The sequence below is a fragment of the Danio aesculapii genome, chromosome 10, assembly GCF_903798145.1.
Source record: "Danio aesculapii chromosome 10, fDanAes4.1, whole genome shotgun sequence".
Taxonomy (NCBI): domain Eukaryota; kingdom Metazoa; phylum Chordata; class Actinopteri; order Cypriniformes; family Danionidae; genus Danio; species Danio aesculapii.
The window spans coordinates 31,893,143-31,965,231 of NC_079444.1; the positions used below are offsets into that span (position 1 = coordinate 31,893,143).

Genomic DNA, 72,089 nt, shown 5'->3' on the forward strand with positions numbered 1-72,089 from the left:
TTGTTTGCTTGTTCAATTTCCTGGTGTAATTTGATATTAAATTTGGTTTTGTTTTAAAATGTCAAGTAAATGATAACACTTTTGCGCCATGTGTCATTGCATTCATCATTTATACATTTCTATAAAGCCTGTATAAATATGCTTTAGAAATGTACAAGTTGTAACGCATTGGCGTTTTAAAATTATGGCACAGTCACATATGTCACAAAATTTAGCTATTTTATTTATAGATTATTAACTAATTCTGGGACTTTAGTTGTTGAGCCAAAACACTTTATAGTGACTTACTTATTTGTTCCTTCATTTACCACAGGTAAGTCAGCACATATATTTTCAAAAAGCAATATGAATTGTAACCCTAAACAATTGCATGCTTTAAATCATTTAGTATTTTATTGCCTAATACTACAGTAGGTAGCTAAGGGTAATATAATCCTTTCAAAATGTTAACATCACTTATAAAATACACACACATACATATGTGCATACATACAGTGACCTGCATAAATAAATACTGCCTCTGTGAAATTTTGGATTGTATAATATCTTGAACTGAATATATCTATAAGTCCAGCTGTAGTTTATTAAGTCTTTATATTTGTAATACATCTACATTGCTTAGCATATATAAGTACACCCCTCACAAATCTTTTAAATTCATATTTTTAATAGGAAGCTATACAATATTATATTTGTGCATATACATTAGATTAGTCAGTACTGAAGCCAAATCTGGAGCTTATCTAACAAATAATTTATGCTAAGGCTCCAAATACTAGTGCACCCAAATTTATTTTGTAAAAAAAAAAAAAAAAAATTAAATAAAATTTTTAAAAAATAGGAAAAACCAAGAGAAGCAAATAAATAAATAAATTGAAAGATTTAATTGTATTATCTTTAGTTGTATATTTTTGGTGACTAAAATAGTATTTTAATAAATATGTCTTTTTAATAAACCTGTTTTGTTTAAATGCACCAAAATACTTTGCCTATATTCACTGAGAAATGGATACAAATATTCATTTTCAAAATGGGTTGTACTCAATTATACTGAGCACTATACATAAACCATATTCAGAATAGTCATAACGAAGGATGAGAAAATAAACTGGAAATCGTCGTCAACATCTTATTGAGTATGATCTTAAAGTAAGTATTGATGTCAAAGTGAGATGGGGAAATGTTAGGATGTAATCTATGCTGGGCACTATATACACAGTGTGACCTGTAAAACACATTTTTGCCAATATCACTTAAATAACACATAATTCAGTCAAACGTTAATATGGGATTTAATAGGTTAAACTAATTGATGCATGCATACACCTATAAAATAATTACGACTTAAAATTATTAACAGCGTTGTTAAATGGGTGTGACCTAGGACGAATGTTGTTCACGTGGGTTACAAAAAAAACCTTTGGCGCCTCGTGGAGAAAAGAAAGAAATGTGTCTTTGAGTTATCTCTTGTGATTTCTCTTTATAAAAATATATCAGTTGTGCAGCATTTATGACTTATTTTGTAACAGCACGCTAGAAGGGGAACGAATGACGGTGATAGCGTTATTTTGGGGGGATCCGTCCTCGGTTTAGTCCATTTCCGCTCTACATAGGTGTTCTTCCTGGTTGTTGATTCTGTGTGAAAGTAGCAACATTTCGGCCATGAGCAAGTTACAGCAGAAAGCACGCGACGTTTGGAAATAACGCTCGGTTGTCTGAAATCTACAAAGACGCGCACGCGCGCTTTTTACTGTCAAAGCCTCTCCTTTTGCGCCGGAGGATTCATGCAATGCAATATTCATTTTGATTAAGTCCAAAATGCCCGACTGCTGTGCCGCAGCAAACTGCAAGCAGAGCACGGATCAGTCCAGTGTTTTCTTCTTCGAGTTCCCGCTGGATCCAGATCGGTAAGTGCAGACTTTTGGGACATAAAAACAATTACAATTCAATACATGTTATTTTTTCCTGTGTAGATTTTCGTTTGTGCGCAGACTGAGCAAATTAGCATTATTTGTTAGCTGGTTAGCTTCTGCCCCCCTTTTACAATGATTCATTGAATGCATGGCACCCTTTTTTGTCAACCAATTCTCTCCTTGTTACTTTGGTTAATCTAGTTATGCAATGATTTTTTGCAAAGATTTATTTAATGTCGACGGTTGTGAAATAGCCTTTTGTTTCTTCTAAGGGATTGTTGCAACTTTTATGGGGTTACTGTAAGCAAATGACTCCTGTACACGTTCGCCATCATCAGGCCTTTCCCAAAATGGCAGGAATTGAATTCCCTCAGAATACGTTTTCTCTCTCTCTCTCTCTCTCTCTCTCTCTCTCTCTCTCTCTCTCTCTCTCTCTCTCTCTCTCTCTCTCTCTCTCTGTCTCTGTCTCTGTCTCTGTCTCTCTCTCTCTCTCTCTCTCTCTCTCTCTCTCTCTCTCTCTATATATATATGGTTTTCTCTTTTTAGGATTTTTGTGTCAGAGCTGCAGTTGTGATGCTTATAACACGCTTATGCTTTGTTTTAATCTCGTTGTTAGTATTATTATTATTTTTGGCTGCTGTTTGGTTTATTGGTGAAGCATCATATTTGCACTGCAGTAACTTTACTTCATATCTTTAGATGCAGACAATGGGTGGGTAACTGCAACAGGCCTGATCTGCAGACCAAAACACCTGAGGATTTACACAAAAACTACAAAGTGTGCTCTAGGCATTTTGAGACGTCAATGATATGTCAACAGGTAAGTTTGCATTAAGACCGTTTATTTATATTTATTAAAATAATTTATTCATATATATATATATATATATATATATATATATATATATATATATATATATATATATATATATATATATATATATATATATATATTTCCCTGGTATTGATTAGGGATGCTCTGATCAGGATCTTAGCATCTGATACGGAATACTGATTAGGCATGGGCCGATATAAGTTTCTGATAACTTTGGATAAAAATATCAGGGTTTCACAGTATCACGGTATTGTGTTTACTGCTGTAAAATAATTTATTTTTAAATGTCTTCGTAAAAAACAATACTTTTTCCCCCATTTAACACAATATATTACATTTTAGGGAAAATATTATAATATTTTGGAACAATAAACATGTCTGGCTACAAAGCTAAAATAAACCATTGACATCTACTATCTTCATTAGCTTCCCACTTAAAGAAACGTCTCTACATATACCTTTGAAACGGTATCACAAAACATTTTTTGCGGTTTTAATACCTTGACTTTTCTAATCCGCGGTAACCCTTGAAACTGGTTATCGTCCCATGCCTAGTACTGATACCTTGTCATGGTACCGATTCAGATGCTTCAAGCTTTGTAATGCATAAAGCACATTTCCCTCCAAGTATGATTCTTATAGAAAATTTACTAACAGTGCAATTTGGAAATGATGAAAGAAGAATTCAACGTCTCAATCATAAACAAGTTTGGAGTGCATATTTGATGCATAAGAAGTTAAAAAGCACACATTAATCCATTACTGACTAAAAGGAAATAGGCTTATAAACTACTGTTTATTGCAAGAAGTAAATTACAAGAAGTTATGTTATTAAATATTCATGTTAAAAAAAAAACTAATTTTAAAGTTTTATTTTTAAATTAATCAAATTTTTCCAGCCAGGTTTTAATGAACTTGGAATATTGTGAGAAACACAGAACCCTCAGCTCTTTTATGTAAAATGACTTAATAGCATGCAGTAGCTGCTGTATGTATAACCCAGGTGCGCACATGCATCTTCCTCTGCTTGTAAATGCATAAACAAACATTTGCGATCGGTTCATGAGATTGGCCAGATCAGCGAGTACCAATTGAGTCATTAAATGTGATTATCGGCCAATACCAATCTCAGGCCGGTCGATTGGAGCATCCCTAGTATTGATATGTTCACCAAGCGTGCTGACATGGCAATGTGTAAGAACATGTTGCGCTTTCTCTAGAAAACTGTACAATATTTAAAGGGATAGTTCACACAAAACTGCAAATTGATTTACTCGCCCTTGAGCACAAAAGATATTTTGAATAAGGCTGGAAACTGGTAACCATTGACGTCCATAGTGTTTTTTTTCCTCCTATGGAAGTAAAAAGTTACCGGATTTTAGCTTTCTTCAGAATCTCGTCTTTTGTGTTCAAAGGAATAATGAAATACTAAAAGGATTGGAATCAATTAAATGTTGGTATATAATGAGTAAATTTTTAATTTGTATTGAAATATCTCTTCAACATATTAAAACAAGTTTCTTACAAAAACTAAAGTTTTTTTAGTTTAGTTTTTTTTAAATTATTATTATTAGTAACATATTATTAAATTAAGCATGTTTCCTAAAATGGTAACGCTGGATAAAGTGTGCCACATTCTAAGTAAATGCAGTTTCAGTGGCTCAGCTTAGATATACTTTTTATACTAAGTTTTGCATCCAAATGAAATTCTATTTGATTTTAAATTTGGACCTTTTTATATATGATCTTGCCTCTTTTAAAAATGGCAAAAAAAATCACAATAAGATATGTTAAGTAATAGGATGTCATTATTTTTCAATTAAAAATAAGTGATATACTGTTGAGCTTTGTGCAGTGAAATTTGTACTTTTGTTTTTCAGAGCGCTCTTAAGTGTATTTTGAAGGATGATGCCGTTCCTACTTTATTCAATTTTGCAACCAACCAGGACAATGCACAAACAAGCAACAGAAAAAGGACAAGGGAGAAGGTCAGTGTCTGATTTAAAAATAATGTATATAAATGTATGAATTATAAAAGTTTATGTGATGTTTTCATTTGCCTTCGCATGACATTTCTAGTATTGTGAACAGACTAAAGTGTTAAATATAAACTCTAATATACACTTTTTCCATTGTCTGTGTTTCCCCAAAGTATAGATATGTGCTTCCATTATGTAAAGTCATAGTTAAAAGCTTTTTCAAACAAAATCTTTTTTTTCTTCCTTTCTGCTTGGCTTAAAATGATATCAAATAGAAGGCATAAAAAAATTAAAATTCATGCTCTCACATCTGGTAACACACATAGTAACACCTCCACTAATGTGGTAAATAGCGTAATAAAGATGTGAGTTGTTTTGAATTCAACGTGCTTTAAAATTTTGGCACATTAATTCCAGTAAGTTTTAATGCTCTTGTTTTCTGTGATCTGCATAATGTTACGTCAAATGCGTTGTGGACAGTTAAGACCTTCAATTCATGTTTAATTATATAGCGCTTTTACAATGTAGATTGTGTCAAAGCAGCTTAACATGGATGTTCTAGTAAATTGAAACTGTCAGTCCAGTTTTCATAGTTGAAGTTTAGGTTAGTTTAGTTCAGTGTGGTTTAAATTTCACTGCTGAAAGTCCAAACACTGAAGAGCAAATCCATAGACTTTAGTGAAACACTATAAAATAAAGGTATGAACTGCATTTATTATGCAGTAATAAGGTACACAACTTTGGAGATTGCGTTCTATATAGATTAATTACCATTTGAATATATACGTGATTCCGCTCTTTCACAATTGGCCCATTCCCTCATCAAGCATTTTAGAGTTTATAGCCATGACTAAAGTAATGCATTGGGTTTTTATTAGTGCTGCATAATATTTGAAAAAAAAATTATATTGCAGTATGCGAATCATTTTACCAGATGAGTTGAATGTATCTGTTTGGAAAAAATTATTTATGATTCATGGTTTTCTGGGGAATCTAAAGAGGTTTGCACACTGGGCACATAATGTAGCGTCTCGTCCTTACATGGGTGATTCTCATGAATCTTTTTTTTTAATTTTCATTATTTGTTCAGACTGGAGAGGAGCCAGTTGTCCCAAAGAAAACTAAAGGTAAATTATAAATGATTTGTATTTTCTTTTGTCAACGGGAGAATCTGTTTTTTGTATTTAGGTGTACTTATGCTTCCTCTTTTTAAGGTACCACCGATGACCCAAACCTCTCTGCTACAGAGATGGAAGTTAAGGTTGAGGGTGACTTGGCTGAGATTAGCGAAATACAGAATCCTCCTGCACATGATGAATCAGAGAAGGAGGATCCTGCTATTTCCAAAGCAAAGGAAATTTTAAAAGAGTATTTCAAGGAGACGTTAGCCTTCACTGGTTTCAGCATCAATAACAAGGCATCCCTTAACCCAGGTGGGGCGCTGTCTGTTAATACCATGTGCTCTGAGAAAATTGACCAAAAAGAAGTGCTAACCTTAGGTGAGGAAGTGATGCGTGAAGAGATCCGCAATAGCCTGCGCCTTGCACGCTTTTTTTCTATACTTTTGGAAGACAAAACAAACATTGACGGTGTGGACCAGATTCCAGTGTTATCCGTTCCGTCACAAGTGGAGGCTATCCACAGAAGCACCTCCTGGCATTCCTCCCCTGTGATGTTGACTCTGAAAGTCTGTTTCACATGCTTATATCTGAGATTCGTAACAAGTGGGGTCTGCGGCTGGAGCACTGCCGTGGCTTCACCTACCTATCATCAGGTGTCATGTGTCAGAAACTGAAGGATTTCACCTGTAGGATGCTGCGGGATTTTCCACAGGTAGTTCTATCCCCCAGCGAGCCTTATGCCTTTAATGTGTGGTTGATTCGCTCCATGCCTATCCTTCCCATTCAAGAGGTTGTTGATACCGTAGAGCAAGTTGCTAATGTTATTAGGCAGTCAGAAACTCTGGCGAAAAAACTTGATGCCAAGATTACCACCTTATACGGTCACATCAAAGGTGAAGTGGACAGAGTCAAAGATTCTTACCAGAACCGTTGGGAATATGCCACAGATGCTTTCCAGACAATGCTTGACATCTTGGAGCCGCTTTTGAGCAGTATTGGAGAGATGTGCACCAGTGCTCTTTCAGATGTGGATGCAGAAACTGTTGAAGCGCTTCTAAAGCTGAAAGAGAAGCTGAAGAATTTTAATTTCATCATTACTCTTGTGGTCTTGAAGAACACTCTGTGTTGCGTAAGCATTCTGAACCCCAGCCTCAGGGGAATAATCAGCATAAGCAGCACTTTACAGTACACCATCTCCAATGCCTTAAAGCTTCTCACCAAACATATGCAGGAGATTCCCATTTTTCACAGAAAGTGGTTCTCTGATGCATTGGGCAGAGCCAAGAAGTTGGGGGTGCCAGTCAATTTACCAGCAGACATGGTGACAAATGGTGAAAGCACAGAAAATCCTCAAGCCGCATTGGAGGATTACTACAGGGAGGCATTAAGCAAGAAAGTTTTGCAGTACCTTATTGATGAAGTCAAAAGAGTCCTAGGCACTGAAATGGCAAGAATTCTCAGATGGTTGTCATTGGTGCCCTCATACATGGCTGACCACAATTTCAGCATCCGGAAAGACAAAGTTGCTGATGCTAACCTGAATAACTTGGCTCGTCCAGATTCATTTTACGATGAACTGGGTTGTTGGGAAGTCAAATGGAGGCATGCTAGCAAGCGGAGAATTCTTCCCACCAGTGTGTTTGCTACCCTTAAGATTCCTGATATAGGATTTTACCCAAATGTACAGAGCCTTTTGAGAGTGCTAGGCACCATCCCTTGCGTCCACGCAGAAGCAGATGTGTATGGGCAGTATGACATGGTGCTGAACCGGTATCACTCCTACATGAAAGAAGTAACAGCGGAAAAAAGACTGAGCAATATGGCCTTTGTTTATGTCAATCAAGATGTCAACTTCAGCATTGAGGAAATGGTGGAAGCATATGTAAAGAAAAATCCAGAAATCCTTCAGCTGATACATGAGGTAAATACATTTTTTAATAACTAATAAAAATGTTTTTATCTGTATAGTATCCCATATGATTTCTGAAAAATATTTCATAACCATTTTATCTGCTTGCTTTTTTTTAGGATGATGCAATGGAAGTGCAACCATCAGGTCAAACCTTTCACCTGTGACTTGTCAAAAATAAACATCTTCATGTTTTTGAAGAAAATGAATTATTACATGTTGTTGTTGTTGTTGTTGTTGATATATTTTTTTGATTCCAATCCCTATACAGATCCAGCAACCAGTGCAAATGATGCCTCTAAAGAAGATGCAGAAGAACCAAGAGAGATGACTTTAAATATGGACGTTGAGAGACAGAAACCACCAGAATGTGCAGAAACTAATAAAGAGGCATTGAAATCTGCATTACAGTCTGCTGTCACTGCTGCATATAGCAGGCAAAGCAGAGTCCCTGATCAAGACCAAGAAGTAGAATATGTGACCAGATCTGAGATGAATGAAGTCCTTAAAGTGTGTGAGGATGTTGTTAGGGACAGGATTCTTTCAGAGGTTGGAACTGCATTTTTCTCCTTGTTTATCGACCGAGTTATCCTATTTGGAGAGATGGAATACCTACCTGTGTTCATCAGATTTGTTGACAGTTTCGATGTCATGCGACTTGAGCTTTTGGGATTTGTTGAGGTTACTAATGACACTGAGGCTATGTGCGAACATATTTATGATGTGCTTACCACTGAGTGGCATTTGGATTTGAGCTACTGCAGAGGTCAAGCTTACCTTGGTTCTGGTGAGCTGTCCTATAAGCTCAGGGCCTTTGCATGTAAAATACAGGAGAAGAATCCTCTTGCTCTGTGCACACACTGCTCTTGTTACTCTTTCAATACATGGTGGTCAAGGTCAGTTCCAGTTGCTGCAGTCATGAGAGCCATAGACACATTAGAGGAGATTGTGTCATTTTTCCAAAGCATGCCTGCCCTTGAGAAACAATTAGATCAGATCTTAGCCATAGGCCTAAGAGAGAGCTATGAGAAAATTCATGAGCTTCAAGGACAGTTCTGCTCCTCTTGGCTTGAGAAGCATGACTCTTACGAAGTCTTTGCTCAGATTCTGGAGCCTCTAACTGATTGGCTGGAAAATATTGAAAACGGCCAGCCCCAAAAATGGAGTTTGGCAGTAATAAATCGAGCCAAAAGACTAATTCAGTTAATAGGGGACTTTGACTTCATTGTGGCTATTGTTGCACTAAAGAATGCTTCATCCTTCACCAGAGAACTGAGTGCAGCACTACAGAAAGATCATTTTAGCGCTGCCTCCCAGCTCAGCCAAATCAGTGGTATTGTGGCAACGCTTAACCGGGTTAAGACCAACATCAAAGTTTTCCACCAGAACTGGTTTGATGAGGCATGTGGTTTTGCTCAGAGTCTTGGTGTGCAGGTTAAAGTGCCTGAAAGTATAGTTGTTCCAAGAGACAGCCTCTTAAAGCCCGGCTCTTACTACAAAGATGCAATGAGTGTCCCTTTAGTTGACCACCTCATCAATATGGTCAAAGACTATTTCTCTGATGACCACAAAGAAGCTCTCAACTTAATGTCCTTGGTCCCATCATCTGTAACAATGAGTTGCGTTTTTGAAACGCTCAAGGCAAAACCACCTCTGTACATTGGTGACCTTCCAGATCCTGACAACTTCTTCACGGAGCTGAGCTGCTGGAAAGTAAAGTGGAAAACAAAAGTGGTTAGTGTAACCATACCAGAGACCATTTTTCAGACTCTGCGTTTACCCCTCATGCAGTACTTTGTAAACATCAATACGTTGCTAAAGATTATGTGTGTGTTGCCAAGCACATCTTTGGAATATTGTGGAGAGGTGATTCGGCACAAAATGTATCAAGACTACCTGAGAAACTCCTCATTCATGGACAGATCACCTTGTTTAGCCATGCTTCAGGTGAGCACTGACTTCAACAGAGACCTGGAGAGAATGGTTGCACAGTGCTTAAAGTTTACACCCAAGACGCTGGAAGGCATTTGCCTGGTAAGGAGCAGTTTTTTTTAGTTGTTGTTATTTAGGCATTTTAAATGATCACTTTTTTAATATATCTCTTTTGTTCTTTGTTCCCTACAGGACAAAGAATCCAAAACCTTAGGAAAGGTTGTTGAAATAAAAACAGAGGGTATGTAACTTTAATGAGCATTGTAATTGCATTCAATCATAAATATTTGCTCAAATATTAGAGCATGGTGCTAGCAATGCCAGTGTGTGGGGTTTGATTTCCAGGGAAAGTAAGAACTGATCAAATGTGTACCTTTAATGCTATGCTAGTCACTTTTGTGTAAAAGTGTCATTAGAGATGTCTTGCATATGTAAGTCTGTTGTTTCACTAATAGAGCAAGTTATATTTTCACAATATTGAGTTTTGAAAAATTAAATTAATTGTTTACAATATGATTATTAAATTGCATTGTTTTTATTTCATGCCCGCTTTAATGCCTCCTTTGCCAACATTGCAGATGACAACCACATGGATGAAATTGAGGGGAGGGAATCTCAGCAGGTTTGCAAAGTCTTCATAATGATTATTATAGCATTCATTAATAAGGAGTATGGTATTTCATTATGTTAATCTTTCATCTTAAATTTAGAGAAGAGCAGGCATTTTTTATCTAATCAAACAACCGTTTTAACCATTTTGGGTAAAACTGGGCTATGTCATTTGTTACTGGTTGATTGGTTTTTCAGTTTTATTCATAAGTAGTAATACTTTTATAGGACAAAGACTCCAGAACACTAGTGATAAACGCTGAGACGCAAGGCCAAGGTATGTAATTTTTTTGGAATGCACTAATATTTGGGTATTTAATATCTTGAGTCTGTAATGTAATATTTATCTAAGATAATGTTTAACCTGCCTTCTAGAAGCAGATGTCCAGCAAGAGAGACCTGAGGTCATGGAGACTGAGCAGCAGCAGTCTGAAAACATAGTGGAAGTTGTTGCAGAGGAGCCTCACATAAAGATTGAAGAAGTAGACAAGGTTGTGGATGAGAATGGCCATCCTGGTGAACCAGCAGACAATATAAAGAACTGTGGAGAGGTCTTCAAACAGGCAGCAATGCTTGCAAGGAGAAACTGCTCATTGACTGACCTAAACGAACCCGAGCAAGATGCTGTTGCTCAGATACTTGCCTCATGTCACTGGGTACAGGAGGAAATGACACAAATTTCAGAGGGGGAAATGCTACAAAGTATTGTGAAGGCCATACGAGAAGCAGTCCTTTGTGAAGTTCAGGACTCTCCTTTCTTTTCCATCATCACGGATAGAGTTATTTCTGTTGATGAGGCAAAGTTCCTACCAGTCTTTATTCGATATGTGAATGACTGCATTCCTAAAGTGGAACTCATTGGATTTTTGCCCTTTGATGAAAGTTTTGATGTGGATTTGCAAGCAAAGGCACTTTCAGCCACACTTGAGGATAAATGGGGACTTCAGATGGGCTGCTGTCGTGGCCAGTCCATCATGTGCATTGGTACAGGAGGTCAAAGTCTCAGAAAGGTGGCTCTGGCCATCTTGGAAAACTATCCACTAGCTGTGCACACTCCCAGTGAGTCTTGTGGGCTTGCCTACTGGCTGGCTTTAAGCCTACAGAATGGTTACATTACAAAGGTTCTTGAAACAACTGAAGATCTGCTGCAGTTCTTTGATCAGTCACCTAAATTAGGGAGTGAGCTTGCCAAGACCATGGATGGGCTTTTGAATACCCCACGGGAAGCACTTGGAGAGGTTCCAGAGACCTGCTTGTCTAGATGGAAGAAGAGAGAAGATTTTTTTGATATTCTGGTGGATATGCTAGAGGGAGTCCTAAACTGCTTAGATTCTGTTAGCAACAACTCTAATGGGTCATGGAGCAGTAGTATGTCACTGCAATCTCAGACGCTGTCTACAGCTATTAGACAGGTTGATTTTGTTGTCCCACTTGTGATTCTGAAAAATGTCTGTGCTCCCTTGAGGAATTGCAGCACTGTGTTCCGCTGTGGAAACCCTGCTGACATTATTTTTGAGCTTGAGAAGATTATTCCTATAATAGATTCTCTTAGCAAGATGTTGGACAATATAAGTGGAGTGCATTGTGTCTGGTTTGAGGAGGCAGTGGGACTTGCAACTAAGGTCACTGGATTGTTGTCATATGCAGAATCTGTCAGTAGCTATGATTCACCAGAAACATTCTACATGGAAGCAGTTAGCTTACCAGTTCTCAGCGGTTTGATTGAGGAAATGAAATTTAACTTTTCAGAGAATCATCTGAAAGCCCTGAAAGTGTTATCCCTCCTCCCTACCTGCAACCCTCTGCCCATTCTCCCAGAATCCACAGATAAACTGCACACTATATACCTGAGCGATCTCCCTGAGCCGGACACGGCTGAAGAAGACATTAACACGTGGGCCACGGTTTGGAGGGAGAAGTATCAAGATGTTTGTCCTCCCACATCCATCTCTGAGACATTGCTCCATAATGAAGCCAAAAACCTTCCAAATGTTGCAACTCTTCTCAAGCTAGCAGCTGTGCTGCCTAGCATTAGCATGGAGTGTGATCTAATGAAGACAACATTAAACTCCTTGAGGATCTTACTAAGAGATGGTATCTTTAGCAGGGGTAGTAAAACTGATTCAGTCCTGCTTCTCATGCACCGCCAGACACTGCAGAGCCTGGAGGAGGTAATTGAGAAATGTATGGAGGTCGATCCAGAAAGTCAGCCATTTCTTGCTCAGGTATGGTAAATTTCTGTTTTGGTAAAAAAAAAAAAAAATCTCTAATATTTTAGATGCATTGTAGTCTCCTTAAAAGTTATGTAGCTATGTTTTTATGAGTATTCACAAATGCAAGTGTGTGATTATAAAAATCTTTTTTTTTTTGTTGTTGTTTACACATGCAGGTAAAAGCAAGAGTTAATCATCTGAGAATGGAAGGTGGTAAGTTAACTAATTATTCCAAGCAATATTTTCAAGAGAGATTATTTTTTAATTAATAATTATTGTGTAATCATTTGGTTTTTGGTTATTAATTATATGAGCTAATCAGAATTTGAAATGGTCCATCAACTGTTGTTATTATTTTGACACTTTTTTTTTTTTTTTTGGTTCTCTCTCAGAAGTTATTGCCATGGCACCACAGGAGATTACCGTGGATACAAATGGTTCTGGTAATACTCAAGAAGCAACGGATGCTGTAATTGGTCAGTAATGTTAAAAAGTATGAGTATTAAATAAAGTAGATGATTATGAATCCTTTTTTGTCTTTACACAATCATGTCTTATCTTTTTAGATGTTAAAACGGCTGCTCCAGAGGAAGCTCCAGTTGAAACCAATGGCTCTAGTGAAATAGAAGGGGCTGAAGAAGCATCTGTCATGAGTACACCTGACGAGCCAGTATCTTTAATAATCCAAAGCTCTGACAAAAACACAGCTACAGCTCAAGCGATCCCTGTTTGCAGCTCTCTGCCAACCAGCAAACTTGACCAACCAACAGAATCTCTTCAGGATGCCACTATGCAGACCGCAGAAGCAGAACATGACAATAGTGATCAGCTGATTCCAGTTGTTCACAATGTACCAGTAGATGGAGGTCCTATTATAACAAGTCAAGGTGTAACTGAGCCATTTAATGAAGAACAGCCAGTTAGCAGTGTTCAGTTGGCATCAGCTGATCAAAGAGAATGTAGTCCACTCATGGAGGTAGATCAGTTTGCTGCAGCAGAACCAGATGAAAATGACAGGCCAACAGCAGAGGAACAAGTTGTACCTGAGCAGGCAGCTGCTCCCAATTCTGAAGTTCTTGAAAATGATTCTTCTATAGTTGCTCAAGACAGAAGTTATCACACAGTTACAGGGTTAGCAGATGGTCAGTTTATTTCAGAGCATCAGAGTGAATCTGTTCAGCTAATGGCAGTTGATCTGAGTGTAGATGATCAGTTGGTGTCGGTGGATCATAGTGAAGCTGATCAAGTCATGGAATTTGAAGAAAGTGGAAATGCTCCATGTGTAGTTGATCACAAGGGTGATGATAGCCAGCCAGCAACAGGGGAACTACTGGAGCATCAGCAATTTGCAGTTGAAATCAACCAATCTGTGGAAAAAGTTCAAGATGAAGCTTGTCTGATAGAAACAGGAATGGCAGGTGAAACTGATCAATGTGTATCAGTGGATAAATCCGGATCTGATCAACATGAAGCTGAGGATAACTCTGAAAATCAGTCTGTAGCAGCAGGTCAGGGTAAAACTGGTCAGTCAGTTACCGACCAGTCAGTTACTGAAGATGAGACTGTGAAGGATGAGGTCATGACAGATGTTCATTTGAAAACAAATAATTCAATCGTAGAGAGTCAAGAAAATACTGGAATATTAAGAGAAAGTGAATCTGATCAGCTCAAGGTGTCTGATGTTGAAAGTGAGCAATCTGTAGCGGGAGGTCAGTGTGACATTGGTCAGTCAGTAACTAAAGATCAAACTGTAAAGGATCAGGTCATGATAGATGTTAATTTGGAAACTGATCATTTAGTAGCAGAGGGTCAAAATGAGGCCAGACAAATAGAAAACGAGTTAACATATGAAATTAATTTAAAATCAGAGGAACAAAGTGAATCTGATCAGGTTATTGTATTTGACTCTGGAAATGATCATTCTGTAGCAGCAGATCAGGGTGAAACTGGTCAGCCAGTAACTGATGAGAATGTAAAGAATCAGGACATGACAAATGATCGTTTGGAAACTAATCTTTCAGTAGTGCAAAATCAAGAAGAGTCTAATCAGACAGAAACTAGGTTATCTGACTCTGGAAATTATCATTCTGTTGCAGCAGGTCAGGGAGAAACTGGTCAATTAGTAGCCGAAGATCTGACTGTAAAGAAAAAGGACGTGGCAGGTCATCATTTGGAATCGAATCATTCAGTAGTGGAGAGTTTAGATGAAACTGCATTCATGAATAAAGGGGAGGTAATATTAGATGATCAAAAGGAATATGATCAGCTTATGGTATGCGACTCTGCAAATGATCAGTCTGTAGCGGAATATCCAGGTGAAATTGGTCAGTCAGTAACTGAAGTTGAAACTGTAAAGGATCAATTCTTGACGGATGATCATTTACAGACTCCTCAATCAGTAGTAGAGAGTCAAGATGAAACTGATCAGACAGAAACTGGACTAGCGAATGAAGGCGAGTTCATGTCAGGCAATCAGAGTAAATCTACTTCACTTGTGTGTGACTCTGGAAATGATCATTTTGTAGCAGCTTGTGTGGGTGAAGCAGGTCAGTCAGTAGCCGAAGATCATATTTTAAAGGATCAGGTCAGGACTGATGATGATTTGGAAACAGATCATTCAGTAGTTATTAGTCCTGATGAGGCTGGTCAGGCAGAAACAGGGTTAGTGAATACAGATGGATTTATGTCAGTAGCTCAATGTGAATCAACTCAGCTTACGGTATTTAACTCTGAAAATGACCAGTCTGGAACAGAAGATCACAGTGTAACTGAGCAGTCAGAAACCGTAGATGCAAATGTAACTGAACGGTTCTCTGGAGTTGGTCAAGATGAAAATAATCATTCTGCAGAAGATGGTGAAGAACAGTCGGGTCAGATAGGAACTGGGTTTTCAACTGAAGGTGAAACCTTTCAGGTAGTACAAGAAGATCAAAGCGGATCTGATCAGCTGATGCTGGATGATGTGTCTGAAAGTTATCAATCTGGATCAGCAGATCAAGTTGTTACCTGTCATTCAGTAACAGGAGATCAAAGTGTTCCTGATCAGTTCATAGCAGTCGGTCATGTTGAGTCAGATCAGTCCATAGTTGAAGGTAAAAATGAAGCTGGTATGGCAGAAAGTGTATTTCCAAACGAAGCAGGACCAAGTCAGTTAATATTGGGGGATCAATGTGAATCAGATCAGTTAATGGTTGTTGACTCTGAAAATGACCAGGCTGTATCATCAGTTCAGAGTGGCTTTGTTCAGTCTGTATTACCAAAAACAGCAGAAACAAGTCATTCAGTATTGGGTGATCAATGTGGATCTGATCAGCTCATGGTAGTTCAGTCTGGAAATGATCAGCTTGAAACAGGAAATCTAACCAATCAGTCATCATTAGATCAAAATTTAACTGATGCATTTGTTGAAGTTGCAACTCCTCAGCTTATAGTAGAATGTCAAAGTGGATCTGGGTTAGCAGATGAAGGTGGAATTAGTCAGGTAGCATCAGGTAATCACGATACAGATCAGCTTGTGGCTGATGAACCCTGTGCAAATGGTCAGTCTGTTGTAGAAAGTCAAGGTGGAACTATTATTGCAATTAATCAAAGTGTACCTGATGAGCCTATGGAAGTTAGTCAAGGGGGATCTGACCAGATAGTACCAGGGAATCAAAGTGAAATGGATCAGTCTATCACAGTAGATCAGGATGGCCCCAATCAACCTAAAATAGCTGCAGACTGTGGCACAAATCAGTTTAATTCAGTGGCTCCACATGGCTCTGCCCAAGAAACTGCGGCAGTGAACGTTTGCCTCAATCACCCATTTGAAACTCCAAGTGTTACTGATTATTGCTCACCTGCTTCACCCGAGGATATTACTGATCATCTCATAGCAGCAGAATCAGTCACGGACCATTCTGAAGAAAAAGTCGTGGATGGTACAGAACAAGTAGTTACCCTGGTTGACTCTGCGCATAAGCAAAATATGTTTACCCCCTATGATGCTGTTGCTCGAGAAGATTTGCTCAAAGAACTGTGCAGGATAAAGTTCTTTTCTATAGTCACAGAGGATGAGTTGATAATTGATGGCCAACAATTTATTCCTGTAGCAATACACTACCTGGACAAACAAGACATTCAGTGTGAAAAAATATTAGCATTTCTCCCATTTTCCACAAACATTGCTTCATTTGTGGATACTCTCATCATCGCCCTCTCTGAGAAGTGGGGGCTAAATTTGGCACTTTGTAGAAGTCAAACATTGGCTAGATCTGATACCCATGCCTCTCAGATGACTTCTGTGTCAGCTTTGCTTTCCCAGAGACTCCCTCATGCTTTCAGTTTCCCGAAACCTATATCTCTGAAGTCTTTGCTAGCCAGTTTATCCTCCCTGAGAGAGGTAACTCAAAGTTTTGAGTACTTGGAGCAGCTGTTTTTGTGGTTCTCTGAGGATGATCAGCGTCGGGTAAGACTAGAGGACGCTGTTGTACATTTGTTCCAGAAGGACGAAAGGAAGGCCAGAGAGCTGAAAACAATGATAAGCAGCAATCAACTGGCAATGAGCCATGAGGTTCTGGAACTTACTACAGACATTCTAGAGGCCATCGTCCTTTGCTTGAATGAGATGAAAGGAAACCAAGATAATGAGGCAAACACAGCACAGGCCCAGAGCTTCCTTTCTGGAATCCAAAACTTTGACTTCATATTGACAGTTTTGATTATGAAAAACATCTTGAGCCTCACCAAAAACCTAAGCCTGAGTCTTCAGGGAAATTCTCATGATGTATATCAAGCTGCAAACCGCCTGTCTGATGTCCTACCCTCTCTCAGTGAAATGAAGAACCGTCTTGAGTCACACCATAAAACCTGGTTTCAAGAGGCAGTTTCTTTAGCTTCTAAGCTGCAGGTACCATCACTACAAACACCAATAAATGTGCACTACAAAGAGGACATCAGTAAAGGGGCCATTGAGCATTGTATTTCCGAGGTGAAAGGAGTCTCCCTGGATGTTCTGTCTGCTCTTCGCTGCTTGCAGGTTGTGCCTTATGTCATGTCCAAAGTGGAAGGATGCTGCAAGGACACTGAGTTTGTCAAAGTGTTTAAGGATGACTTGCCTGACCCAAGCTCCATACAGGCTGAGCTGCAAAGGTGGAGGGACAGGTGGCAAGACTCTATTGCTACTCATCAACACCTACCCGACACTGTCCTTGGCACACTGAAAGTTTCTGACATCCAGACTTTTCCCAACGTTTCAACCATCCTTCGGCTCCTTGCAGTCCTGCCCTTTTCCAGCATGCAGAGTAGACAAGGAAAGGTGAATTCTGAGCTGTACCCTCTGTAGTAGGCTTGGCTTAGTTGACCCCAAACAAGCTGTCCTTTAGGATGTCATACACTGCTGAAACTTCAGAATGTCCCACTGTATTCGCTAAACTGTAGATCACATCTGACTGTAGGTTTCAGTATGTTTGTTTTATTAGTTAATGATTACAAATTAGACCTGTACACTTTAAGTATAATCACATGATTGTTTTATTGGCGTTTTGTCTTTTTTTATTATTATTATTATTATTATCTGTTTTTCCTTTTACATAAGTGGCATGAAAAAAAAGAGGACTGCCAATTGGGACCAATGTCTTGCCAAAAAAAAAAGAAAAAAAGATAGAAAGAGAGAGAATAGGATGCCCTTGTGGGCTCTTACTGCTTTGTGCCTTTATGCAAAAACCCTACGTAAGTCTTTAAATCGAGAGACACAAAAAGTCTGGATGGACATTTTCACCCCAGACTTTTTGGACATTTCCGAATATCTTCAGGAACTTTTAAAGACTTCAAATCACGTAAATCCTCTGAGATGCATTGGGGGGAAATTCATCACAATGAATTATGATGGTTGTGTTCTGTTGTCACAATGTCATCCCACGGCACAAACAAAAATGAGTCTGTCTCTGTATCATTATGTGTTACAATGGTTGATTTGTTTGCAGTTTTATTTTGATCAATGGATTTTTCTGTAAACATTTCTCCCATAATTCCTCCTCATGAAGGAAGCGTTCATATATATTTGACTAAAATAAACAAAATCATTGAAAATAAGCTGTGCCTTTATTAAAAATTGTTTGCTTTAAGCTGAAATGTTTAAGAGTGTCCACAAGATGGCAGTGTATACCTTTTCCAGTTTTGGGAGCACTTGTTGGTAAGTACTGGTTCATCCATTTTTACACTAGGACTTTTTTTTTACCACCACTAATTTAGCAATAACATTCATTTAGTCACTAAATCAAGAAAAGTGTGTTTTGAGATGGATTAATTAGTGATTGATTGATTCGTTTTTGTTTCAGTTACTGCCATTGATGTAATGCTGACGTGTTCATTATTATTGTTTATTTAATATTAGCATCTGAATGACAATTGTTAATGTTTATAATATTTAACAATATTGTGGTTGTCTAACATCTCATGTCATTGTCCTTATTTATTTAGTACCTTAAGTAGATTTTAGTTCTTTAATGCATACTTTAATGCATTATATCCATTGTCTGTTTTGTCTTCTTTAAACTAAAAAAAATCTTGTTTCTGTTCACTACTTCCTGCTGGTTTCCTCTACTCTTCCACTGAGTCAATGTAGTTAATGATTAATGTCTCTACTTTATAATGCTTTTTAAAAAAAAGAGTTTAGGCTTTTCAAAAAGTAGCTTTCGCCCCCTGTAGCCTGTTGATGATTTGCAGCCATTCTTTAACCCCTTGGTTCATAGACTGCAGATCCATCACAGAATAATGTTTTCAGGAGTAGATTTCGAAATGTCATTGAGAAGCAATCAGTCTCTCATTTCCATGTAACCTTGGACCTATGATTCACCCTTGGGGACTAGAGCTTTTGACCTTTTAGGGTCATATCTTGTGAGAGCAGTAGATGTGGTTGAAAAGCCAGGAAAATAAAGCTATTAACAAGACAACGTCACTAATTGCGACTACAAATCAATCATTGCCTTGTTTATTACTTTATTGTAGCAGGATGAATCTATGGCTTGCCATTCAGAGAAAGTAGTAGAGTAGTCTGAAATCAATGGAGACTTTAAGAATGTATGATACATAATTTTTATTTCCTTTCTCTAAAGTAAGGCTTCCAAGTTTCTGCCAAAGACCTAAGTTTGCTCCAAAGCAAATCTGTCATTTTTTTTGAAAGATTCAACTCTTTTATCAAAACATTTTGTTCAAATGTATTCATACTCGTATCCTTTTCTGTTGTTAATTGGAAAAGTGTGGTTAGACAATAGTGCAACACATGTCTATCCCAAAAACAATTGCTTCCCAAAGGATTTTTTGATGCGGCATTGGATAATGCGCTGACAAGCCAAGTCCTTGTCCGTCTTTCATCGACAAATGCATTTTGCATACCATGGTGGTTTTGATTCTCTCCCCATTTTCCACAAGAAATAAATTATTATCTGTGTGATCATCTGGCCAGATTGTTGTGAATGTTATTGCTATAGTCACTGTGCACAATGTTATATACAATATTAAATTTTTTTTTCTCATCTTTAGAAACCCTCGAATTCTCATGAAGAAAAAAGTTGCAACACTCTGTGTCAGGTAAGTTTGTTTTGTTACTTTTAGCAACTTTGCTGTAGATTGGAAGACACCATATCCAACATGAAAAGCAACCCTGCTTTTTATAAATACAGTGCTATTATTGGTAATGTTTTCTTGAACTTAAAAAAGATACACATATAAATATATTTCCAATTTATACAGTTAAAACTGTTTACAATGCACATATTACACAAAAATCACTTGGATATGTGTATATATACATTTTAATGTTCTTTTTCTCACTTGTTTAAATGTTATTTCTTGTGTAAATATGTACCCTGAGCTCATGTAAACCACTAAAAAACCTATTCTGCTGCTTAGGTCAATTTTTTAATATTATTTTACTACTTTTAAACAATGATTGTCTAGTCCATCCTTGAAACTTGATTTCTTGCTGCTTTGTAAGCCATTTCCAGGCTAAAAACATGAGCCCTAATACCCCAGGAGCCATTAACAGCAGCTGAAATCCGCTATCTGGGATTTGTGCCTTTCCTCTCTCTCACATCCAAAAGCACTCAGTCTGAACGTTGTTTCGCTCTGTGTTCATCTGGAGCATCCTCTGCTCTGATCACACTGAAGAGGGCTCATGTATTCTCTGTCTGTAGGCTGAAACAGAGCTGCCCTCTCCCTTCTCTCTAAACAAGGGTCTGATTGTGTCTGCTCAGCTTGGTGTGAAAGAGCTATCTCTTCGTGTTCCCCATGCTCATCCACAGAGCAAACGGATCCGTCTCCACTGTCGGCTGACCAGCGCTGTTTGCAGACAGGATTATGTCTGAGTCCGCCGCTCTTCGAGTTTTCAGAGACTCCCACATCAGTTTTTAATTCAAATCTATTCTCCCCCATATGCCTTAATAACACTGGGGAAAAAGCACTTCTTTTCATGAACAATTGTTTTGATAATTCCAGTTTTTGTTTAATATAGAAAGGATACAGCATATGACTATATATTAAAAAACAACCCCTAACCCCCCACCCCCACCCAGGTAGAGTTATCAGAATTTAAAAGATTGCTGTAAAAAACAAAACAAACAAGAATAATGTAAATCAAATAAAGAGAAGTTTAAAAAAAAAATATTACGTCATGAGATGCATGAAGTACATATAAACAGAAAAGCTGTACATTAGAAGGTAGATACAAAAGATTTGACTATCAAAAGCTATACTTCAGGACTTAACAGTTTTTGTCTGAGCTCCATGTATGCGTGCTGTTGAAAGTTCCATACAAATAATGTCCAGCAAAGATAGGCCCCATTGACGTCTACTCATTATATGAGGAGAGATCCAGCAGCAGACCAAGGAAAAAAAGCACTTCTGAACTGACATTTAATTTCCATAGACCATATTTTGCATATACTCATTAGCAATAACAGTATGGTATGATGCTAATGAGGTTCAGAAAAGGCTATTTTGTAGCATGATGTGTTCTACTGAATTTTTGAATAGACACAGAGTAGCCGTAAAAGGGATAGTTCACGCCAAACATGAAAACTGAATACATTTACATGTTTTTAATTTCTGTTTAACACAAAATAATTTGTTTTAAAGAATGTTGGAAAGCAGCAGCCATTGACTGCTATAGAATTTTTTTGTTCTTATTATGAATGTCAATGGTTTCCAAAATTGTTAAAAATATAGTCCTTTTTTTCAACAGAAACAATAGAAAATTCTAAAAGTATAGAACCACAAACATTTTTGAGTGAACTATGCCTTTTAACTTGGGTGTGCAAAGCCACCTCAAATCTCTTAATTCTATTTTTTTGTTGTTATAAGATTATCTTATAATCTGTTCTAAAATCAGATGACTGATTAAAAACTATGTTATATATTTCCTCACTCACTGTTTCATTGTATTATATCATTTGCTAATCTCCCGGCCAAACCAAGAATTGCCCTAATTGAACTCCCGAGCTTGTTTCCTGCTGGAAGTCAATGCTGGGCCATGCCGTAGGACCTGTGGCGGTGCATAATCATGTCCATGCACAGCATGGTTTTAACTATACTCCTGAGAGGGAGACAGAAGGCTTAACAGGATTTTATTTCAAGGTTTCCGCAGCAGCAATCCCTAGTCAAAATCTCAGAACCACCAACAAATAACGCATTTGGTTTGAGTTATTCCGATGTCAAATATGCCGGTCAGATCCGGAAACACTTGGAATTTTTTTTTCTATTTTTTTCCATGCACTTTGCATGTAAATTGAGACCTTAACATTAGATCTTTCATGTATTTAATACCAAGGATTAACCTGCAAGTTTTTAAGCAGTTTTAGTGTTTCAGCTTTCTCCCCCAGAGTATGTTGGAGGTAAAACGGGCATATCTTTGACAGATTAGTATGCCTATTAGGATTCTTGAAATAACTGTGTGCTTTTTGGCTTTCTAAATCAAGAGTATTAGGAATGTGTGTCACTGATTAATTTGCCTATGAGAGTTTGAGATTGTCTGAGAGTGCCTGTCGATATGAATAATGCCCTGCTGTTAGAGTGGAGGGCAAGTAGGATTACCTCTCTCTTGATTTGGAGTGATTAGGTTACCACTCTGGCTGCCTTTTCTCCCAACTACTTTGCTCTCAGATCAGAGTGGCTATAGTACTTACTACTTATGACCGAGGCTGGTACTCTGGTTTCTTTTTGCTTTAATCCTACTGCAGGCTATTGATCAAAAACAGATGTGTCCGTACAGTTTATCTATTGTTCTACTTGTTACCTCTTTCTGCCCTGTTAATCTCCACCGCCTTAGTAGATCAGTGTTCATCTAGACCCAACGCTTTTGCCAAGTCTGTGCCCTTACCACCCAGACAGCTAACTCCATTCTTTCATTTGACTCAAATTCCCTAAATCTTCAGAAGGAGATATACAAATCTGCAAGTCAGGTGAGAGCCTGTTATAACAGGCCATGTTCACACAGCAGCAGAATGCATTATTCATTTCTGTATTTTAAAGCAATAGTTCACACAAACGTTAAAATGCTGCTATTGTTTACTGCTATTGTTTGTCAACACAAAATGTGTCAATATAGACTCACAGTTTGTCGTGGTTCTACAGATCCTAATCTTTGTTTCCATTTGGCAAATGATTTTTTTTAATGAATCATTGCAATATTTGTTGAGTCATTGTTTTGACTTAGTTGCTGTTATTCAACCATCAAGGTTTTTTTTTTATTTTTTTATTGGAAATGACACAGGCATAATTTGGGGAGGAAAAAAAATTACATTTTGATAAACTTTTAAGTCAGAATTTGACAGGGGTATGAATAATTTCGGGCTTCACTGCATGTGCTGTAAATTAATAGTGCTCTTAAATGGCTGTTGGGTTTTCTCACTTGAAGCAAAAGTTTGTACCCAGAATATGTATTAGATGCGTCACAACACTGTGCATGTGATTTACCCCAAAATGAGTATTTTTCTGTTTTACTCATCTTGGCCACCCAAGACACAAGCTACTATTTTTCTTCAGTTGAAATGAATAAGATTTTTTTTTTTTAGCTAACACTGCTCCTTGGTACATCCACAAAGTACAAATCAATGGCTACTGGCACTTTAAGTAAAAAAAAAACAGGCTAAATTAAATGAATACCTGTGTCTTGTGATGAAAACTTGAGGTCTTATGAAATAAAACAACTGTTCTCTGCAAAACAGCTGACAATTATTTACAAGATTATTTAATTTGGACCTTTAATCAACAGCCAAGCATTTCTAAGCACAATCACGACAGTACAATTGTCCTCCTTGCATAAGAATTCTGTCCTGTTTTAAATTTTTCACTAAGCAAAAAAAGTTAACACTATCATACACCTTACACCTACTAAAATGTTGCTTGGTGTTAAAATGAGGGGTTTTTTTTTTAATACAAAAAAAAAAAAAATCATGATTGAGGATTAGAGTCCAACCCCATATTACTAGTTAACTGTATATTTAAAATCTCTATAGGTTTCAAACCATTAGGACTTATCCATTTATCAGCAAGACACTTTTAATCATATCATTTTAAATGATCACTTATTGTTTTGGATATTTTTGGATATTAAGTACGCTGTAAAAAAATATATGATCAAATAGTCCTGACAGCATATGTTTTTAGGTCATTGTAACTTATTGTAACTTGGTAATGATTCCTTAAGTAAATCATGTTCTAACTTAATTTCTGTTTTAAGTCAGTTTAACATAAGTTCCATGGACTCATAAGGTCAATTTGAACTTAAAAATTTAAGGCAACCAGGATTTTTTACAGTGTACAGGCCAGATTAAGTATGCCATTTTTTATTTAGATAAATATCTCTTGCGCTGAATGATGATGAAACATTAATTTGCATATATTATAACATTTTATTTTCACAAAAATAGTTTGAAACATTAAAGTAGACACTTGCACTTAAAATGCATTCCTAAACAAAATTGCTTTTGTAAGATTTGTTGGATTCAGAAATTAAAAGGGGACACGTGTTTGACTCCTAAACCATTTTATTATTTTAAATGCAACTTTCTTTAGTCTTGTGATGCTCTCACTTGCCATTTAATAGAGCGGTTTCATGTAATATACGGTTTCATTATTAAACGATAAGAGGGAACGACTCCGTTTGAAGGCTTTATTGCATTTTGTGCCGGAGCAGTTGGATCCAATATTTCTGTGCTGGAGATATGATCCAACAAGCATCACACCTGTTGTTAATCCCAAACGCTTGCGAAAAGATACTCTTGAACATATCTGAAATTGAAGAGAGCACTATATTGAGTTGCTATTTTATAGGCATACATGAAATGCAGTTATGATTATGGTGTATTGGTTTAAAGCCAACTATTCATCTAGCTGTAGTGGCTTTTGATCTAACCTTTACTAGGAGTCCTGTAACAGCATGTATTCTGCCTGCCGTCTCATTTCCGATGACAGTGGTTATATCTCATCTGTATAAACCTCCATAGCTCGCTCACTTTGGCTGATGAGCAGCTTCTTTTGATCTTGTTTTGAGCAGAAAATGCTCTTACCGCAAGTGGGTCTCTTCTGAGCGATAAAGTCGCTGTGATACTGATTTTATCTCATCTGTATCGCCTGTCCCAGCATTCTCTTTGGCAGATGAGTAAAGACTTTGATGTTGTGCAGAGCGAAAAACAACGCTTTCTCAAATGCACGCAGGACAACATGGATGCACACAAGGCGACGTCTGTAAGGCCTTTCATGCTCCCGCTGTTTGTAGCCCTAGCTTAATTTTTCTTCCATGTTTCATGCTGGCTTGTGAACAAGCACTCATTGTTCCTCCCCTTCACTTCCCTGTCTTTCCCACCTATTTTATCATTTACAAGTGGAAAGATCAAACCCCACACAGCTACAACACTGCAGTGACCATACATGGAGCATCATATTTCCTGCGTGTTTGTTCATCATTATAGAATTTGCTTGCATGAAATCTCAACCAAGCCTTGTCATTTTCCTAATCACTTTGCATATAACCATATCTGAGAGACTTCTTTGAAGTAGCAAATGTTACCAGACTCAAATAGCGAAAAACAAACGGGTGCATGTTCCCATACAGTGAGACAAGTCACTTGTGTTTTTGAAAGTACCTCCCATCTGGTACATGAAAGGGGCCATCGCCTTCAAAGAGCACAGAGAGGGCCAGTCCTAAACAAATGGTCCCTTTCTGAAGAACAGGTCCAAACTGTCTGAATTGGACGCTGAACGTTTTCTCTCTCTGTTCTCCTGCTGAGTGTGACTGTCCCTGTGTTTTTACAGCAAAAAGCACCTGAGAACACAGACAGACGCAAAATCGTGTTCTGCCCTTTTTTTGTGCACTGAAAATGAGCGTGGATTAAATTCTTAAAATTGTTGAATGTTAAGGAAAAGTGGGATACTGTTTTGATTTCTGTACAAACATGTGAACTTCCTAAAATGCTCTCTTAAACAGTAGTTTTAAAAACTTTGAACTTGAGCACTACCATAGTTGCTATTGCAAGAATTGAATTAAAAATGGACCAAAATGGTATTTAAAATGTAGTCTTTTTCAAACATTTCTGTTTATAAAAGAAATTTATATAAAATTATATAAAAAAGATATAATAATAATAATAATGGGGAAAGTTAGGAGCAGTTTGAGTTCTAATTCTTGATGTTTAGAGTATGTAAACTACCTAAAATGTTCTTCAAAAAAGTTCTTTTTTTTTATTCTTTTTTTTATAACATTTCAAGCATGTTGTTTGCAATGGAAACTGAATGGAAATGAAACCAATTGGAAGTGGAACAGAGTCTTTGACAAATTTCTGCATATAAAGGGATCTTAAAAATGGAAAGGCAGTTTTACTTTTAGTCTGTCAACTTTCTAAATTAAATAAGATTTTGTTACACTAAAACCGTTCAAATAAAATGGGATTGGAAGTGAAATTAGAATGGAATTTCAAGTGTAATTTTATTCACATGCCTTCAGTATAAACTGGAATTTGAAAGGAATTTAAAATGCAGACTTTCATACATGGAAACAAAAACAAAATTGTACATGACATGAAATGTAACAGGAATAGAATTTAAAATGTAGCATTTTTGCTAAAAAAAAAAATAGAGAATCAAGATAGAAATAAAAAGTAATTTAAAATGTAGTCTTTATTACATGCATTAGGAACAAAATAAAAAGGCACTAAGAACTACAGTTCTTGCAATAGCAACTATGGAATTGTAAATGGGGAAAAAAAGGAATTTAAATGTAGTTTTTTAATAAAAGGTTCTGTTTATAATGGGAATTTTAGATGTTATAATAATAATAATAATAATAATGGGGAAAGTGGAGAGTAGTTTGAGTTGTAATTCTTGATTTTTAGAGTACGTAAACTTCTTAAGATGCTCCTCTCAACAGTTTATTATCATAATTTTTTTTTCTACATTCAAGCTCGTTGTTTGCAATGGAAATGGAATTGAAAATGAAACAGTATCTTTGACAAGTTTTTGCATATATAGGGATCTTAAAAATGGAAAGCCAGTTTTACTTTTAGACTGTGAACTTGTTAATTAAAAGAAATTTGATTACACAAAAGCTGTTTGAACTTTGCAATAGAAACTAAATGGGATTGGAAGTGGAATTATAATGGACTTCAAAATGTAGATTTATTCACATGCCAGCAGTACAAACTGGAAGTTGAATAGAATTTAAAATGCAGAGTTTCATACATGGAAACAAACAAAATTGGAAACGACACAAAATGTAACAGGAATGGAAATTTGAAATAAAGCATTTTTGCAAAAAAAAAAAGTGAATCGTAATGGAACACAATGGAAATGAAAAGGTATTTTTAATTCAGTCTTCATTACATGCAATAGGACCAAAATAAAAAGGCACTAACTTGAGCACAGTTCTTGCAATAGCATCTATGGAATAGAAAATGGAACAAAATGGAATTTAAAATGTAGTTTTTCTGAAAAGTTTCCTTTTATAATGGGTATTTTAGATTTTATAATAATGGGGAAAGTGGAGAGCATTTTGAGTTCTATATCTTGATGTTTAAAGTATGTTCCTCGAAATAGTTTATTATCTTTTTTTTTCTTTTTACATTCAAGCTCATTGTTTGCAATGGAAACTATATGGAATTGGAAACAGAACAGAACTTTGATAAACTTCTACAAATATAGGGATCTTGAAACTGCAAAGCCAGTTTTACTTTTAGTCTGTCAACTTTCTAAATGAAATGAAATTTGATTACACTAAAGTCATTTGAACTTTTCGATAGAAAATGGAATTTGGGAATTGGAAATGGAATTAAAATGGAATTCGTACAAACTAAATGGAATTAAAATGCAGATTTTTTTTTTAAATATGGAAAGAAAAAATGAAAATGACACAAAATGAAATGGGAATGGAATTTCTTTTTGATATGCACTAAAAAACTGAATCCATATGGAACAAAATGGAAATAAGGAATTTAAAATGTTGTTTTGTTTACATGCAGTAGGAACAAAATAAAAAGGAATTGGAAAATAATTACGAAAAAAATTTCTCTTTCTATTTTATTTGGTATCGTTGTTGTTGTTTTCCTAAACAGCATGTTATTAAATCCAAGCCATTTGAACTTTAAAATTCTTGCCAAAAGATTCAAAACTTAATTGAAACCGGAACAAAACAAAAGATGTTATGCAACTTAAATTGTAGCTTGTTTTTTTTATGCTTTCAACACAAACAATAGAATTCTTAGGAAACATGGCACAAAATCTATAATAATTACAAATCTAAAATTCAGCCTTTTATGACAAGTGTCTGTTTATAAAAGTAGTCCTAATTACTGGGGAGCAGTTGTTAAGTTCATGATGTTTAGTGGATGTAAACTTCCTAAAATGTTCTCCTAAACAGTAATTTGTTTACATTCAGTATATTTGAACTTTAGCACCACCATGCTTGCAATAGAAACAAAATCTCAGCATACTGGCATGCCGACATAAGCTGTTTGTCAGGTCTCTCTTCGTTCGGCCTATTAAATCATGATTTGTTTTTATGAGATTGCCTAATTAAAACAGGTCTCAAAAGAACAGCCAAAACAAAGCTTCTCCCACCTTAGCTTAAATAAACTGGTTGGATGTGGCGCTTCAGCCAAAGTGATGCATTTCCTCTTAGTTTAAACAGCCAGTCAACGACAGACTCTCCATCACGCAGCACCAAACAGACGCTGCCGCCTTTCTTGTGTCTCAAACAAATGGATTTTGTATTTGTCGGAGACGCAGGGCTGCTGAACAATGTTTCAAATCAACAATGTTGCTGTGCTCTGTTTGTACTGTGTCGATGGTAGGCCTCAGACTGGTAATGATTCCCACCATTTGTTGCTGGCACCGTTCATTTGTGCAGAACGATGTGTCTCCCTTTTTCATGTACAGGTTTTACTTTGTTTAAAAGAGAATAGTAATTTCTATTATTTAAGTGGTTTTAAGTGATCGCTGAGGTGGTGTTCAGGTTCATTAACTGCATTTTAGATGTTTTTCATTACACTGAAAAGAAAAGATTTAAAGATGGTTCCTTGGATTTACTAAATTTTTTATAAGTGGTTGTATTTATTTGGACTGAATTTAAACAAACAAATGAAGTTGAGCATTACTAAATGTAATTATTATTATTTTTTGTTCAACACATAAATTGCTTGCTACAATCTTGCAGACCTCATTTTTAAGTGTGTGTGTGTGTGTGTGCATGTGTTAATTGGTCATTTAAAATATACATGTAGTAAATTTTTATTTTAGTGTTTATTTTAGTTGTAGTTTTTATTTCAAGTTAAACAAAAATATATATATATTTTTTTCTTGGCAACATTTTGAAATTCACTTTGAAACATTTGGTTTTGGAAACATTTGAACATTTTTGGTTTCATGAAACGTAAAGGTTTAAAGATAAAAAATTGTTAGTCAATAACCAAGTAATAACTGTGTATAAAACATATATAATAAAAGGTATAATATAAGTAATTAAAAGGTATAAAAATAATTCATCTAATACACTTCTAAATTTCAATCAAAAATATTGGTTTAGTTTTATTCAACACGACTGGGTATAAAACAGAAATAAAATAAGTATAATATAAAAAGATACGTCTGTAATACAGTATAAAAACATTTAATACACTTTAATATTTTTTCAGGATTTTACTGTATTTACTAGATTTATGAAGTATGTAAATTTGTAATATTTGTTTTTTTTTTTTTTAAGTCTACTTCATCCAATACACTTCTAAATTTCAGTCAAAAATATTGGTTTAGTTTTATTCAACAAAACATTTGGTATAAAACAGTTATGATAAGTATAATATAAAAAGATACATCTGTAATAAAGTTTAAAAACATTTAATACACTTTAATATTATTTCAATATTAGTTTGACTGCATTTACTATGTTTGTGAAGTACATATTTGAGTAAATTTGTAATATTTGTTAAGTCAAATTTCTTCATCTAATACACTTCTAAATTTCAATCAAAAATACTGGTTTAGTTTTATTCAACAATTTGGTATAAACCAGATATAATAGATATAATCTAAACAGATACATCTGTAATAAAGTTTAAAAACATTTAATACACTTTAATATTATTTCAATATTAGTTTTACTGTATTTACTATGTTTGTGAAGTATGTATTTGAGTAAATGTGTAATATTTTTCTTTTATAAGCCTGATTACTTCATCTAATACAATTCCACTAAATTTCAATCAAAAATATTGTCATTTGTAGAATTTTTTTTAAATATACAATAACAAATGCTTTTATTTGCTCTGATTTAAAAATCAAGGTTTTACCAAAACAATACTGACTTCTTAATTCCTCTGATGCTAAAACGTTGGGATTGTGTTGTTTAACAATGCATACACGCATATAAAAACAAAGCACACGTTTTATTTCGTTTAAAAAAAAAGACTCTGACAACAACTGAAATTTGGAAGAAATATCATAAATTTTGCAGCTGTTGAACAGAAATATGTCTTTAACAATGGACACAAGCGTATGAAAACACAGTAGAGTTTTGTTATTTTATGCAACACAAAGCTTTAATTGGCAACTTATGTTTGGAAGAAATCTAAAATGCGCAGCTGTCAAACTATTTTATTTACTATCACAAAAACATATATTAATCAATTATTTATATAGGAATGGAATAATAAACCTGCATGACTGTTCACTGTAAACAAAATTATATGATCAGTTAGTTCTGACAGCATATGTTTTTAGGTCATTGTAACTTATTAATCTAAGTTAATCATGTTCCAGCTTAATTTTACAGGTAACGCAAGCTGTTTTATGTCAGTTTAACATAATAGAAGTTCAATGGATTTATAAAGTTAATTTGATTTAAGCTTAAAAATTTAAGGCAACCAGGATTTATTTTCAATGTAGTTAATATTACAGCTTTCATGAATATTAACCCATTATTTTGTCTTCTAATTAAATTAGTTAATTTACCATTGTGTATTTACTAATAGCTATCATGCCCGAGACGTGCAGCTTCGTTTTCTGACATGAGACAGCTGTGAGCATGCCCGAGACCCCAGACATCATGGAACTGGGGAGGGGGTACTGCGTCTCTGCACTCCTTCAACAAGCTCAGAATGAATGATCTGAATATGTGTCAGGGTAAATGGCGCTACGTGTCTGATGATCCCTCAGAGAAAAGACAAATAGCGTGGAGCAGTTGGCACAGCTGCTGCCAATGATTCATTATGCAAACGTTAAACCATTATCTCAATAGTGGCCTTAAAGTTCACACACACAACAGAACGTCTAAAAAGGCTAAATCGAGTTAACATTTCAAACGAGAGATGTCAGAAAAAGACATTTTCTCATTCAAAGCACATGCGCTTTTTTTTTTTCTGGCCCATGCATAATTTCGGTTATATAAACTGAAGTCGCTCTCTTGCCCTCTCTGAACCAGCCTAAAGCTATGTAAGATCAAAGTGACTGGTGTTGATCCTGGTATGGGCAAGAATTGAGAGTCCCCGTGCTAAAACCTCAAACACAGACACACCAGAGAGGTCGTGGCTCTGTTGGTCAGCTTTCAGGCCAGTGACCTGATATTTAAGAAGTTCATGCCCATTCACATCACACTGCTACTAGATGCCTTCACAGCCTTCGTAAAAGTGACTGTTCTTCCATAAACACACTGTTATTATAGCTCTGCGCTGACTGAAAATGAGCTCTCTGAAAGATATTAATGCAGTCATTTGATTTGCATCATAACCGATTGAAGGTTTGATAATTGTTTACCCCTTACACCAAAATCTCTGATCTAAAGTTCAGATCTAACCAGCCTGATCTATGTTTTGTCAGTTTAGTGGCTAATTCGCATGAGTTCGAACGATTTTTGGCACTAAAACCTACCTTTAAAGCCAATCATCATTGGGAGATGAGCAAATTGTACTAAAAGCTTGACTCTTCCTATACATTGTGCACCTCTGGAACCTGCCTTAATTGTTTTTAGTTTAGTCAAATGAACTTTTTTAGTCAACTTAATATTTTTAGTCAGTTTGATTGATGCAAGTTAAGTTAAAGTTTATAAAATATTTGTTGGCTTGACCGTTTTTAAAAGTGAAGGAAAATAAAGAGTAGGTTTCTTTTTTTAAAGTGATGTGTCTAGGGACTATACTTATGGCGTAATAATTAAGGAACCTTCTGCTGTATTATGACTACAACCAGCCTGGTCTCATGAGGAAACGCAGTTTAGTGGTTAATTCGTACAAATTCATATTCAGTCATACAAAATGTTTACAATTTTTAAAGAGGAGATGTGGCAACCAACCACCCCCTAAAGCCAACCATCATTGGGAGCTAATCAAATCGTACATATTAGCCACTAAATTAAAAAGTCACAAATTGCTGTGATATATCCTTGGATCTAACCATTTCATAGCAGTGTTTTATGCTACAATGGATTGTGACTAGAGTGAATAGCGTCATAGCAGTATATTGTTTATTTTGTGTTGTGTGTTTGCTTTAAAACGGAGTGCAATTAAATACAATCATCCACAATTTTTATTATTATTATTTTTTTTTAGATAACTGGCTTAATTTACAACTCTCTTAAGATCAGTTGAGTTGAGTCTCCTGTCTCCTAAATCAGTTGGGTTTATCCTTTTTTTTTTTTTTTTTTTTAAATCCATTCAGCCAATCTTTGCATCTGGTGGGAGCGTTTTAGCTTAGCATAGTTCATGGAATTCGATTAGACCATTAGCATCTCGCTCAGTCTTTCAATAATTTTCTTAAAGCTGGACTCTTCTATATACATTGTGCACTACTGAACACTAAAAAAATCTTGTTACCTTTTTTTAGAACAATCAAATTAACTTTTCTTGTCATCTCAACTTACATCAATCAAACAGACTAAAAATATTAAGATAAACTTTGTACAACTTAAAAATGAGTTAAAGCTATAAAAAAATATTTGTTGTCTTGACCTTTTTTTTTTAACAGTAGAGGAAAATAAACAGTAGTTTGTTTTTTTTTGTTTGTTTGTTTGTTTTGTCTAGGAACTAAGCTTCTGGGGTAATAATTAAGGAACCTTCTGCTCTATCATGACTACAACCAGCCTGATCTCACAAGGAAGCATAATAGTTTTACGATTTGTCAGGTAAGTGGCTAATTCTTATGAATTCGTATGAGTTCAGTCATACAAAAATGTATGATTTTAAAAAGGAAGCTTGGCACAAAACCCCACCCCTAAACCCAACCATCATTGGTGGATGAGCAAATCATACTAAAAGGTTCGAATGAGATTGTACATGTATAAGTAATAATTAAGGAACTTCCTGCTGTATTATGACTACAAACAGCCTGATCTCACGAGGAGATCAGGAGATCTCACGAATTCAGTCATACAAAAATGTACAATTTTAAAAAGGAGGCGTTTGTAATTGGGGGATTAGCAAATCAAACTAAATTGTGCGAATGAGGTCACGATTATGAATTAGCCACTAAATCAAAAAATATTGGCGTGAGAATGTTACAACAAGCCCAATATTTTACACAGATTCTAACTGGTGATGCATGTTCAGGGCTTGGTTTTGGGGACTATTTTCAGGTGCTGCATAATATTATTGCACCTGCCTTAGCCATGATACACAACCTAGACATATTGACCTACAAAATGGCAACTTTTCACTTTTTCGTTGCTCTGAGTACATGCTGTAACCACAGAAACGTCGAGTTTTAAATGGGAAAATCAACGAAACTCTGGTCATTTTTGAGTGAGATGCTAATGGTCTAATTTTAAAGTGAAGTGAAGTTCCTTTGAAGGGCCTGACACAAATTTCAAGATGGTGTCACTCCAACAACTGATGTTTCACCAGGCGTGTTCCAGATTTCTTGTATTAAGGTGGAAGATCTTAAGAACGCTCCATGCAATTTAGTGGATTTATTTTTTTGATTTCATTGGGAATGCTCAAAAGATGAGTAGATTTCGGTATTTGAAATGGTGTGAGGTTGAGTAAATATTGACAATTTTCAATTTGGGGTGAACTAATGTTCCATTCATTGACGCCACCATCCATCCCCAAAGTTTCCAATGCGTTAGATTTCCAAAACTAAAGCCCTGTGGTTTTTATTCATGTCTAAACTCTATTATCTCCAGCACATCCCCCTCGGCTTGGCTAATTCCCATTCCCGCATATTTAAATAATTTGCTGTGGGCAGATGTATTTAGCGAAACTACGCATGTATTTGCTTTCCCATCGCTTTGGGTCAAGATTAGAGCTCCATGGACATTTCACGTTTTATTGAGCCGAAATGGTGCAGCCTGGCAGCGAATGGAAAAGTCATGCTTCGGCAATTGTCACTGGTACCGCTTCAGAGTATCAGATTAGGTCTAAATATACACGCTGCCCTCTTTTCTGTTCTTCGCTGCTTTGGTTTTTCAGCTGTTGCTTTATTGGATTATTTCTTAAATCAATTAAACTAAAATAGTCGTGCCTACAGTTTCCAGTATCATGCCCTCCTCGCAGGCCTCGCTGTGAGTGAACGATATAAGTCTGTGTGACATTTACTCATCCTGATATCCCTAAATTCATCTTATTATGCAACAGGACAGGCATTTGAAGGGTCAAGCGAGGTTACGGAACATGATTTATTGCACAAAAGTACATACAGTTGAAGATAATGGGCATCGCTTGGCATTTACTCCTGCACGCAAGGCCTTGAACAAATGAATTCTACGCAGTTTTGTTTTGTTTTTCAACTTAAAAGCTGAGATATTTTTCAGAATAACCTTGTTTAAATGTGCTACGGAGTACAAAAAAGTGCAATATTTAACACCAAAGCAGACTTTTATTGCTGGGTTTGTGGAGTATATCTTAGATCTAGCCTTTTAGCTTAATAATACTGTAATTTGTGTAGCACTTTATTTTACGGTCCAGTTCTGCATGTACAGCTGTGGAATAAATGTATTTTCTTTATTCAATAATTCTTTATTTCTTTATCTAAAAGATATATTTTTTTCCTCTGGATTTATTATGGGTTTGAGTAAGAAAGTAATTGGTAACACTTTACAATAAAGTTGCATATGTTAATGTTAGTTAATGAATTTATTAACATGACTAAACAATGTACAGTACATTTGTTAAAGTTTTTGTTCATGTTAGTTGACGTTAATCAATGAAAATACCGATGTTCAAGTCACAGTGCATTAACTAATTTTCACAAGCATGAATTTGGATGCTAATAATTCATTAGTGAAGGTTAAACTATAATTAATAAATGCTGTACAAGTATTGTTCATAATTAGTTCAAGTTAGTAAATACATCAACTAATAATATAACCTTGTAATTTTTGTTTAATTCTATTAATGCTCTTTTAAATTTCAATTAATTGTAATTGAGAGTTTTTATTGTTAAATTTATCCTTTTTGTTTTTCAGAAAATGACAATTTTTTAGAATAGCAAGTGTATTCTTTGCTTGTGCTATTCTATTAAATATTTGTATTTTACTATTCTGATATGGTCTAAAAGTGAATAAAAATGTCTGAACATAACAAAATGACATATATTTATTTGTTAAATTGGGGGAAATGTCACCAATAGTTTACAGAAGAAAAACATCAACTAGTAACATAACCTAGTCATTTTTGTTTACTTCTATAAATGTTTGATAACATTTCTTTTAAATTTCATTTAGAAATTAAATTTAGGGTTTTTTTTTTTGTCGTTTTGTTTTTCAGAAAATTATCATTTTTTAATATGTTTTTTTTTCATTGCTTTTGAGTGATAATCAGGGTTATTTAATCAAATACTTATATTTTACTATTCTGAAATTGTCTAAAAGTGAATGTCTGAAAACATGAAAAAATGTCATCAGTAGTTGAATAAAGCCACAAAGTTTTACACCCAAGACCAGAGGTGGATTTAGTGATTTTGGGGCCCTAAGCAATTCCAGTCTTCCAGGGCTCAAAAGTTCTAAAATGCACCTTTTGTACTTTAATTTTGTATTGTTATTTTGCTGTTTTTTTTTTTTTTTTTGTTCTTATATCATTCAATTTCCTTCTACTTTTTTATTTAAAAAAAATAATAACATGTAAAGCATTTGAAACTATTTGTTTTCTTAAAATGAATTCACAACTAAACATAATGAATGAACTGTTTAGTTTTTAAAACTAAATCTTTACTGATTTGACTGCTGGGCTGGTCCATGATCGAAGTTGGGGGACAAATTTGTGCAGATAATTGCGTTCAAATTAAAATCCTTAGACCCTCACTGTACAAAATATGATAGAAAACAGTGTTGTATATTATAGGTATCATTTAAACAGTTGAAATCAGAATTATTAAACCCCCTTTGAATATTATTTCCTTTTTTAAATATTTCCCAAATTATGTTTAACAGAGTAAGGAAATTTTCACAGTATGTCTGAATAATATTTTTTCTTCTTAATCTTATTTGTTTTATTTCAGCTAGAATAAAAGCAGTTTTTAATTTTTTTTAAAACCATTTTAAGGTCAAATTTATTAGCCTCTTTAAGCTTAATATTTTTTCAATAGTCTACAGAACAAACCATCGTTATACAATAACTTGCCTAATTACCCTAACCTGCCTAGTTAACCTAAATAACCCAGTTGAGTCTTTAAATGTCACTTTAAGCTGTATAGAAGTGTCTTGAAAAATATCTAGTCAAATAATATTCACTGTCATCATGGCAAAGATAAAATAAATCCGCTATTAGAGATGAGTTATTAAAACTATTATGTTTAGAAATGTGTTGAAAAAAATATTTTCTTTGTTAAACAGAAATTGGGGAAAAAAATAAACAGGGGGGCTAATAATTCAGGGGGGTTAATAATTCTGACTTCAACTGCACATCTAGGTATTTATTTGGGGGCCCTCAGATTTCCTAGGGCCCTAAGCGGCCGCTTTCCTTGCTCATTGGTTAAATCCGCCCCTGCCCAAGACATCATAAATTCAAAGAATTTCTCTTGTGGTCTCTTTATTTTTCCCCAGAGCTGCATATTTGTTTACTTCTGATAATTACGATAGGTTATAGCCTTAAAGCTGACCTTAAACCAAGCAAACCCTTATTTATTTAACTGCATGTAGTGTAAAATAAGCGCAACCATCATTTGCCTTAGATTTCATGTTCATTTAAGGTACTTTGTAATGAAGCTTTGATGTTTGTTTTTCTTCATTTCTTTTTTTTCCTCTCCAATTGAAACTCTCACTCCTACTTTTACACACTAAACCACAAAATCAGTGAAATTGCCTGCTTGATGTAAAACAGTAGATACTGTTAACAGTGGAAAAAGTCTTAATGATTGTATTTTAATTGCGTCGTTATTCGAAAATTGGTTTGTGCGGTGTGTTTTACAGGGGGAAACTTGTGAGTCTTACGCATTTCGTGGTAGGAGGCGTTATTTTGGACTGGAGAGCCAGGTTAATAAGAGAAGCATATGGCCGGAGAACATCTTGACTTTTATTACACCGTAGACGCTATTAAAAAGACAGTTACCTTCGATGGTTAAAATATTAACTTGGCCATAGCGCGCGGTGGGATCTGTAATAAATGGACACACGTATTGACCTATTTTTTATTCTGCAAAAATATTTTCTCAACACATTCATATTTATTATTAGCAATCTGTAACAAGAATGAATCCTTTAATGGCCTCTTTTATACTTCTTGATGGACCAAAAATAACAAGAGAATTTAATAGCTCATTATTATGAATTAGGAAATATCTTTGCTCAGATGTGGACTTCAATGGGCTACTGGGAGTATTTCTGGAGGTGAAATCATTTATTGTGTGAAACCTTTGTCATATAGTGGCTAATATGAGGACGTATCCATCACGCTGAAATCATTATTAGCGTGCTTGGAAAACTGCCTTGTTTTTGCAGTGGCCAATATGAGCTGTGTACAGCGCTGTAAATGGCATGAATGTGGAAAATCTGGCTTATGGCCGTGTAACATACTTAATTTTATGGACCATGCAAACATTAGAATTGCAATATTTCTAACTTTGTAGTGAAATCTGTGATTTTTATTTCCTGAAATTGATGCTCCCATGATTTCTCACATGTTTTACCTTTCATTGCATTGCAGAAAATGGCCTTTTGCGTTTTAGGTGATGTTTAAAATAACATTTTCTACACTGTAAAAATATCTTTGATCAATTAGTCCTGACAGCATATGTTTTGGGTCATTGAAACTTACTAAACTAAGTTAATCATGTTCTAACTTAATTTTATAAGTTAAACAAGCTGTTTTAAATCAGTTTAACATAATAGAAGTTCAATGGACTCTAAGGTTAATTTGACTCAGCTTAAGATTTTAAGGTACATTTTTTTTTTTAGTGTAGCTATTGCAATGATATTAAGAATGGTTTATAACATCAAATATGCAGTTTACAATATATATATATATATATATATATATATATATATATATATATATATATATATATATATATATATATATATATATATATATAAAATAACAGTATTTAAAACTAATAAAATATAAGATAAATTGATAAAAAATACTGCAAATGTCCTTGATGTGTTTACATCTTTAATTATGGAATTGTCCATTTACCATATGAGTAGTTTTTAATCTAACCTAATCTCAACTTTTATATATGTTGAGACAATTTTCTTCTTCAAAAGGAAAAATCCTCTATTTTTGCTGGTGTCAGCATCAAATTAAATTTACAAAGGGGATTTTATGTACATTAACAGACATGCATCATTTGAAGGTTTGTCTAATTAATGTTTCAGATAACGTTGTTAAAATCAAAATGTGGAGGAAAAATGTTCCAGCATTACTCCGTGTTAACTATATGAAAGGTTCAGATGTAAAAACCTCTAAATACTATCTGATATATCATTAAAAAGCATTTTTCTCAACCTTTTATGTTTATGTTAAATTATTTTACTTTATAGATGGGGAAAATACCCTATTTATCATCATAAAAGTGAATTTACTGAACTTACCCACAAGAGCCTAAGAAAAATGTTCATTTTTAGAACAAAAGTTTAGATGGCATTTAGAGGTTTTTACATCTGAAATTTTCATATAAGTAGAAATTAAATAACATACTTATTCTAAGCAGTGCCTAATATAAGTAATAATACAAAATTGTATCTTATTTTAAATTATTCAAAAGAAATATTGCTGAAAATATGTAAAACCTAGTGAACTTAAGAATTGTGGCAAAGGATAAATATTTTAAATGACATTTGATTGGTAATTTGAAACAGCTCTGTGATCTTTAAGCACGTTTTATTTAATATCTCATAAAATAATTCTTGTTCTATGCAAGGTTTTTATTATTATATCTTCGCTGGATGACATTTTATTGGGTATCTATTCGTAATGGGTGTAAATCTTTTTAAAAAAATAAATAAACAAACAGTGCCTAAAAAAGCAAGCTGTATTTTATATTTAATTTGATTGTTTTGACGCTTTAAACTCATTTTATCCTTGACCCATAGTCTGTCGGATGATTAAAGAATACGCTAAACTAAAACCACACAATACAATCCCCTCGTTGTTACATGCAATGTTTACACTCATATTCATGAGGGGCTCAAAACACACCTTTTTCCTATCTTCCAAAAAAATGAAATTCCGTGTGGAAAGTAGCGAGAAATGTCTGAGATTCGCAGATCATATTTTCACCTTCGTCTTCTTTGGCTTGGAAACCTTAACCACTTTGTTATGCTAATGGTCCCTGACATCAGCTCGAGATCAAAGCGGCGCGCGGCCTCATATAGACTCGCGCTCGCGCTGCGCCTTCAGTCCTGCAGATTCCGGCGCGCGAGCAGCACCACAAACCCGTCTCTCTTCATTTCTTTATCAGCGCTCCAGCATCATGCTTTCTCACTCGGACTTCACACAAACGGATTAACTCTCCTTTAGAGCTTTGGCTAGAGCATTTTTGGCTGGATTTAAATGAAAATCACCTTTGGATTACTTTGTACAAGCGGATTTTTTTTTTTTGGCGTCAGTCTTTGATAAAGGTGAGGAGTCCTTTTATTGTGCGCAAAGTTGGTGCTTTCTATTTAAACGCAGTTTTATTTATCATTTTGTTTAACATCATCCGGGATGCAATTTAAAGCTACAATAGGCTATTGTAATATGCATTATTATAGACCACCCAGAGGGGTTTTAAATGAACTAATTACATTTTATGTTCACCTCGGATCGCTCCAAGGTGAAAATGCAGCAGATCAATGATAATACTGTAATCTGTACGAAATGCAGTTGTATATGTGCTATATTCAAGCAGTAGTTTCAATTCTCTAATTATGTTTTATCCATGTTTTAGAATTTGTTTTATTATATACTCAAACATATGAGCTTGACAAATATCTGGATTGCGTGTAGCTGGCCATGCGAATGGTATATAGATTATAACATAATGAATATAACAGCTTAACTACTACATTTTGTTCTAATTTCTTTAATTAGTAAATTTAAACTCACAAAAATTATAAATTTGAAGTTTAATTGCTGCCTTAAAGTGGTGTTAAAGTCTGCACTTTACAATTTGTTGTTCTTAAAGACATAATAAAATCTTTAAAACAGTAGAAGTGATTAAACTAGCAATGATAGTGGCAAGTTTAAAAGTGGAAAACTAAATAAATCACTTGGAGAACTATAATTTTTGTTGCAATTACTAGCTATGTAATTGTAATTGCACTTTTAATGTATAGTTTTCTGGGTTTAGGTCAATAGCCAGAAGGAAAAAAATAACTTCTGGAAGAAAAAAAAAAAAAAGCTTGCCCCTGCAATCTGGACAATCACTGTCTGTATGTGAATGCATCATGCCTGAGGCCAGACATCAGGTCCAGTGGGAGGTAGTGTCTGTTTATTGCCCTCCTATTCCAGCAGATGAAATAATCTGAGGACATTTGATAACATTCCAAAAACCACCGCACCTATATTTCTGAAAGTTGCATGCAGGCCTAGAGCGTAAGAAAATTATGCATTGTGATTTCAAAAATACTGAAAGTGCGAAAGTATTGTTAAAAATAAAAAAAATTGTTTGCAATTCGTTTTTTTTTTTAAAGACTTCTCATAAATAAAAATAACTTTATTTAATCAATGGGAGTATTAGAGTAATGCAATAGAAAAATAAAACAACAATATAGCATTTTAATGGAAAATGACTCTAATTACCAATTCCTACTATTAATTAGTGGCTTATTACCTGCTTATTATTATTAAGATATTGGCGGTTTATTCGTAAGTATTAAGTTCATATTCTGCATGATCTTATTCTACATGTTTATTCCTACCTAAAACCCAACTACTACCTTAATAAGCACTAATAAGTTGAAAATGATTAATTTATTAAGTTAAAAGTCATAATAAATAAATTGTTAATAGCGAAAATTGTAACTTAGTGACCAAATGTTTTTCTTATACATATATATTTAATATTCTTCATGTCACGTGCACGCTACATAGCAATCATCAGTATAACATATACCTAGAGTCCACTGCATTTAATCTGAATCAGATTTTTTTTTTCCCCAAGCAGAAGAGAGACGGAAAGAAGGAATAAGTGCCATGGCTTTTGCCTTTTAATTATAACTGTGTCAAGAAGCAGTGGGGTCAGCGAGCACCTGCATCAGTGTCTTCTGGATCTTATTGTACAGCATGAAGCGAACCTTCCCTTCCCTCCCGCTTTGTCTCCTCACATTCCTGCTCCTGTCTCAGCAGTGCGCAGGAATCAGATGGCTGTGAGTTTGTTTGTTTTTACTCTATATATGCTGAAACTGAAATGGGTTATGCGTGATTGATTTGTAAATACAAAAATATGTTTAACGTGCAAACCAATTTTGGAATCATATGAAAGGGAATTTCTTGGCAGCGGCTTTTAATTAAGAAAAGTTTAAGCTTGGTAGAATTTGATCTTAATATTAAATCAAAGGTAAACCCAGTTCAAAGCTAACTTGATTTCTTGAGAATGTATTCATGCAATCTTTTGGTGCGTCGTGATGGAAAATATGAGAATTTGGGACGCGATGGGGCCGTTTTGCATGCACAAGATGCTGGTTGGGGTTTCCACAGTCTTGATATTGCATGGCAAGAAATGCAAAACAGATGCCGCCATAAACACCTGTGTTCCCTGGATAAAAAAGACCGTGTGTATGTGTGTGTGTGTGGAGGTTAAGACAGGGGTCTGTCAGTCACAGCATATCATGGAACATAAAGTCGTGGCCCCTAATCTGAAACAGGCAAAGGTAGAGCGGGCATTAGTTGGTTCTCACGAATAGTGATACACGTGTGTGTATTAGTCAAAGAGAAGGGAAATCAATGCTTGACTTCAGGTTTCACTCTGAAGTCATATTGAATGTTTTGGCTTTTGTTTTAAGGTTACAGAAGTTTCAGTTTAGGTCTATGTGGTTGAAGTCTGAGATAAAAAATAATAATATTAATATCCATGATTTGTGTGACGTCTACCATTGTTTAACTGCAGCTTGACCATGGTAAATTCGCTTAAGTTTTAACAATGACCAAATTATCTTACAGATAAACATTTTTTTTTCCATTGGCGATTGCTGTTTGCTGCCTTTCTTAAATCCAAGCGATGCAGAAATAATCTTCTTCCATTTTGGTCTAATCTTGATTGATTATCTCTGGGAATGGGTTGTTGTTTGCATGCCTTTGTGAGCGAGACACTGAACAATTTTAGCCCGCAGCTTAAATGCTTTCGCAAACTGTTGATCTTACTCTTAATATTTTAGAGCCGGCCACAAACAATGTTATCCACTTTAACTCCATCAAACATTTTAATAACTTTCCAATTGTCCGACTGGCAAAAGTTGAGACATTAAATCAGCGAATGTACATATTAAAACATATGCCTTTCCTCATGCAGGGCGCTATCACAGACCGCACAACACATCAACAAGACCCAGCACTGCAAGACGTTGCCAGGCCTCGTCTCCTCTCAGGCTCAGCTCTGTAGGAGTAACCTGGAACTCATGCAAACCATCATCCAAGCAGCACGGGAGGTTAAAAAGGTCTGCCAAAAGACCTTCACAGACATGCGCTGGAACTGTTCCTCTATTGATGGACCGAAATTCCTCCCAGACCTGGAACGAGGTGAGTTACGGAGAAAAACCGTGTCTAAAGAGCATTTATTTCCAATCGAAGTCTGTTTTCCAATTGAAGTATCTCCACAGATGTTCTGTTTAGAGCCTAAATTGCGAAAGAGCCGGTGTCCGTTCGTTGCCAGCTAGTTTAAGTGACCACACACCTCACTTTATACCCGAGTGTGGTTTCCATTCGAGCCTTAATAGGTCTAAGGATCCCATCTAATTGTTGGAGGAAAACTTTATGAGGGCAAAGCTTTACAGTGATCTCTAAACACTCTCTCGCTCTGGGTAACGCAGACTATGCCAGTTAAAAAGCTGCAATTTGCCCTTGCTGCATGATAAAAGAAAGCCCTGCTAACCCGACCCGCAGTATTCTTGCAGGCCGCTCTTCTGTCTCAGGCTCCGTTTGATGGGATCCTTCACAGAGGAGCTGCGTTTACTGTGAGGACGAACAATAGGATCCATTCTATTCGCTGAGATGCTATTGAGCCAGTTAGTCAGTAATGAACAGAGAATTGACGGCCTTTTAAAGCCTACAGTTTTACCCTGCGTCCGACCTTTGTGGCACAGATGCAATTCTTAGCTTTCAACCAGTTATAGAAATATGAAATCAGTTAAATGCACAATATATAGGCTTTTTAAAAATGTAAATATTGAATAACCACTGGGTTATATACAGTTGAAGTTAGAATTATTAGCCCACCTGAATTGTTAGCCCCATGTTTAATTTTTCACCAATTTGTGTTTAACAGAGATTTTTTTCCAACACATTTCTAAACATGATAGTTTTATTAACTCTTTTCTAATGACTGATTTATTTCATTTTTGCCATGACAATATTTTGCTAGATATTTTTCAAGACACAAGTATTGAGCTTTAAATGCAATTTAAAGGCGTAACTAGGTTAATAAGATTAATTGAGCAAATCAAGGGCGCAGATTTGCTTTTGAAATTGGTGGGGAAAGAATTGTCTGACAAAAAGGTAGTTTAATAAAGACTTCTGTTTACTGAGGGCTTATTTGTGCATAATCACTAACCACTGCATCTGAACACATTTTTGCAAGTATAATATAGCCATTTATGCACTTTAAGCTAAAAGATGACTTTACATGTCCATGTTCTTTTCCTTTTCTGAGCGTGCAAACGGAACAGCACGTTCTATTCCGCACTTAAAAAAAAAAAAACGTAAATATAAAATAATAATAAAATAAATAAATAAAATGCAATCAGTAAATAATAAAAACAACATTAAATCAAGCATGTCTTATGGTGCAAAAATAAATTTACATTATTTTACTTTGACAAGGAATGAATACAGACTTCTGGAAAGGGAGAGACATATGACACAGTGACCGTTTTATTTCAATTGTTGTTTTTTCATAATTGTTGTGGAGGCCAAAATCGAAACCTTTTTTTTATTGCACATCCATGGTAACTATTATGGTGGACTTATAGCGAACTTGAACTCAAGTGACTGACACTTTTCTTTGAAATTCTTTGAAATGAGTCTTGCACAGTAAACCTGACTGGAAAAATTCGACAAAGCATTATTTTATTTTAAAGGTGATTAAATTATTGGTGGGGACATTTTAATAATCTGTGGATATTGGTTGGGACACGTCCCCTCCGTCCATGCTAATTCTACACCCTTAGAGCAAATCATTGCTTAACGATGGTTTGTTCTATAGATATTCAAAAAAGTAAAATAAAGAGGCCTAATAATATTGCCCTTAAATGGTTTTAAAAAATTTTAAAACTGCTCTTATTCCAGCTGAAATAAAACAAATAAGACTTTCTTTAGAAGAAAAAATATTATAGGACATACTGTGAAAATTCCTTGCTCTGTTAAGCATCTTTTAAGAAAAAAATTCCTAGGAGGGCCGATCATTTTGACTTCCAACTGTATATTTCTTTCTTATTTACTTGCATCCCAAATGATTCAGTGTTCAAATCTAGAGAAATAAGCTATTTTAACTTGTCACGAACAGTGTCTTGTGATGCCATGTTAATAACATCATACACCTTCAATTTCTGGTTTGATTTTATAAACAGGGAAACTCCAAAGATGCTTTACAGAGGAGCATTATAACATGTAATTAACCTTTAAAATGTGTACTTGATGCACTCGAAGTTTCCCTTTAATGGCTTTCAGACCTACAATGCTTCATGATACCATGATTATAAGTGTTGAATACTTTAGCTCATCCATGAACATGATTTCTGAGTCCTGTATGGTGTAAAAAGTTCACACTTTATTTTAATGGTTCGTTTGTTGAATTTAAGTTACATTGCATCTGCATGCCCACTAATTCTCAATAGATTATAAGTGGACTGTTAGGTAAGGGTTAGTGTAAGTTGACATGTACTTGCAAAGTTTCTTAAAGTCAGTTAAATGTCTGTTGAAGGAGCAGTATCAACAGATATTAAGCAGACAGTCTACTAATACTCAAATAGATCATCAAAATAAAGTGTTACCTGTAAAAAATGCTTGGTTCTACAGAATTTCTACACATTGTCCCAACACAAATTGATTAGGTTAACTTTGAACATAAAACAATTAAGTTGTCCCAAAGAAAAATTTAAGAGTTGTGTTGTTAAACTCATTTTAAATAAGTAGTTTGAACAAGCAGCAAAGGTAATTTTTTAAATAGAGGATGTAAAGAAGACGATAAATCCCATGATTCCACACTTGGTCTCATCGTCATTAAAATACACCTTTGTTTATTATTATTAATTCAATTCATCTTTATTTCTATAGCGCTTTTACAATGTAGATTGTATCAAAGCAGCTTAACATAGAAGATTATAGTAAATTGAAACTGTCAGTCCAGTTTTCAGCATTGAAGTTTAGTTTAGTTCAGTTCAGTGTGGGTTAGTTTTCACTGCTGAGAGTCCAAACACTGAAGAGCAAATCCATCAATACCTCAAAAATGTTCTGTTTTACTGTTCCTAAGGTATGTATAAGTACTTTTTTTTTTTTAAATGTGGTTTTTATAACTTTTTTGTTTCATTTTTTTTTTTAGAGCAACAGTATTGCCAGCAGAAAAAGACCCTCCACATTATGTACTGGTCAGCCCATTATTCAGGAAACATCTGAAAAACACTGCTTATACACCAACATCCAAGCATACTGTAGGCCTGAACAGTGCAGTGGCTTTCTGTATATGCAAAAAAGAAAGATATTCAAAGATGCCTTTTCAGGTTGTAAAGAAATCTGTGTTGTTTAATTAAGACAGCAGAAGTCAAATAAAATATATTGTGTTCAATGGGGAAAAAAGTTGGTGTTTTTTACCTAAACATTTAAAAAGAACATATTTTAGAGTAGTAATCACAATACTGTGAAACAGTGATATTTTATCCAAGGTTTTAATACCTTCAGAATCTTCTTCCGGCACATGCCCAGTGATACTTTCTGATGGCTGGTTTAATCGTCCCCCTTAATTATTTTTTGAAAGGTATAAGTGTTTCCAAACACAAGAGATGGTCAAACTAAATCTTCTAGAGACGTCCTTCACTGCAGAGCGTCTGCATTTATCAAGAGTTAAAATACTCGTGCGTCTCATAAGTACAGCGCTAAGGAGACGCTCTTTGATGTCGCTCGTACGGGGTCAAGTTGAGCCTCTCCTGTTTCTGCACCTATTATCTTGTCATGACATATGTGCACTGAGAGAACTGTTCAGTAATCTCCGCCATTATCCTTTCGCACTGAATACTGCTTGTTTCTTATTTGCTTTGCATTTCTGATGGGAAAATGTCAGTTTAAGTGTTAAAACATTCTGTCATCATATACTTGCATTCAATTTCTTGCAAACCTATAAAACTTTCATTCATTTTTCAAGCACAATTTAACACCGATTTCTTTTTGCCATTGAAAGTTTATCTACCGCAGGGGTGTCAACCTTTTCTTATGAGGGGCCAAAAATCAAACTTGATTGTGGCTAGTGGGCAGAAGGAAAATATTGTTGCCATGGGTAATTTCCAAATATATTTAATAATGTTTAAAAATGATTAGAACATATTGTTTTATATTTACTAACACTGTTTATATTAACTAATCTCATTTATAACAGGATTACACTAGTTTTTGGCCTTGATTTGCTTGCCGATGTCTTCCGCATAGTCCTCTATCCACCAAGTGTCAGTATTTACATTTTAACAAATCTGATTCTTTTACAACAATTAATTTCAGTTTGCTTTTTTTGTAGCTCAGCACTAAAACAAACAAAAAAGGTTACGTCAAATTAGAAATGACGATCTCTGTGTTAAAGGTGTTTGCCCCAACCCTCCCCATCATTTTTGCTCTCCTATCAGATTGGGTGTTGGGCCAAATCAAAGGTTACAAGGGCCCTACTTTGAGCATCTCTGATCTACCCTAAACTCTGACGCTTCAAAATGTTTATAAAAAGATAAATGTAAATTCATATAAATCATTGTTTTTCTCCGGAACAAAAAAAAGTCTCTTGAATATCTTTTCACCCAAATTGGACTAAAAGTAAATCTATGTGATTTATAAGCAGCTTATTATTATCTAAACCCATAAGACTTTAGTTATCTTCACAACACAAATGAAGATATTTTAATCCAATCTGTGAGATTTCTGTAACTCATTTGAAAACTGTCCCTCCTTCAAAACATTCATGAAAAGGATCAAAAATAAATCCATATGAATCTAATGGATTCGTTCTAAACCCACAAGACTTAAAAAAAAAATCTGTTTACCCAAAACTCTCTTCAAAACTTTCATGAAAAAAATCCATCTTCAGAAACACAATAAAGACAGGGATTTCTGTCCCTCCATTGAAACGTATGCACCCATAACTCTGATGTTTTGAAAAGTTCATGTAAGAACTAATAAATAAATCCATGTGAATCAAGTGATTAGCAAAACTATAATTCATTATTTTTACAGCGCTTTTAATAATGGAGCTTATCAAAGCAGATAACATAGATGAAGAAAAGAGAATGAAAAGCCATGACAGTATTTCAGATTGTAAGGCAGATGAAGATATTTGTTAACCAAATCTGAGGGATTTCCCTTCTTCCGTTGACAGACTGTTCACCCAAATCTTGACATTCATATAGAGATCAAAAATAAATCCACATGAATCAGCGGTTTAATTCAAGTCATCTAAAGAGACGCAATCTCTTGAGATGATTTACATGATGAGTGGATTTAATTTAGGCCTTTATTCACATAAATAATGATGAACTAAATCTTTAAATGGATAGTTCTCCCAACATTTTTTATTTACATGTGCTCTCCCTCATGTTGTTTTAAAGCAGGAGTGCTAAACTCTGTCCTGGAGGGCCGGTGTCCTGCATATATTACTTCCAACCCCAATTAAGCACACCTAAACCAGCTAATCAAGCTCCTTGTAGGTATGCAAAAACTTCTAGGCAAGTGTTGAAGTAAGTTGGAGCTATGCAGGACAGTGGCCCTCCAGGATCGAGTTTGGACACCCCTGTTTTAAAGCTTTGCGTTTCTTTTTTCTCTTGCACACAAAGATAATTTGAAGAAAGCTGGTTGATGATACCCATCGACTTCGATAGTAGGGGGAAAAGACTATTAAAGTCAATGGGTGCCAGCTATCAGCATTCTTCAAAATATCTTCTTTAACGTTCAGCAAAAGAAAGATCTCAGTTTTTGAACAAGTAAATCAATCATAGAGATTTAGTTTTTGGATGAAATATCCATTTTACTCTTTTTATGTGTTCATATAAGCAACTAATCATGATTTCCCCACCGCAATCTCTCAGGAACGAGGGAGTCTGCATTTGTGTATGCGCTCTCTGCAGCTGCTATAAGTCACACTATAGCTCGCGCCTGCACCTCTGGAGACCTGAGGCTGTGCTCGTGTGGGCCGATCCCGGGTGAAATCCCCGAGCCGGGCTACAGGTGGGGCGGCTGTGCTGATAACCTACATTACGGTCTCCTCATGGGCTCCAAGTTTTCTGATGCCCCAATGAAGATGAAGAAGAAGTCTGGCTCTCACGCCAACAAGCTCATGCATCTTCACAACAGCGAAGTGGGCAGACAGGTGAGCAGTACCTCACAGATTCACTTCAAAAAACAGAAGTTAATGATTCAATTTCCTGGTATATTTCAAGTGAAGTGTTAGCCTTTGCAAACTTTTTTTGCCTTCAAAAGTCGGAGTGACTGGACACCATTTTCGAACACTCCAGTGCTCATTTACACAGAATGCATTTTTCCATGCCATTGAAAAACAGTGTGAAAGTAGCACAATGTAAACATGCACTTGATGGACGGCCATGTATGGCAAGCTGTTTTGACATTTAATCTATAACCTGTACTAGTAACTTTTTTCACGTTACCAGTGCTTATTTTTTAGATACTAGTATCTTTTCCATTAAGTAGTTGTACTTCTTCATTAGAGACTAGTGCTTATTAAAAATATGCTAGTGCTTACTCATTAGACACTGGTTCTTTTTATTAGATACTAGAACTCATTCTTTAGATACTAGTACCATTTTAAATAAATACTAGTACTTATATATTAGATATTAATACTTATTCATTATATACTTGTACTTTTTAAATAGATGGTAGTTCTTATTTATTAGATACTAGTACTTTTTTTTTAGTTTTTTTTTTTAGTAGTGACTAGTAACTATTCTAGTAACAAATAAAATTTTTTTCCATTGATTTGTATAGGATCTGTCATTGAGATATCAACTATTCAGTTTTTACTAGTATGTGTTCCAGCTTGGACTAGAACATATCTTTATGTACTAGTAGTTAATCATTAAGTGCTAGTACTAGATAATTAGATACTAGTACTTATTCATTAGGTACTAATACTTGATCATTAGATACTAGAATCTATTTAATAGGTACTAGTGCTTGATCATTGGATAGTAATTTCTATTTAATAAATACTAGAACTTATTAAATAGATAGTGGTACCAATTCATTAGATTTTAATACATCTTAAAATGACATTTAAAGGCTTAACTAGGTCAATTAGGTTAACTAGGCAGGTTAGGGTAATTAGGCAAGTTAGTCTAAAGAACAAACCATTGTTATACAATATCGAAAAAATATATAGCTTAAAGGGGCTATTAATTTTGACCTTAAAATTGTTTTTAAAATATTAAAAACTGCTTTTATTCTAGCTGAAATAAAACAAGTAAGACTTTCTCCAGAAGAAAAAATATTATCAGACATACTGTGAAAATTTCCTTGCTCTGTTAAACATCATTTGGGAAATATAAATAAATAAGAAATGAAAGGAGGCTAATAATTCTGACTTCAAATATATATTCTACTATGGATGTCAATGGTTGCTGACTTCGAGCATTCTTCAAAATATCTTCTTTTGTGTTCAGCAGAAACATAACTCATAAATGTTTGGACTTGAGGGGTGAGTAGTGAGTAAATTTTGATTTTAGGGTGAACTGTGCTTTGAATATGACAGGACAGTCACGAATGAAGTCTGATGTCAATTAAAAACAATCGAAACCACATTTATGATTAAAATGTTTGAATTTCAAAGTCTTTTTTTTATTTGGGACACATGAAGTCATGCAAAAGCCATCCAAATTCACTAATATGTTTCATTCCCTGTGTCATAATGTCATTCTTTATTGGCTTTATCTTAATCGATCTTGCTTTTTTCCATCTCCACAGGCTTTGCGAGATGCTTTGGTCATGAAGTGCAAATGCCACGGTGTTTCTGGTTCCTGCTCCATTCGGACCTGCTGGAGGGGCTTACTGGACCTAAAGGACATCGCCATCGACCTGAAGACCAAATACTTGTCCGCAACTAAAGTGGTCCATCGGCCAATGGGAACACGCAAGCAGCTCGTCCCGAAAGACATCGACATCCGGCCAGTGCGAGAGAATGAGCTGGTGTATCTGCAGAGCTCACCGGATTTCTGCATGAAGAACGACAAGATGGGCTCTTTCGGGACTCAGGACAGGTAAGACTCACAAATGACATACCTCAGTTTTCTACTTTTTCATGTATTTTCATTTTATTTATTAAGCCCAGTGTGGTCACATTTATTTTTTCATTTGCACCATGAGATGTCAAACAATTCTCCATACATTCTTATAGGAAAAAATAAATAAATTTTTATATATATATATATATATATATATATATATATATATATATATATATATATATATATATATATATATATATATATAAAATCTCCCAATTTCCACTCCCAAATTTTTCCAACTATATTTTTTTATTAGTTATTTATAATTTAATATTAGTTTTTGTTAGTTTTATTATTATTATGATGCTTATTAAAAATAATAATTATATTAGCAAAAATCAGCAAAAAAAGTATATATAATTAAATCTAAATAATATAAACATTATACATTGTTGCTATTATGATTATTATTATGACTATTTTAAGAGTATTAATAATATTTATTAAAATAAAATAAATCCATAAATATTATTTGTGTGCTATTATGATTTTTAAATGATTGTTTTTGTAAATATTTAATTTAAGTGCACTCCAGAATCCAGTCATTTGCAGTAAAATGTTTTTCACACTATATGAAGTTCAAAAAAATACTAACAGGGTAGAGATTTATTTTTACATGGACATTAAAAGGACATTATTACACATATTTTCCATATTGAGTTTAAACAAAAGACATTCCTTTTACTTCCTCCTCTGGTGGTACAGTTTTGTTTTGAGAAGCCCTGATAAAGTGTGTGTGTGTGTGTGTGTGTGTGTGTATGTAATGCTGCTATTCTCAGCTGATAGCAGCTCCACACACACACAGATTAACAGCACGGTGGACTCTTCCTGCTCATTTCCTATTGCTTTATCACTGCACACACAGGTGGAGCTTTAGGTAAAACTCAAATAAGCTCAGCTTCCTTGCTTTTGTTAGTTTTGTCCTTTAAATGTGCTGTGTGTCATTGATTTTGGCTCAGACACGTGAAACTTACTTCATGTGACATTAAAAACAACTGCAAATAATGACAGCAACAGCAATAAAAGGCATTAATAAATAGTAGTAGTAGTAATGATAATAAAAACAACATTCACAACTCTTCCATGGAGTAAAACCCTCATTATTCCTAGTAGTAGTGTGTCTGGTTTGAGTTATGAAAATCTTTTGGTGTCACTTTTTTTTGCTGATTTGGAATAATATTCACATTTATTATTAAAATGATCAGTTGCAGGATTGAAAAGGCAGATAATAACGCAACAGTTCAATTTAATTGTGTAAAGACACTGATTTGTGTCATTTCTTTAGCATAGTCCAACATTTTTACATTTGGTGAAATAAATACTTGCCTAAACAAAATCTGCAAAAAGTTTTTTTATTTTTTTTATTTATTTTTTTATTATTTAGTTTTAGGTTTTTATATTTTAGTTTTTTTTTTTATTTAGTTTGTCTTTGATTTTTATTAGTTTATAATTTTGTTTTGATTTATATTATATTTAGTTTTGTTTTATTAGTTTATATTTTTGTTTTGATATTTTTTTATATTTATTTATTTATTTTTGTTTTATATTAATTTATATTATGTTGTTTTTTATTAGTTTATATTATATATTTTTGTTTTGCTTTGTTTTTTTAGCTTTTGTTTTATGTTAATCTATATTATATTTAGTTTTGTGTTGTTTTGTATTATTAGTTTATATTATATTTTTGTTTTATTTTCATGTTGCTTTTAATTAATTGTTTATTTATGTAGTTTTGTTTTATATTCATTTATATTATGTTTTGTTTTTCATTCGTTTGTATTACATATTTTTGTTTTGCTTTATTTCTGTTAGGTTTTTTTATATTGATTTTAAGTTATATTTAGTTTTGCTTTGTTTTTTATTAGTTTATATTTTATTTTTGTTTGTTTCTGTTGTTTTGCTTTTTGTTAGGTTTTGTTTTATATAAATTTGTTATATTTAGTTTTGCTTTTTTTATTAGTTTATATAATTTTTGTTTTGTTTCCATGTTGTTTTGCTTTATTTTTGTTAGGTTTTGTTTTATATTAATTTGTTAGATTTAGTTTTTGCTTTGTTTTTTTTTTTTTTTATTAGTTTATATTATATTTTTGTATTGTTTTCATACTGTTTTGATTTTGTTTAATTTTGTTTTATATTATGTTTTGTTTTTTATTAGTTTATATAATATATTTTTGTTTTGCTTTGTTTTTTTTTTGTCAGGTTTTAATTTATTTTTTTATATTATTTTTGTTTTGTTATTTTTCCTTATACTTTAAAATCATTTTACTACAATTTACGTACAAATATTTTACTTCATGTATTTTTGAACTAACCCAAAACATGATCAAAACAGTGATATAGTTTAATGCCAAACATATAAAAACACGAGCAAATAGGCTGGCTTTAAAGGGACTTCTCTGACACTTATAACAAAACTATATAAGTTATTATAACACTTACAACTTATAAATAAAGTCTTTAAATTAGTTTCAGTTGTCATTCAGTTGTGACTAAGTTATTTGAGCATAATGCATGTTTTGTTTTGTAGGTCAGTCAGTGTGCAGATAACCTGCAGACGTGTGATATAACAAGTGCACTCAACACACAGAAAGCATCTTCAGCATTAGTGCAGATAAGAGCATCACACGTGTTCTGTGTTCATATATTTAGTGTCTTACACTCACACACAAGACAGAGGATGCGTGGGGTCTGTGGAGCTTATATATAATAGAAGTACAATAAGTATAATGCAAATATATGTAATGTAATGTATTGTTTTTGCATATATTTGATATTATTATTATTATATATTAAAGGAGTTTCTGTATTACCACATACTGTATAATAATCCAATGATAAAAGGATTATAAAAATAATGATATAACATTGAAACTATCAGGGGCTGATGCATTTATGAATGAATTGTTGTGGTTAAAGTTTCGATAGTTTACATTTTTATTTGTTTTACACTTGAATTATTTTACTGTGTACTAATTTAATAAATATATTCTTGTCAACCTGCTGAAATATTTATTTAGATTAAATTTGAGGTTTTATTATTATTTTTTAATATATATTTTTTCTTTTACGTTATATTCTACTCTTTTATATGATATTTTTTTAACAATTTTTAATATTGAGGAATTAATTTTTTAAACAGAACAGATCATTTTATAACAGATTATATTATATTGACTTAAAACACTTTAGTATTAATGAATTTCTTTAGAGAAAAAAAAAATGTATTTTATAAAATATTTGAATATAAGTTCTGTATTTGGTTAAAAATATATGCTAAAATATACACATTATTTTTAATAAAATATTATTTAACTCCGCTCTCCGTGTTCCTTTGCTGTTCTGTGGGCCTCAAGACTGCTATTAATGAAGTTGTTCATTAGGAGTTCAGACAGAACCACATCCCGGGGGCTCAGAGATGATCGCTATCACTAAAGCCACTAAATCTGTTCAAGAGACGAGCTTTAAATGTGTTTTTACTCACAGCTGTTTAACTGTAAAACTGATGCCAAAACCAGATCACTTTGTAGAACTCTGGGGTCTGGGCTCATTTGGACTCAATTTACACCCTTTTCTCTAAAGGTTTGGTGCTCTTTATTAAATGTAGACTTCACAATTCCACACAGGAGCAGTTCACTATATGAATATATGATGGGGCTAAACTGTAAAATAAAAAACAAATGAAAACATAAAATCATGAAATTAAAGCCTAATTTGAAAAGACAAAAATAGAATTACAAATTCAAAGAGACCTAAAATTTAAAGCAAAACAGAAGATATATACAGATGACATAAATTGTTCAAATTTAATAATTTCAATTAAATATATAATATTTTTTTATTATTGAAAGTACAATTAGAATAATAACCAGAGTCTAGAAAAATGTAATTGGTTAAAAAAATACTTCAAGAAACCCAAAAATAGTAAAAAAGGAGGTAAAAAAACAACAGCTAAACAATTAAAGAAATAAGAAACGGTTAAAAAATAAAGAATTCAAGAAATCCAAATTTTTTTAAACAGGAGGTAAGAATCTAAACAATCAAAGAAAAAAAAATGCTGAAAACCATTAAATGGAAAAAAAATTGTGCAAAAAAAATTATATATATATATATTCATCCTCATCATTATTTATATAATAATAATAATACTACAATCTTTAATTTTACAATAAATAAAAAAAATATATATATAACTATTAAAACAGTCCAAATAAATTCTATTATTTTATTTATTGTAAAATGAAAGATTGTATTATTATTATATAAATAATGATGAGGATGAATGAATGAGTGAATGCATGCATACATCATCCAAATCAGAAATGAAAAAAAGCCTCTCTGTCTTTCAGCATTGACCTGAGAGATTGAAAGAAGAGCACATTCTCTTTCTGTCATCTCTCATTAACAGCACACAATTATAAAACAGTGCACTTACAGCTGATTTATGACGGGCTGTTCAGCGCTCATTGTCCCTCAGGCGTCAGTACAGTCACTCCTGATAGCCCCCTACGAAGAACAGCATAATAATGTTCAGACGTCTCAGTGCTGCTGGTTTAATATGTGGTTAACGTGAATGTTTTCCCTGCTTTCAAAAGGAACTTGTTTATAAATGCAAATTTGTACACTCACCGGCCACTTTATTAGATACACCTTACTAGTACCGAGTTGGACCTCCTTTTGCCTTCTGAACTTGCTTAATCCTTCATGTCATAGATTCTACAAGGTATTGGAAATATTCCTCTATATGGATTTTTGCCCATGTTGACATGATAGCATCACACAGTTGCTGCAGATTTGTCGGCTGCACATCCTTGATGCGAATCTCCCATTCCACCACATGCCAAAGGTGCTCTATTGGATTGAGTTATGGTGACTGTGGAGGCCATTTGAGTACAGTGAACTCACTGTCATGTTCAAGAAACCAGTCTGAGATGCTTCACACTTTGACATGGCGAGTTATCATGCTGGAAGTAGCCATCAGAAGATGGGCACACTGTGGTCATAAAGGGATGGACATGGTTAGCAACAATACTCAGGTAGGCTGTGGCTTTGACACGATGCTCAATTGGTACTAATGGGCCCAAAGTGTGCCAAGAAAATGTCCCCCACCCCATTTCACCTCTACCACCAGCCTGAAACGTTGATACAAAGCAGGATGGATCCATGCTTTCATGTTGTTGATGCCAAATTTTGACCCTACCATCTGAATGTCGCAGCAGAAACAGTGAGCCTGTGCGAATTGTAGCCTCAGTGTCCGGTTCTTAGCTGACAGGAGTGGCATCCGGTGTGGTCTTCTGCTGCTGTAGCCCAACCACCTCAAGCTTTGACGTGTTGTGCATTCAGAGATGCTTTTCTGCATACCTCGGTTGTAATGAGTGCTTATTTGAGTTACTGTTGCCTTTTTATCAGCTTGAACCAGTCTGGCCATTCTCCTCTAATCTCTGTCATCAACAAGGCATTTGCGCCCACAGAACTGCCACTCACTAGATATTTTCTCTTTTTTTGACCATTCTCTGTAAAGCCTAAAGATGGTTGTGCGTGAAAATCCCAGTAGTTTAGCAGTTTCTGAAATACTCAGACCAGCCTGTCTGGCACCAACAACCATGTTCAAAATCACTTAAATCACCTTTCTTCCCCATTTTGATGCTCTGTTTGAACTGCAGCAGATCGTCTTGACCATGTCTACATGCCTAAATGCGCCGAATTGCTGCCATGTGATTGGCTGATTAGAAATTTGTGTTTTCGAGCATTCGGTCAATAAAGTGGTCAGTGAGTGTATATTTACACAACCACATATATATTTACATATAAATATGTCTGTAAATTCAGTTTTGAAGTTTTAATTTAGGTATAGCTTCCAAGGAACTAAAAAATAGAGATGTTAACTAAAACTATAACTGTTAACTATATAACTAAAAAAATGAGAAAAAAATACCCCCTTCCCCATAATTTTTTTTTTTAAAAGAGCAATAAAAAGACAATTATTTTTAATTGCCCTTTTAAAAAAACCGTAAAGAAATGCATCTCATGATTTGTTTTCATATAATCAAATTTAACTAAACTGCCCTACAGCCAATTATCCAAACACTCTGTTTTGAGACGATACTTAGTTAACACTATGAAATGCTGTGCAAACTGTGTTACAGCATGCACTATAAATCAATGCGTTTGTGTTTTGTCTGCAGGCAGTGCAATAAGACATCCAGCGGCAGTGACAGCTGTGATCTGATGTGCTGTGGCCGAGGCTACAACCCTTACACAGAGCGAGTGGTGGAGCGCTGCCACTGCAAATACCACTGGTGCTGCTACGTCACCTGCAAGAAGTGCGATAAGACTGTGGAGAAATACGTCTGCAAATGAGCTACTGGACATTTCAAGACATTTCCTCTCTGATATATTCAGCCTGGTTGTGGAGCGTAAATTACTCGGACACAGATTTACCAAAGCATGGCTTACTTCTGTCTTATGCGTATCTGCTTTCGAGAAGAGGTTTATTTTTGGGCTTTATGAAGCTGGACGTTATTTTTGTACTTTTGTTTTTTTCCTACTGCACAACAATTGAACATCCAGTTTACCGTCCTCAAGAGGGTTTCTATTTTTATGCTTCATTTTTAAAGAAATATAAAATCATACGCGCCTTAATCCAGATCTTACAGTTCTATTTTCTTACACAGTACACAGAAAGGTACATGTGATCTGTTTTGATGCTCTGCGTTCATTTTTAGAAGCCAAATGTTCTGGAGGATTCCACATTCCAAGTTCTAAGGGATTCAAAACTCAAGACGGTACTTTACGTTCACCAGTTTTAATGGACTGACAAAGGGAACTTGAAACTTGCGGCTCTTGGATGAGGAATTTGGCTCTAGAGGAAGAAACCTGTATTTATTCCACATATATGAGCAAGGACATTGGACTGTACGTGTAGTGCCTTGTTATATTTTTATCCAGCATAAAAGAAACGCCAAAACCTCTCTGAGCATGTGAGCAGAGTACGTGGCTCACGCTTTATGGCCTTCGTGAACCACTTTTCTGTGGATGTACATACTGTCTTTTTTTATGCTGAATTAAAAGAAGAAATATTTATGAACTAATTAAAAAATCTTTACCATTTAAACCTGTGAGACTTTTTATGTTGTTGATTTAGTGGCCTGTTTGCACTGAGTGGTACAGTAGGGGGCACCTTTATCAGACTTGTGTTTCCACTACCAAAAGGGTACCAACGGTTTGTCGACGTCATTCTTGCTCGAGGAAATGTCAAAGTAAATCTGTACGGATCGTTCACATATCATATGAGAAGGTTTGTTTGAGCTTGGGTTGAGCTCAGGTCGATCAAGGCTCGTCTCGGCTGTGTATTTAAAAACAGCGGTTCCTTTGCTTTCATTCTCCTGCCTTGTACACAAGCAAGTGACGTGTCTCTGTAAACCAATAGCTGTGCGTCTAGCTTCTCCTTTTGGTAACCTTTTGTTGTGCTAGATAGCCTTTCAAGAGGGTACCCAAAAAGTGGTGCGGTACGGTACCAAACCTTTTGACAGTGAAAACGGTCATAAAAGTGTACCAAACCGTACCATACCCTACCACTCAGTGGAAACGGGCCATAAACTGACTTTAATGTGAGATTATGAGCAAGACTGAAAGTATACTGGACAGTATTGTAAGGGGATCAGTCAGACTTTTTACCTCTAATAGTTTATGCTTAGATGTTGGTCTAAATCCCACAACATCATCATTGGTGCATGATCTGAAAGTGTTATTGATAAGATTTTAATATCTGTTACTCTATGTAATTCTGATTTGGGGGTAAATAATCAATTCTTAAATATGACGAGAGTCTAGAAAGTAAAATCTTTCATACTGGGAATTTTTTGTCTCCATATATCGACTAGTCCGGTTTCTTTAAGTTGTCCAATTAGTATCTTTCTTATTTTAGGGAAAGGGGAACCTGGAGATGGATGTCTGTCCATATATTGGAATATAACACAAAAAAAAAATCTGCGGATTTATACAGAATGATTTTGGGAGCATCATAAAAAAACTTAATTTATGACCTAAACTTTTAATGAATGTTTACAACGCAAACCAATTAGAGCCACTTTTTTGGTAAACAAGTCTATATATCAACTAAAAGACAGGAAATATGACATTTACAAACTGTATTGTAAATAAATCATATGAACATTTTCATATTAGTCAATAATATTGCGGAAATTAATATAAAAACTGAATAAATATAAACGTACACACATTTACACAAGTAAATAAATGGATTTAATGGGCTAAAAATATGTGGAAATCTACATTACTATCCATGGTTCTTGATGATACATTACAGAGATAGTTCACCCAAAAACGAAAGTTTTCATAATCATTTACTTGTTTCAAATCTTTTCTTCATCTGTTAAACAAAATACATTTGAGAGAATGCCTGAAACCTGTAACCATTGACTTATTAGTTTTTTCTACTATGGATCTATTAATGATTACAGATTTTCAGCCATTTCCAAAACTTTATGAATTAAACTCCTATGGTATTTGGAAATACCATAGGAGTTTAATTTGTAAAGGTTTGGAACCACTTGAGAGTGAGTACATTATAGTTAGTATTTTTAGTTTTGGGTGAACTGTCCCTTTAAGGACTTAATGACGACCTTAAAGATAATGAGAAACGATCTGTACAGTGAACAAATAATAATTTTCAGCACCTTTAACAATAGCCTGGAGCACATGTATCCTGTTGCATGATGACAAATTGAATGTGTTACTTTATACAGATTGTGGTATTAAGAATAAGTTAAAATGAGTAAACATTTGATAATATAAAATTTGACAATACATCTAAACAACATCCTTAAACAATAATGTTAACAAATGGCAAATATATATATACATATACATATATATATATATATATATATACATATATATATATACATATATATATATATATATATATACATATATATATATATATATATATATATATATATATATATATATATATATATATATAAAAAACAAAAATAAACTCCTGCAAGTCCTGAAGAAAAATTAACGCAAAAGTAACCTAACACTACCATAAAAGTAAGCTAGCTAGATACTTTTTGGGGGCATAACTCAATATTGTAATGCAAAATTAACTTTCCCCAACAAGTACACTACTAACAACCAGTACATGACAACAGTAAACTTGCAAGTATGAGAGTACACAAGCAGAGATGACAAAAGTACACAAATACTTTTCTCAAGTAGAAGTACAGATAGTCATGTTTAAAACGACAACGGTAAAAGCTGAAGTACTCACTAGTCGCTACACTTTTGTACTCAAATAAAGTAAAGTACGGCCTCATTTTAGGCCATATTTTAATGATACTAATTTTAATATATGATAGTATATGATAGTAATTTTAATACTAATAAATGTCTTAAAAATTAACACCATTTTATCATAAAAAAACATTTTTACAATTTTTTTTTTTTGTTTGATAATGATTTGATTACATTTGTTTTGCATTATTCTAAATCAGCTTCATTTTCTTTAAACAACAACACTCTTGCAGCTCATATGATTTCACTATTTGTTTTATCGGATCATTAATGCTGTTAATATCTTTTTTTCATATGATAAATTCCCGATCCTTTGCATTATATTTTTATTCATAAATCACCTCGTATTGTTCTACACTATCTAACAAATTTAAATGAAGATAACAGTGTAGCCTATATAATGTGTTAATACTATAAAACAGTATAAATTCTGCACTAGGAAATATGAACTTGCTGGAAACAAGAAAATAAATCTCAATTCATAACGTGTTCATAAAGTATTTCATTGCTTTAGTACTAACTGTACAAATGCAGACAAATAAAAAGCACATGATTGTTAAAGTTTTTTTGCGGTATTAGACTAAAAGATCAGAGAAGTACATTACATGTTCAGAAAAGGACAAAATAATTTAACCCCATTTAAATACCAGATTTGAACAGGAATGTTTCTCTTGTTTATCTGTGATCTGATCGACTAAAACGCTTCTTACTACCCGGCACAAACACTGCAAAACACAGACGTGCAATGACAAAAAACGCATTAAAAAGAAAGTAACGAGCCTGATTTAAAAATGTAAGGAGTAGAAAGTACAGATATTAGTGTAAAAATGGAAGGAGTAAAAGTAAAAAGTTATCAGAAAAATAAGTAGTGAATTATTGATACCTGAAAAATCTACTTAAATACAGTAATGAAGTATTTGTTACTTCCCATCTCTGCACACAACAAAGTATACTACAAATACTGCACATACACTAAAGGCTATAATAAATAGTACACTAACAAGTATACTACTAGCACATTCTTAAAGCATACCTCACATTTGCTTGCATGAATGTACTTAAAATGAACTTGGAGAATATTGGTTTATTGTAAAGGATTGCAAAAACAAAACCGCACTGGCTAATTGTTTCTATCTACAGTTTTAACATAGTTGTCTTTAATTTAAGTTCCTCGTCTTGAGCAAATAACAATTTAGCACAATTACGGGTGACGCTCCTATAAATCATCTCACACTTGTTTTTGTTCCGACTAAGTGCACAAGAACTGGTCTCTCAAACTCAAAAACCCTGGGAAAGTGTTTGTTTGGACATCACAGGCTAATAAATAGCACTAGCGAAACCTCAGCGCTTGGCACAACGAGCTCAACTTATTCCAGCGTTTAATTATCCATTACTCAAGGGCCCGTGAGTATGACTGTTGTTTAATTCAGGCTTTTACTGCAACAGAAAGGATGAGGTAGATGGAGTGAAACATTTCATGAAAACAATTCAGGCTCGCTTTCAAATTTCTCCCATAATTGCATCTCATGGTACGGCCAGGGCGGAAAGGGATTTTCAAGGGGTTAGCGTTAAGACAAGACTTTTGGCTTCAGCTCTGTTTTAACACTTTGAGGTCATCAGGCAAGCACATGTTCTCGATGTTGACCGTGACTGTAAGAGCACACACTCGACAGAAAAGCCAGACAGGGAGGCCGGTTAAACTTCAGAGGTTTGCAGCGTTTCGTTTATTTGCGGTAGTCATGAAATCAGTGCGGGGGTGATTAGCATGTATTTTGAGAGGATTTTAATGATGAAAGTGCACAGTTCGTATACAGAACAGTTTCGCCTTGTTAGCTCGCCAAACTGTTGTCATGGACTCATAGGGGTTTTTCATGCGGAGACTGCTCTCGGGCCAAGAACAACGCTGCTGTTTTCATACATGAAGAGAAAAATCCTGTGACAGAAAATCATTTGTAAAGAGGGACCGCTGAGAAGGAAGCAACGTACTCGTACATCACTTTTAAAGGCCATTACAACCCAAATACAATTTACAGATAGTAGCAGCAAGAGCATTACTTCCTGTTCTCCTTATCAGTGTTAAACCAGGCGTTCGGTGCAGATTAGGGTTTACACTACAGGGTCTTGAAACTAACTTGAAACCTGATCTATAGAGGAATTACCAACCTACGTCACACGGATTCCCGATTGCAAAAAAAGACTGGTTGCAGAAACAAACATGTTGTGTTGTGCGGTAGAATGCCAAATTCGAAAAAAAATAGAAAACTTAACTTTTACCGTACACCACACTGCATTTAATGTCAACAGCAGACATCTTCGGCTTAAAGGGAGCAGAATGGACCTAATTAAAAATGCTTGACTCTGCAGTTCTCATTTCATATCAGGTAAATCATATACACATTACCCGTTTTTGATGGCAGCAATTATTTCAGCAAAAACAGTTAAATATGGTGAATTAAACTGAATGCTAAGAATGAAATGTAAAAATTTAAGTTCACATACCCTAACGTAGAGGTGTAGTTCGCTTTCAGAATGCAGTTGTTTTGCTCGTTGATGATTACCCAGGCCTTGTATAGCTCCGTCTTCTTTCCTTGTCTTTGGCTAGGCAGAACCTCGGTTTTTAGCACTACAAAGTTTTGAATCTGGTAATCATGGAACATTATTATGCACAAAATGGTGGATGTAGTACATCCGAGTTCCATTCATACACTGTAAAACCCAAAAAGTTAAGGTAACTCAAATGGTTTGTTGCAATCGGTTTCTTCAAACAGTTTAAGTTCAAAAACTAATCCTAATGAGTACTGTGAACTTAATCCATTTGAGTAAACAAAGCAATTTGAGCACACTAAATGAAGGGAACTCAAACCAACGGAGTACTGTAAAACCCAATAAGTTAAGGCAACTCAAACCCTTTGAGGAAACTGATTGCTACAAACCATTTGAGTAAAAAACTAATCTACATGAGTACTGTGAACTTACTCCATTTAAGTTGAAGTAATGATGTATTTAATTACCTCATTACCTTCATCACTGAGTTCAAAACTCTTTTTAAATGAGTAGACTTAACTTTCAGTCAAGTTTGTGTTGACTACACTCATTTCATTTGATAAGCTTGACTGTTGGGTTTTACAGTGTACTACTGACATTCATACTGTATAGAACGTACTTTTCTAACGGATGAGTAGTACGTTTAAATTCAAATGTAATTCAAGTATAATTTTGGCTTGAGGGAGGGGTGCCTGGAGGGGTGCGAGTGAAATTGGGCAAACTTAAGGGGTGGGGTTTCTGACTTGACTTGCTTTGCCTCTGTCTACCGCTATCCTGATTCAGGATCTTCTTGAGATCTCTTTTAATCAGGTTCATTATCAGATTTACTTGTGGTTTAAAAAATAATAATATATGCTTGACTGCCTCTTTAGCATTTTGAAAATACAAGTAGTATTTAGGTAGGCCACTATGAAAGTATTTATTTTTGCTGCTCACTGCGCACAAAACAAAAATCCTCAACTAATGAGAGTGATTGGAAACGTAATAAAGTAGACAAATAGGAAAGTTTTGTATATTTGCGGAAGTCAAGAAACCAGTGTGGGGTGATAAGTCAAATATGATTTGTCATACATGGTAATTGGTCGGACATGATTGGTTGTAATAATGATTGGTCGAAAGTGACTACCATTATGTGTGTACACGCAAACACACAATCCACACACCTTTGCCCGCTCTTTTTCACTCAGACATTCTCATTCAGTTAATGCTGAATAAATTAAAATAAATACCAGAACGTAAAACACGAATATCTGACGTTTCCTGGAAAAGGATCTGGCAAGATCTGGCTCAAATTAAGCACTGGTCATAGCAAAATTGATTGGAGTTGATGAATATGCAGCAAGGTTTTGAACCTTAGTACGCCATTATATTCCGATATTATAATGTAGTGCTTTTAAATCATTACAGGGGAATTCTCTATTCCAGCATGCTTAATGTGGGACTGTTAAAAGGTGTAGAGCTGGCTCTGGCAGGTCTCTGTATATGTCTAAGTTCTGTCCTGTTTGTGGGGGCAGGTAGGGGGAAAAGAGAGGAAATAGCCATCTTATGCAGGTGGGAGGGGAACCTCAGCACCCACAGCTAGTTCTGTCGACAGACTCAAGGACGCCTCTGTCAGTTGTGTGCCCTGTCCTGGCAGCTGAAGGGGGGGTTTGGGATTTTGGTCACCCCTGTCCTCTCTCTGTCAAAGAGGCCTGAGCTATCATCAACACCAGGGACTCTCAACTGATGAGTGAGAAGACACATGACTGGGTACCCCGTTAAACCAGGACGGCTAACATGGATGTGCTGGGAATGTGGAAGTCCCACAATCTGTCTTACACAAACACTTACTCTCTTAGCCAGTAGCCATACCTGTCACACACACCTTTAAAGGAGAGCAAAGGTCTTCCTGTCATGAAGTGGAAGTGTAGGCCACTAATCATAGATGGACACAAGTAACTATAATGGGAGCACAACTGAAATAGAAATTTTGGCAGATACTGATAGCCTGTGTAACGCAGGCCGGCTAGAAAAGAGCTCTGTAAGTGAAGTGTTCCTGCCACCTATGTTGGAATCAGTATCAGGACAGACACTACACTAAAAAAATTACTTGTTTAACACAACGTTGGTCAAATATGGACAAACAATTGTTGGGTTATTTTTTCATTTAAATGTAAATTACACTTTTTCTATAATTCTTTTCTTAACGAACATTTTAGATTTTGAACTATATTCAACAAAGACCGAGATCCACCCAACAGAAAGGTCAAATATAATAAAAACAGTAATGGTGGAATAAGGGTTGGGTCGATAGACGATGCCATTGTCCGTCACTGATGACCGATAGACATCACGATCCTGAGCTGGCTTCGCAATCCTCCGCCTCTCCCCCATCGCAGCAGATACCTGCTTGCATAAAATACCCCGTTTACACTAATACGTCTTAGTTTTAAAATGGCATTTTAGAACGAAAACGATCCACGTCCACACTGGCTTACCTAGCATTTCCAAACAGATCTCCATCCACACTATACCGCTGAAAACGCACATCACGTGACCCCATGCACACACGCTCTGTCTAGCATGTGCGCACGTCTGAGCTCCAGCAGTCAGCAGGTGCTTGAGCACAAAACCACAGAGAGCACGTCGGACAGTTTATCAAGGATGTACCGCTGGATCGCATCAAACTATAGTTGTTAATTGTGATATTTAATTAATCTTGTCTCTATCTAATGACTCTTAAGTCTTTTGAATCTGTCAGGTACACTGTCACAGTGTCAGTACACTGCTTCCATCTTTCACTTTCATGCTTGTACTTAGTAATTTTAGGGAAAACCTCAGATACTGTTGGCTGGTTCCTGTTGGTTGTGCACTTTTTTTTTACCAACCAACAGTCCAAAGACATGCAATACAGGTGAATTGGGAAGGCTAAATTGTCCGTAGTGTATGAGTGTGAATAGATGTTTCCCAGAGATGGGTTGCAGTAAAACATGCTGGATAAGTTGATGGTTCATTCCGCTGTGGCGACCCCAGATAAATAAAGGGACTGAGCCTAAAAGAAAATGAATGAATATATTATTTATAAATAATTAATTCACCGTCGGCTATGACGATGATGCCATCGTCCATCGCGATGTTTCACATTAGACATCTTACGATGCCAAATTGGTGGACATCGCCCGACCCAAAGTGCAATAATAGAAGAAATCAGGATTGAAACATAACTTATACAGTCTCTCTCATATTTGACCAATATTGTAGAGTTTCCTTACTGGCACCATTTATTTTGGCTGTGGTATTTTCCTAACTAATAATGTACCGTAGGTAGAGTTTCCAAGAAAGATCAACTGAAGTAGGTTGATCCAGCCATATCAGTTTTTATTTTCAGCAGTCAGAACAACAGATAGAATTCTTCTTTGGTTGATGGATAAAGAGAGAGATGATCTCCAGCAGGAGAAAAGGCAATGGGTCACATTGGATCTGAGTAAATTAAACTTTTTAACAGTTGGATTTGTCCATATGTGACCAAAAGTTGGGTCTAAAACAACACAATCTCAAGCCAATTTGTAATTTTTTTTATTTGGTGACTAATTCATAATAATTTGTATTATCTCAGTCTTACATTTTAGTACAATTTGCTCATCCCTTATTGAGAATTTGTACAGGGGTGGGTTTTGGGGGCATGCCTATCTTTAAAAATGGCATGTTTTCACACAAATTAAATCATATAAATGATATGAGTTAGCCATTTTTTTGATAATACGTAAAATAATTACACTTTCTCATGAGACCAAACAACCCAGCATTTTTTAGAGTGTAGACACTATAGCCTTTAGTGTCCTTTTTAGAACACCCCCTCCAATGTTAGAGTTGCCAGTCTAAATTCCTCTTGGAGAATTTATTAGTAATCCAGCAGGGGCTACAGTGTTGCCATGACCCAGGTGGGAGTGAGGTTTGAGTGTACTGTAACAGAGGCCAGCTAGTAAAGAGTTATGTGGTAAACCTCACTCTCCTGGCCTCAAGAAGCACACTAGTGACTGACATTAAGAGCTGAAGTTTTAGTGTCCTCGTTAACGTGCCCACCTCCCGTGCCAGAAGCGTAAGCTTGGGGTGGTGCAAGACTGGAGGGGTTACATTGTTGCTGTGACCCAGATGGAAGGTTTAAGGGCAGGGGGTATATTGAGTCTGGCAGCCTCTCTGATCAGAGCCCTTGGGATGTTCTTAAGAGAATACTCCACCTTTTTTGGAAAATATTTTATTTTACAAGTCCCCTTGAGTTAAACAGTTGAGTTTTACTATTTTTAATCCATTCAGCCAAGCTCTAGGTTTGGCAGAAATGCTTTTAGCTTAGCATAGATTATTGAATCAGATTAGATCATTAGGAACTTACTCAAAAAATTCAAAAAAGAGTTTTGATGATTTTCCTATTTAAAGCTTGACTCTTCTAAGATTGAAGGAAAGTGAAAGTTGCTATTTTCTAAGTTGATATTGCTTAGAACTATATGCTCATTCCAGAGTAATAATTAAGGACTTTGCTGCTGTACCATGGCTGGAGTAGGCACAATGATATTACACAGCACCTGAAAATAGTCCCCAGCTTGGTAACAATGTAACAGCACTGCATAATATCATTGTGTCAGCTAATAAAGTGTTCCGAGTTCTCACTTCTCTGGTCTAAATAGTCTATCTAGTGAAAGATAATGGCTGTTTTGCCAACACAGACTCATTCTGAAAACGTAGTCCTAAATACATTTCTGGAGATCCTGAATTATGTAGCCAGAGCTATGTATGGCTGCATTTTGTCTTTAAAACGAATGCTATGGGGTATGACGCTGTTCCTTTTAGTGCTTACAAGATAACTGTTTACCTCTGTATTAATGGCTTTCCCACTGCTACCAGTTTGTCCGGTAGCTTGACACGTACATCGGCGGACTTAAGACGCAGAGTGGAGTTGACCGCGACAACAGGGTTGGAGTCCTGTGAAGAGCGGGTCCAGAAAGCAGGTAAGACAAAAACAGAAGCTAAAAAATTAATCAAACAAGTAAATAACAGGGTGAGAATGTGGTTAAATCTGAAAACGTGGTTTAAAAAAAATCAGAGGGCTTATCTTTTTCTGGATTGTTTTTTAAAACACTGTCGTTGGGATAAGGAAAGTGGGTGGGCGGGTCAATCTGTGCTTTTTAAAACACTATTGGTTGGGTTTTGGGAAGGGGGGGGGGGGGTGATTGGTCAAGTTAGTCAGTCAGTAAATCAGTCAGTCGACAGCGACCTCTGGTGGATTTACATGAGAAGAGCAGGCACGTATGGCACTCGCGAGAGAAATCTGAGATCTGAAAAGTATACTGGGATATATTTTGCTCTCTCCAGAAATGTGTATAGATGTACGTTATCAGAATGAGCCTGGGTTGTGTTTTGCTGTTCACATTAGTGCTCCTACATAACCATAGATGCTAATTTGATCCCCACTTGGAGCAGTTTGAATGGAATCAGAGTGGTTAAATTAGTGGCATGATCCGGATTGGAGTAAAGTTAGGGGCAGTCTCTGATCAAGGCCCTTGGAATCTTCCTAACTCTTACTTTGGTAAATGTTTATTTAGTGGTCAGCTGTTAAATATATTAAATATTAATAAATTTCACTCCCCTGGCATCAAGATAGGCACTAGTCATTGATGCTGGAGAGTCTTTATTGCCCTTAGAGAGCTAGCTTTCCACAGCAAAGAAACTAGTTCAAAACCAATTTGGAGTGGTGGGAGGAGAATCAGAGGTGCTACATTGGCGATGGGCAGGACGGTGGCTCAGTGGTTAGCACTGTTGCCTGTAGGTGCCTGAAGGTCACTGGTTCGACTCCTGGCTGGGTCAGTTGGCATTCTTCGGGTGCTTCGGTTTCCCCCACAATCCAAAGACATGCGCTATAGGTGAATTGGATAAACTAAATTGGCTGTAGTGTATATGTGTGAATGTGAGTGTGTATGGGTGTTTCCCAGTATTGGGTTGCAGCTGGAAAGGCATCTGCTGCGTAAAACATATGCTGGATAAGTTGGTGGTTTATTCCGCTGTGGCGCCCCTGATGAATAAAGAGACTAAGCCGAAGGAAAATTAAATGAAATGAACATTGGTGCCGTAGCTCAGATGGGAGTGAAGATATTTCTCTGACCTCCCATGCCAGAAATGCTAGTTCGACTCTTTAACTTTAAGTAGAACTGGAGGTTACAGCAGTAACTATTAACATGATGTGTAAAAAAAACCCAAAAACGTACAATTTTGTAGGATACAGTACACTACACAAACAGTACACTATTTTAAATGTGTGATGGTTATATGTTGTGCATTTCAAACCGAAATCATTTAGGAGGGTGTGTGCTTAGCTAAAAACAAAACTTTATCTTATTTATATTATATTTAGTTTCTTAAAAAACAAGAGGATATGCACCCAGTGCCCAAATACAGAGGTGCTGAAAACTTACCTCTTTCTAAAAATATCAAAATATCATAGGAAAATAAATATTTTCGATCCGGTTTGAATAGCGCTGCTTCATTGGGGCAGATTAAGCGTAATTCAATTCAGAAGTTTCTGAATGTTATTTCTTCAGTTTTGACCCGCTCACCTTGAAAACAGGACAGCCAAACCACATTTATATATTTGAACTCATTATTTCACGCAGCGTGTTTCCTCTGTCTAAAATTGCCCCAGTGTGCGCAAGCTGAAATGTAAAACTACTTTGGCTTTATGAACAATTTGTAATCGAATTTGCTCTTAACCAGAAGATTTAAAACGTATTTCAGCACACCTCTGTTTTTCTTTTCCAGAGATTCTTTTGAACTAAGACCCCGATTATGTGCGAGATTTCCCATCTTTAGAAGCGGCAGCATCATGTCCTGTGTGGATGCTCAGAGGATTGACCTCATTTTGACCCCTGTAAAAGCAGGATTAGACTGGGATGGGAGCATAATGCGAGAAGCTCAAACTCACAGGGAGATTTCTCCCATCGCCGTGTCCTGACTCAAAGCCAGGCTGAAAACGGAAGCGGGACTATGAGCTAATGTGAGGCGAATGGCTCCAAAGGCCGGGACCCCCTTTGTTATGGGAGCTAATGTCTCTTTAACAGCAGAATCCACAGAAAAGGGCTGATTGTTCTGCCGTACAGAGGAACTAATTATTGTTAAAGGCATCTCTCGCTCTCAGATTGCTTCAAACTCAAAATGACCCGCGTGACACGAGAGAACTTTAATGGCGTGACAGAGAAAAGAAAGAGAGGTTTAATGGAGAGGAGCTCAAATCTGTTGGGTTAATGTCAGCGGAGACCATAAACTGCCGGCCGTCCTATTGTGTGTGGCGTAGGCTAGATACTTATTGTCAGCGGGGGGGGACACAAAGAATTTGACTGGAATTGTAAAGGTATTGAGATGTACTGACCCGTACTGTAAATGGACTTTTGTGAAGCTGCTCTCTCTCCACCCTCCGGCTCTTTTGTCAGCAGCCGGAGCAGCGTGCTCGGTTAAATACTGTTTTGTCATCATTGTGACCCCCAGGCGTTTCAGGACAGGCTTCAGGCATGTTGCTATGGAGAAGCTTGATGCAAGCATTCCCGTCCTTCCCCATTCGGGAATCAAAAGTGGGCATAGATTTGCAAGGAAGTCTGAAGAAACAGGATGGAGATTATTAGATCATCGATTGAGTCAGAGAATGTATTAAAGTTCTGAATGCTCAAATGAGAAAGGAGCAGGTTGATTGTTTATTGTTTTTAGAAATACTTTTATTCTAAACTTTTTTTCTTATAATTATACAAAGTTAGTTAATTATACAAAGGATTTTAATGTTCCAACATGAGGATACATGTTTACTTCAATAATTAATTGCATGTACAATTTTTAATATATGGACTATATAACAGAATGATTTCTGAACAATCATGTGCCAAACATTCATAATTGGATCACTGGAATTAATGTATTATAAAATATATCCACATAAGAAAAATTACTGTCAATTTAAAAAATGTTTAATTAAAATTATATTACAAAATAAATGCAACAATGGCGAGAAGAAAAGACCTTTCCTAGCATTAAAACACATTAATGTCCAGCCTGATCTCACGAGGAAACATAACTAGTTTACGTTTTGTCAGTTTAGTGACTAATTCCTACAAATTCATAGGAGTTCAGTCATACAAAAACGTATGATTTTAAAAAGGAGGCATGGCACCAAACCCCACCCTCAACCCAACCGTCATTGGGGGATAAGCAAATCGTACTAAATTGTATGATTGAGATCAAAAAAGTTACGAATTGTGGTGTGATTGTGTTGGAAGTTCAGCTGCATTTAAAGAGACGCATACTCAAAAACGGCATGTTTTTGCTCTTACCCAAATAAGGTTAAATTCGACAAGTTATAAAAAGTTATCTGTGTGGTATTTTGAACTGAGACTTCACAAACACATTCTGGGGACACCAGAAGTTTATCCTAATTTATTAAATGTGCTATAAATAGAGGCATAACATGTCCCCTTTGAAAAGGGACGAAGGGAAATGTGGGGAGTCCATAAGAGCAGCTGGCCCTGAAAATTACTCTCAGCAATCTCAGAGCGCAACATAAGCCAAACGTGATTAAGTTCAATCCCGTTCTAATAAAGGCACACATATGGAACCCTAGCTGGGGTTGGCAGAGGCCCCAGTCAAACAGTGCCCATTTAAAACGCTCCCAGTGTCACCTCCTTTTCACCAGCTTTTACTTCTAATACCCCCCCCCACGCTGATTGTGACTCCATTATTTCAAGTGGAAACCTTTCACTCTCACCTCAGCCTTTCTGATTTACAGCAATTACACAGACTCATATTGACTTTTCCCAACATGCGCAACTCCTGTTTTTATACTGTAGAAACTGAATTACAGTACTGTATACTTTAGTCTCCTTGGGTCAGTGTCTCCCTGTTTAGGCCAGTAGCTTAACACTTAATAAACTGTTTGTTTTGATTGTGAGGTGATTGGTGTTTGTATGCTCAAAAAAAAAAAAAAATGATGCTTGTTCAAACAATTTATTTAAAAAAGGAGCTGATGCATCTCAATTCTTGAGATTTTTTGGGACAACTTAATTGTTTCTTGTTTAATCCACTTAAATTTGTAAAAACATTTAAATGAACTTTAATTGTGTTGTGAAAACATAAAGAAATAGT

The 72,089-nt window shown here is 35.3% G+C and overlaps 2 protein-coding genes across 2 annotated transcripts; both read left to right on the forward strand.

The window, feature by feature from the left end:
* Nucleotides 1-1,604: 1,604 nt before the first annotated feature.
* Nucleotides 1,605-18,583, forward strand: si:dkey-250d21.1 (uncharacterized). The gene is given in 15 exon segments (XM_056467027.1): nucleotides 1,605-1,907; nucleotides 2,613-2,733; nucleotides 4,629-4,736; nucleotides 5,818-5,854; nucleotides 5,942-6,334; nucleotides 6,337-7,769; nucleotides 7,877-7,904; nucleotides 8,029-9,791; nucleotides 9,882-9,930; nucleotides 10,268-10,311; nucleotides 10,527-10,575; nucleotides 10,674-12,523; nucleotides 12,688-12,724; nucleotides 12,904-12,987; nucleotides 13,078-18,583. Coding segments are annotated over 15 exon segments (10,842 nt in total). The 5' UTR covers nucleotides 1,605-1,818; the 3' UTR covers nucleotides 17,835-18,583.
* A 22,951-nt stretch (nucleotides 18,584-41,534) lies between these two features.
* On the forward strand, nucleotides 41,535-57,877 carry wnt11 (wingless-type MMTV integration site family, member 11). The gene is made up of 5 exons (XM_056467205.1): nucleotides 41,535-41,747; nucleotides 42,890-43,116; nucleotides 48,867-49,147; nucleotides 50,758-51,050; nucleotides 57,260-57,877. Exons 1-5 carry the CDS (start codon nucleotides 41,665-41,667, stop codon nucleotides 57,432-57,434), a joined length of 1,059 nt encoding a protein of 352 aa, XP_056323180.1. The 5' UTR covers nucleotides 41,535-41,664; the 3' UTR covers nucleotides 57,435-57,877.
* The last annotated feature ends 14,212 nt before the right edge of the window (nucleotides 57,878-72,089 follow it).

Bases quoted from the DNA above. Each gene is read 5' to 3' on its own strand.
- wnt11 (XM_056467205.1), top strand. From the start codon at position 41,665: ATGAAGCGAACCTTCCCTTCCCTCCCGCTTTGTCTCCTCACATTCCTG. The intron at 49,148-50,757 runs GTGAGCAGTACC...CCATCTCCACAG, and splicing joins ACAGCGAAGTGGGCAGACAG to GCTTTGCGAGATGCTTTGGT. The intron at 51,051-57,259 runs GTAAGACTCACA...TTTTGTCTGCAG, and splicing joins TCTTTCGGGACTCAGGACAG to GCAGTGCAATAAGACATCCA.